This window comes from Tachysurus vachellii, chromosome 3 (genome assembly GCF_030014155.1).
Source record: "Tachysurus vachellii isolate PV-2020 chromosome 3, HZAU_Pvac_v1, whole genome shotgun sequence".
NCBI lineage: Eukaryota > Metazoa > Chordata > Actinopteri > Siluriformes > Bagridae > Tachysurus > Tachysurus vachellii.
The window spans coordinates 6,029,519-6,101,050 of NC_083462.1; the positions used below are offsets into that span (position 1 = coordinate 6,029,519).

Sequence of the window (71,532 nt, forward strand, 5' to 3'; positions counted from 1 at the left end):
AAAACAAGTTAGTTCACCTTTCAATGTTACAAAACAATGACAATGAAGACTATTTCCAAGAAAAAAAAAACGACAATTTCACTATATCAACATTTTTTTTTTCAAGATTTTTAAAATCCATTTATATTCCTGGAGCGTCTGTCAAGTCCCTGTGTAAGAACAAGAGCATTATTATAAACGTGTGAGTTTTATAGAAAGTCCAATCAGAATCGATCGTTCAGCGATGCTGTGTTATCAGTGTTCGCATATCGCTGAATAAATTGGCACTTTAGAAAACACCACTAAATGTACAAAGCAATGTTACAGTTTTCCGAAGTGATCGTTTTCTATTTCCCACCATAAATTAACTTCCTAATGTATTAGACTCAGACCTTATTTTAAGTCTTCATGACAGCAGAGTTCTGCCCCTGCTAAAGCCATTACACAGAGCAATAAAAAGCCTTTGAGAGTCGAGAGACGTGTTTGGATTCAAAACATGTTCAAGCAAATGGCCATCTGCAGCGTGTGGCCCTGCGCATCCAGTCAGCTTTGAGTTCAGCACAGATTTACAGCGCAGGGCCAGTGCTGCTCACAAAGGCAGCCAGCCTGAGTGTGTGTGTGTGTGTGTGTGTGTGTGTGTGTGTTTCACACACGCTGAGGAGAGAAGGGCAAACAATAAGTACAGCCAACAGGTGTGCAGCTGGAACTCGCTGTAGAGAATAAAGCGCTGTTCCCATACCAGTTGTGCTTAAAAGTTAAAAAATAAATAAACACAAATTCTCATTCTTTAATAAAGTGCCAAACAGATAATGTGTCTGTGCTACTAATTCAATATGAAACCAAACTCCGAACCACACAAAATTCATTCATTCATTTTCTACCGCTTATCCGAACTACCTTGGGTCACGGGGAGCCTGTGCCTATCTCAGGCGTCATCGGGCATCAAGGCAGGATACACCCTGGACGGAGTGCCAACCCATCACAGGGCACACACACACTCTCATTCACTCACACACTACGGACAATTTTCCAGAGATGCCAATCAACCTACCATGCATGTCTTTGGACCAGGGGAGGAAACCGGAGTACCCGGAAGAAACCCCCGAGGCACGGGGAGAACATGCAAACTCCACACACACAAGGTGGAGGCGGGAATCGAACCCCCAACCCTGGAGGTGTGAGGCAAACGTGCTAACCACTAAGCCACCGTGCCCCCAAACCGCACAAAATTAATTTTGTATATTAATACTGTTAGAAAACGAATGCCGTTAAGATCGGTCTGAATGTTTGTCCGACTAAACAAATTCAAAATTCAGTTCAATTTCAATTTATTTGTTTAGCGCTTTTAACAATTCACATTGTCTCAAAGCAGCTTTACAGAAGTATAGAAACAATAAAAAGTTTAAAGTTTAAAATTAAGCTAGTATGTATCTCTAAAGTTTATCCCTAATGATCAAGCCTGAGGTAAAATGGTAGTGAGGAAAAACTCCCTGAGATGATATGAGAAAGGAACCTTGAGAGGAACCAGAAGGGAAACTCAGAAGGGAAACTCATCCTCGTTTTGGTGACACTGAACAGGAACTAATATAAATGTAAATAATGTCCTTTCTACAACAGTCTGTAGCTGAGTACAATTAAGCAAGTAAGAACTCCAGAGGTGGTTTAGTATAGGATCCCTTCTATTAACCCCATTTTCATCCCAGACCAAACACATGCCTCTAAATTATCTGTAGTTTGTGAATGTGTGTGATTGAACCATGCAATGGGTTGAAACCCAAATATATAGATATTTAAAGTAATATATACATTTTTATGGTATATATTAGATTTTTATATGGTTCTATATATTTCCCCCTTTTTCCCTCCTGTATAATTAAAAGATTATTTATTTATTTATTTATTTGTTTATTTGTTTGTTTGTTTGTTTATTTAATATATTCTTATGAAAAAAAGCATTTTGCTACATATATAAAATGAAGAACTGATGATTGGATACCGATCATAAGTTATAAACACTAAATAAGACACAGGAAGAACACTTACTTATAGAACAAATACTTATTCAGCCTTGAGTCCTGAGCATTAAAATATTTCATAGTATATTCAGTCTTGACTAACAGCTTCCCGATGTATCGTAGACAAATATGATTTTATTACCATTCACATGGGATGATATGTAATCACTGACTCCTGGTTATATATATTACTGTTGAGTTCTTGATTCCGATTGGTTAGAATGTGTTTAGTTTTCTAAGACGCTCCTTTTGATATGACATTGTTTCTATAGTAAGTGACACGGACTTGTACATCGGTGTATACAGATTAAAAACTGTGTATTTGTTGATATGGTGCGGAAATGTTTGTTTAGCATTTTAGGAGTCTCTAGTGTTAGCACTGTGTTAGCAGACGTCATGCTGTAAATTTATATTTAGTTTTTTTTTCCATAGGAACATTTCAAAAACTTTCAAGTATAATATCTATAAGCAGTTAAAAAGGACGATGAGTCATTCTTTAATAAATTAACACTGTCGCACAAAACATGTGGACCTTCCGAACCATCTAATACTGTATCTTCTGTAATATCTCAGTGCATTAGGATTGAAATATAATGATATTACTGCATCCAATGGTATAAAAAACAAGATATAGAAGATATAGTCTTTCTGTGTGTTTTGTTTGTGTGCATGTCTGTGTGTGAGAGTGTGTGCATGTGTGTGTGTGTGTGTGTGTGTGTGTGTGGTTTGGTCAGTTACGTGTATTTTGTTCTTTGCCAATGCATATCTCTGTCTTTCTGTGTGTGTGTATGTGTGTGTATGTGTGTGTGTTTGTGTGTGTGCATGTGTGTATGTGTGTGCATGTGTATGTGTGTACATGTGTGTGTGTGTGCATGTGTGTATGTGTGTGTACATGTGTGTGTGTGTGTGTGTGTGTGCATGTGCGTGTGTGTATGTGTGTGTGTACGTGTGTGTGTGTGTGTGCATGTGCATGTGTGTATGTGTGTGTGTGCATGTGCATGTGTGTATGTGTGTGTGTGTATGTGTGTGTGGGCGCATGTGTGTGTGCGTTTTTCAGTCAGTTACACTAACAGGTCTTTCGCACTTGGCCAAAGCATCTCAGCCTTTTCATGTGTATATGTGTGTGTTTGTGTGTGTAATTGTCTCAGAATGTGTATTTCTTAACATAATTTCAGAAAGGTTAAAGGAAGTGAGAAACACAACAATTATGGCACTTCCTTTTTTTTCAAGCTCCCAAACCTCAAGACACACTGGTACCACAGTTAGGGGGAGAAAAAAAAGCCCAAATAAGTCTGAAATATATTTTGCATCATTATTATTAATCAATAGAATCATCTATATTCACCACTAATACTGCCGACGTCAGTTTACCGAGAACCGCAATAAAGATAACGTACTTTTAAAAAAAACAACAAATACAACAGTAATTAAAAAGGAACCATCAAGCCAGTATCTGCACATCACAGTAGCAGTACACAGTACAATTCATATTATATGTACACTTTTGTTTGCTACATAGTGACACATTTACATTTTGTTCCTACTGGTCTGCATGGCTAGACATTCTACACAGTGTCCTAATGAAGTCTACTGATTTACGCACATAAATATGTAGCAGCAGTGAAAACATGGATAGAATCACAACTCATGGAGTAATGGCACCTTGCAGTGCAGAGACAACCTTAAATATAACATAAATCCTGAGTCTCTCTCTGAGGCCAGAAGTATATATCTTTGTGCTTGAAGAACAACCAGAGGAGCGAAATGTCCTGTGCTGTAGTCAGTCAGAATCCATTCTGTAGAGTGTCTTTAAAATGAAAATTTTAAATGAAGTCTTTCAAAAAAACTTGTACAAGATAGGGTTATGGTGTGATAGGCATTCCACAAGGGTGCATGATTGGACCGCTTTTAATTGCCAGAAATGATGATTGTTGACCAGGTTGTGTGGTGAAACAGCTCATGAACATGAACATCAGCTTGTGGACTAAATGTTTGATTTTCCCATGGCAAGACACAAGCAATATTTTCTCCGGCGGTCTGGACACTCAGACGTGCCGTTTACACAGCTAGTCTAAATACCCCAAAAAGTCTACAGAGCTGCTGTATGGAATAGATACAGTGAATAAACAATGTTAAGATACATCCCAGACTGTGAGATAATGCTAAGCAAACAGGAGAATCCAAGTGGAAGCAGAAGTCGTTGCAGCTTCAGCGTTCTCTCACAGAGCCCTACACAGCTCTTATAGAGGGCCTTCACATATCAGCCCGAGCACGAACACTACTTTGTCTGTACTCTTCCTGCACAATGAGACTGATTTAGAATCAGTTTAGCATGGCTAAAGAAGACAAAAGTGTGTGTTTTGGGGCAAGAATGAGAAAAGCGATGGACAGAGTTTTCAAACGCATGCTATAAACATAACTGTAAGAGTATAAACTTTATGATTCATCACAGAGTTTCCTCCTACTGCTAAACACTTTCATCTCTTTTTTTATTCTTTTGTCTGTTGAAAACCTAAAATAATATACAATAAACCGGTGCTCTGAGACAGGCCACATCCTCAGGCTTTAGAATCGTTATATCCATAATTCATTAACAGTGCTTTATAGTGAAACTCTACCCATATGACATGTGCTTATATCGAAGTATTTCTGCAGTGCTTTGCGATTCTGGTGCTGATTTGTTGGTTGGTGCAGAATTTTCCGTTTTTAGTTACAGCTAGTTTCATCTAGTTAGCGAGCGACGAGCTAATGAGCACGATATCATTGAATGTAAATGTGACGGCTCTGAAAGCCAAACCGTTTGAGGAGAGTGTACAGATGAAGTCTAAAGTGCTGCTGTATTTAGGTAGTCGTGAAGCAACAGTTCCAGTCATTATGGGTAATGTAATCTGATGTCAAAATAGTCTGACATTAAAGATTAAAGAATCAATTTGCAAAATGAAGTCAGTGCTCAGACACTCAGTGTGGATTTTTCATTCAAAGCTGCACTTTGTAATTTATTTTAAAGTGTCTCTGGAATATGTTTATTATTTAATCTTTATTAAGATTTTACCAAAAAGGCAACTCAAAGCATTTCAGGGGATAATGTTGAGTTGAGAACATTAGAAGAACATTCATCGGTATTTCAACTAAAATGAAATCAGAGTTAATAGAAAACTGTAAACTTTACAAACTATTCATTTAAGAATCAAATGACTCCCAATTCCCTGCTTTATATTGAACTGTCCAAGTGCGATAAAGTGACGTGACATACGGCTATGTACGGTAAACCATACTCAGAATTTGTTCTCTGCGTTTAACCCATCCAAAGTGCACACACACACACACTGTGAACACACACCCGGAGCAGTGGGCAGCCATTTATGCTGCGGCGCCCGGGGAGCCGTTGGGGGGTTCGGTGCCTTGCTCAAGGGCACTTCAGTCGTGGCCGGCCCGAGACTCGAACCCACAACCTTAGGGTTAGGAGTCAAACACTCTAACCATTAGGCCACGACTTAGCTCAATGGAATATATGAATATTTCTGCTCAAATTATTTTTATGATTTTTTCGAATTACCCATCAAACAAGAAGTTTGTTGGAAATCATCATAATCCTGCCTTAAGAGTGTGAACGACTGATAACATGTTATGCAGTAAATCTTTGCTCATTGTTTTCAGTCATCTGCTGCTTCTCAGGTGTTGGCTCTTCCTATAGATATTACATAAGCGTACTGCCAGGCATCGGATGGAGTGCGAGTGTATGTCTGAGCAGGCGGTGGTGCTGATGACCCTGGCATAACAGGAGAGAGAACAAACAGAAATCTCTGCTGATCTGACTCACATATTTGCTGCATTTTCATCTAATTGTTCTTGACTGGGGTACAAACGGATTAACAGATTATCGCTGTGTGTCGGTCCACGTTTTGGATTGAGTATTCATCTAAAACTATTGCATGAGTGAAATTATTATTAATTCTTTTTCTGTGTGGATGAGTAGGCTGGGTGGAGGAGGTTACCTCCGGAGGCACTGCAGTAAAACACATTCAGATTAACGGTTAAATGCAAAGCCATGTGCTGCTGTCTCAACCAAACAGCTACACTTTAAAGACATAGTTTAGCCACGTGTCGACGTATAATAACGATCTATTCAACAAGTATGTCTATAAAGGAACTTTAGCACACCTGTCATTTCTTTTTGTCCATTTTTCACTTTCTATACTTTTAATTGTATTCAGGAAACTGAAATGAACAAATTGTTACAGGAGCTGCGCCTCATCTTCGAGTCTGAACATCAAAATGTTGAACTATCCTAAAGACTGTTTGGGAAAATGGTTTTCGTTTTATTGAGGAGGCCACATACAAAAGCACCTTCTGTCCTTGAAAATCCCTGTGTCCTCTCTGTCAGGTCCCACACCTGGAGAAAAGGCAGCTGCGCGTAACCACAGTGACCTGACAGCTTTTAGAAATGTCTGTACTCATCTCTTTAAATTTCCCTCACCCAATAAAGCATGTCCTGTTAAACACACACAGATTTTCGATGATCATCAGCCTCTGTCTGTTAAGCATTGCAGGAGAGAACAGCCATGTGACACAGAAAGACATAGAACAAAACATACTGGCCAAGCAGTATGGATTAGCTCTGCAAGCAGGATAGCCTGGCAATAGGAACAAGTGCTGTGTATCTGTGTGTATGGGTAATCTGTTAATCTTATTAATGCCACAGCAGCCTAAGTCTGGTCTCATAAAATAAAAGAAGAACAACACAGCACCAAACTGCTAATGGACGTCCACATACAAAAAAAAAAAAATAAAATAAAATAAAAAAAAAATAAATAAAAAAAACATGGAATGCTTTCACTTATATTTTTGTACAAAGAAAAAATTCACATTAAACAGCTATTTATGAACTGATTATATAATGCTAATTCTTTAGCCAAAACTTCAGCCAATTTAGTGTTGAGACAAGTCTTTCTTGCTATTATATTTTCTTTATAGAACGGTAACATAATGCAAATTTCCCACAAAAACTCTGACTTTGGTGGGAACGTTTTTCTCCATTCGTCTTGTTCTCTGACATTTTCACAGAAAACATTGTGGTCTCCAAACATTTTGTTATGGGATTGACAGACTAACTAGACTATGGGATTGACAGACTAACCAGACTAACTAGTGTTTCTTCCATGAAGATGGACATTATCCTAACACTCCAGACGGACTATCCATCGGTCAAGTATTTTCAGGTCATGTGCCATTCGTTATGTGGATAGCTTTAGGCTGAGGTTTAAGCTTAAGAAGGGCTCAGGTGGCAGAGTGGAGGCCTATGTCAAAGATAAGCATTCTGACGTCTTTAACTTCACACAATATATTCTATAATCTGAAGCTCGCTGTTTAGAAAAAGACAAAAAACTGCACCATCCCAAAACTGTATTAGGATCCGTTACTGGTGAAAGCTGCTTTCAGTCTTTTGACCTGATGCCATACTTCAACTTCAAGGCACCTGGCGTTTGTCTTTCTATGAAATAGGATCCGCCGTCCAGTTATAACATCTATGAGGTCAATATCAGAGTTGAAACAAAGTCAAGTGCCCAACAAACTGTGACTCAACGATGATGGACTGATTTAGTGATCCTACAGATCTTTACACCGCAGAGGTATTAAGAAATACAAAAAGGTTTCTACTGGCGATGCAGTGAAGGAGAAAGTTCTTTCTCTCCACTCACCGATCCAGCAAACGCCCATAATCCTGCAGTCCACATCCCCCTTCGCTTTTCAGTTCTGCAAATACCTGAGTGAAGAAATGTGGGTCTGCGTTGATGCGTAGCATCTTGGCACTCATGGCATTGATGATGGCCAGGCATCGGTCCCAAAATGCCTCCTTAGCTGCCTCGACTAAGAAGGGCTTGAGTGGGTAGGAGATCTCATTGCCCATGTATGAGTAGGACAGGTAGAGGCAGGTGAGAAGGACAGCTTGGAGTTCATGTTCTGAGGACACAACCTCCCCATCCACCACATCTCTGCACAGCATATAGATGAACACTACATTGGCTGGAGTCACAAATGCTTGGTCCTGCCAGCCCTGGAGCAGTAGTGAGCGATCTACAGCACGTAGCCACAGAACCGGATCAGAAGGCGAAAGGAGCTTGAGCCGATAACATCGCCCACATAGGAATTCACCTAAACATCGCAGGAGCTCGCTTGTAGACGCTTGGACAATCACACGTTTCGGAGAAGAGCTTCCATGAGAAACCTTTTTGACTGAGGAATGCTGCTGTGGTTTAACATAGCCTAGGTTCAACCCCATTCCCAAGCCCAGACCTGCTGGACCTTCATAGCTGGAAAGGTTTGCACATGAAAGAGACTTTTTTACATTTTCTCGGTTCAGATGTAACACAGGGTCTTTTTGGTAGATGTGGTTGTTGTTGTGAAGTGGTGCCCCCATGGCTCCTTGGCTGGTGGGAAACCCTTTCTTGGAGGAGCCTCGTTTTTTAGTTGAGGCCACAAGACGTTTCCATGTGAGAGCAGGCAGGAAGATAGATTGTCCTCGTGATTTGAGCCCGCGCTCCTTCTGAGTGGTCAAAGAGCGGCTGCTCAAGCTCGGGTAGCGGCCGAGGGAGTTAGGTCGATCGTCATAGTAATCAGATTTTTGGGGACCCGGAGAGAGAGACAAAGCAGTGCCCATGATGAGAAAACTTATGAGTGTTAAACACTAATCTCAGTGTTGGGGGGTCACACAGGACAAATTCTGATTTCAAGCTGTTTTTCCTTCAGTGGCTAAAATCCATGATTCCCAGACAGGGGAGGTAGGAGGCAAGGACCTAAGAGACATACACAAATTTAAATCAGTAAAAAAAAGGTCAATTCAGTGAAAATAGGAGGTTCCCTTTTGATACTTTATAAGCTTAAAAATTGAATTCAAATGTTTTCATATTTGACTAAAGAGAAAAGACATAATAATAATAATAATAATAATAATAATAATAATAATAATAATAATAATAATAATAATAATAATAAATGCAATGTCTCAAGCCTGTGTACAAGCCTAAACCTACTGTATAGCCATACTGTACATGTAGACTTTCTCAAAGATATGTGTGTAAACTTACAGTTTTTAACACAGTCCCTGCGCACTGTAGCAGACAAAGATTTTCAGAAAGACAAGAGACAATTCAGGACCCAGTTACGCGGAGATGGCATCATAAACCACTAACTAAATGCATATGCTTTTAGAGTAAAACATACTGTCATTAAAAAAAGAACTCAGATCATCTAAACAGCAAACTGATATGGACATGAATATGATGCTCACTCACCCTGATCATGTCCGGCCAACTCCAGTGCGGATGTACAGCTCACTCCGACATACACACACTCCTACTTATGCACTGAAGATGGTGCTCCTGATAAACTATGTCAATCATAAGCAACTCAATAATATAAATCACTTCACTGAACGCGAACCCGAACGTATCAGTTGCTCCACTTTTTTAAGTTCTATGCTAAATAAAATCCAGATGCACAACCAGGGGTTTCATCTCCACAGCAGGGAATGAAGATTTCAGAAGAAAAGCACATAAAGCATTGGTTAATTTGTTTATCTTGTGAATGTAAATAAAATCGCAGAAGAAATCCATGTTCTGAGGAGGCGAAATTGGTCCTGCACTCCTTTATCCCTTCGTGCAGAAACCAGACTGAACTGCGCGCATCCAAAGGCGCGCGCTCCCGGCGCTGATACTCATCCAAGCGCGCCACCGACCGGCCGGTAATGGCATAGAGTCAATAATAATAATAATAATAATAATAATAATAATAATAATAATAATAATAATAATAATAATAATAATAATGCTGAAACCACTACTAATACTAATTTAGAACAACAAACAAACAAACAAACAAACAAACAAACAAACAAATAAATAAATGAGCCTCCCGTGGATAAATTCTATTTTTTCTATTTTTTCTATTGTGTATACAGACGTACATGATCAACGTAGGAATACAAATCTTTCTCAGCAAAATGAATAGCAAAAAGACAGACTGACATCCATGTTTCATTATGTCCAGAACCCCAAGCTTGTGCATTATCTTCATCACCTATTTGAATGACAGCTGGTCATTTTTACAGCAGATGTTTACTAACGAATATCATCGGGCTCAAAATCTACAGACATTCGACAAACAAATATAAAAATTTGTACTGTAGGATGACCACAATTCAGAAGTCATTGCTGCCATCTAGTGGCAAGTCTAGGGAAATTCAAAGGAAAAAAAAATTAACAGCTGAAGTGATGTTCAGGTTAAAGAGTTTTGTCCTGGTGCTGCTTTAACCTAACCAACGTTATTGTCTTATCATAATATCATTGTTGCCTTATTGAAGCTCAATCAAATCCAATACTGCATTAAATACTGCAGTTTATGGCAGCATAACCATCTATCTTATTACCCGTCCTTACTGAAACGTTATTGTCTTATCATAATATCCTTGTTACCTTATTGAAAAATCAAACCTTATATTTTTAAGTCATATAAGCTTTTACTCACTCACTCATTCACTCACTCATTTTCTACCGCTTATCCAAACTACCTCGGGTTACAGGGAGCCTGTCATTGGGCCTGTCATTGGGCATCACCCTGGGCGGAGTGCCAACCCATTGCAGGGCCATATAAGCTTTTATTCATATTTAAATGTATGCAAAACATGTTGACATAAGTAAAAATGTGCAGTCCTCAATAATAAACAAATACTACAAACTGGTGACAAATTATTTGAAAAAAAAAAACTTAATACTAATGGGGATTTTTAACCATCAAGATTGTTTTGAAATAGTATATATTTTAAATAGTACTTATACTAGAACATTTCATACACTATTCATACACTATATACTATGTCATATGCATACACCTTATCTAAAGGTATGCTCAAGACAATAAAGGTAATCTAAATCTGTTCAAGTGTCATCTTTTCAAGTTTCTATAAACCTAAGAAGCTGTATTCTGTTTACTGCTTTTCTCTTGTGTCAATAACCCAATATTGTTAAAGTAAAACACTGCCATAATGCAAATCTCTAATTAATAACCCACACATTACATTTAAAATGCACACCTTTTATACATATTATGTATATATACGTATATATATATATATATATATATATATATATATATATATATATATATATATATATATATATATATATATATATATATATATATATAAACATAACATAAAAAAACATAACTATATAAATAAACATAACATATATATATAAACATAACATAAGAAAAACATAACTATAGTATATACACGTATATACTATAGTTATGTTTTTCTGGTCTAGAGTTTTACACAAACTTAGATCATCCCTTTAAAATAAGCCATTTGAACCTGTAGGTCTGAAATCCAAGACCTTTTAAAAAAGATTTACTTTAGTCCAAAAAGATGTTAACATGCTTTTAAAAGTGAAGCTGGTATTTTATTTTTCACAGATGAATTGTTTCTGCTTACGACATGAAGCATCGAACCATTTATCTGGGTTACCGCTCTCATGACCCAGAGCAGCACAGTTCTCTCCAGAAGGGTCCTCAAATTTCCAGTTGTCAGGCTCACTTGTTCCCTGTGGAGACCTATACCAGAACCTTCATAGAATAAAAAGGTATAAGTTGCTGAAGCTTTGTAGATCTTAAAATGTGAAATGCATTTAAAGTGTGTGTGAGTGAACACTGTCCTTACGTTACACCCGTCTCATTTAAGGGCTGGTTGTTCACCCACATCCACTGACCCTCAGTCTCCAAGTCATTCAAGCCAATCCAGTGTGTTTTTTTAATTTGTGAGAATAAAAAGTCCTAATGTACAAAACAATTATATTAAATAAATAAATGATTAGATTAAATTATAAAGAGAAGCTCTACACTCACCTGTTCAGTTTGGCTGGTTATAATCACCATGTGGCCTCCTTTCTCCACACAGTAATCTCGACTCTGTGTCCAGTTCAGTGTATGAGTGGAGAAGTAGTAACACTTTAAACCAAGAGACTTCCATCCTTCCTCACAAAGTTTACAGTTTTGTTTTCCTTTTTCAAAGAACAGTTAAAAAATCAGATCCATTATGAAATGAGATTATATACAGGTAATATGTGACACTTGTGTATCTCCAAAAGATTATTTTGATTATACAATTATACTAAACACCCTGTTTCTACTTTAAACACATTATATTATTTGATACATGACACATAACAACAACAACAACCACACAACAATAATAATAGTATTGTGTTCTAAAGCAGCTTTCTAGCTGGCATGATCACTGTACAATTAAAAAAAAAACAATTAAGAATAAAGTAATTAATTAATTATCACTTAATCCACATAATTAATCCACCAGACTGTATAATTCCTCTGTACAACAACATATCTCACTGTGCAACAATACACCATTACCTGTATAGTTATTTAAATCCTAGCTTTATTTGTATTTTTTGTATATATTATTTTGTGTATATTAGTCTTTATTTTTGTATTCTTATTTTGGTTACTTGGAGCTGTGGCAACAAACCCAATTTCCTCCCTGGGATTAATTAATCAAATATTTCTGATTCTGATTAATTTAAATTCTATCTGCTTGTTATTCTCTCTCTCTCTCTCTCTCTCTCTCTCTCTCTCTCTCTCTCTCTCTCTCTCTCTCTCTCTCTCTCTGTCGCCCTCTGGTGGGGGCACTAGCGGGATGAGGCCTTACCATTGCATGCAGCGAGACGTTCATGAACTTCCTGGTATTTGGCCTTCAGCATTTCATACAGTTGTTCTGCCTCTAAAACTAAACAAAAAATATTTTATGCAAAATGTTTTAACACGGTCGTTCTGTCAATAAAACAATAAATAAATATCTTAATATTAATAAAAATAAATAAATTAATAAAAATTATTTCCTGGTGAAATGTACTAAATTGTTACACACTATATAGCCACTAGGTGGCGCAAATGTCCACATACTGTAACAAGTGCTGACCTGTAAACGTCACACTGTGTTTGTTTGTATATGTGACAAATGAAATGTGAATTAGCTAAAAAGTGTTTGTATGGAGACTTTTGAGACATGATGAAGACCAACAGCTGGCTGCTGAAGCAAACATTAAAACCTCAGAAACATCTTACCGGTGGCTTTGTATTTTAGCCCCATCAGTTTGGCTGTAGTGTTCTCGTGTCCTTCACTTAATATCTCAGTGGAAACAACTTTATTGTGATCTGTTGAACAAGAACATCAGGGCTAAACTCAGACATAGATTAATGAAAACTTTTCTAGGGGCCAAGCACCAAAGTTACATAAATATTCTATTGCAATGTGTTGTATGTTTCTAGTATAAATGGCCTGTAAAAGGAATCCTTCTAACTTAACCATCAAAGTATTTTATTTATCGTAATTAGTTGAATGAGAACAACAGGTTAAAGCGCTATTTAATACTCACACAAGATCCCTACAGCACAGAGTGACACTAGAGCTCCAAGCAGCAGAAGACCAAGAGCAGATATGATGATGTTGTAACTAGATGAAGCTAAATATTAAACATGTTTTAGTTAATAAATTATACAAGTAGAAGTGAGATAATGAGTATAATGAGTACAAACACATACCTGTGCGTTGTTTAGTCTTTGCATGCAGCTGCTGTGTGTTCACATAGTCATCATCCACTGCTTGTGATCCTAACAAATTAACAACTCCTTGTATGATGCCTGATCACATATGTTTACAACATCTAAAATATAAATAGCAGTTTCACATGTTTACCTGTTGAATAATTAACCTTTCCTCCCGTTTCCTAACCTGTGTGTCACATTACAGTATTAAGGAATGTTGTTGAATAGAAGCCTTATATATTTAAATATACATTACATCGTGGTAAAATTCTTTCTTCAAATATTCTAACTTATATCCTAAGGGTCAAAGTGCAGGGTCATCCATCATACTGCGCCCCTGGAGTAGTGATGGATAAGGGCCTTGCTCAAGGGCCCAACAGTGCTGGGACTCATGCTTGAACCCTGATCTGCCAATCAACAACCCAGAGCTATAACCACTTGAGCCTCCACTGTACCACCGCTATGATAGTTACCAACACTATTAATAACCATAAAGCAAGTGAGAAAGCATGTTTAGCTGTGTTTTTATTCATGTATTTATTTAGAGAATAAACACAACATTGTCTGTCAATGAGATAATATAATTTTCACTTGATAAGAGCATAAAGTTCTTGTTACCCATCATATTTTGTGTCTCTAATGTGTTGCATGTGTTTTTGTGGCATGGTCTGGCTCCTGACCATGATGTCATCACTACTGGTGAAAGAATATTAAAGAAAGATGAGGCACAAAGCGTATGAAGGGTGAAAGTGAAATTGACGTGACATACGGTTAAGTACGGTGACCCATACTCAGAATTTGTTCTCTGCATTTAACCCATCCACATCCAAAGTGCACACACACAGCAGTGTACACACACACACCGTGAACACACACCCGGAGCAGTGGGCAGCCATTTATGCTGCAGCGCCCGAGGAGCAGTTGGTGGGGTTCGGTGCCTTGCTCAAGGGCACCTCAGTCGTGGCCGGCCTGAGACTCGAACCCACAACCTTAGGGTTAGGAGTCAGACTCTCTAACCATTAGGCCATGACTTCCCCTAAAGGTGCTTTCCGGTAGTGTTTCTTAGTGGATTTGCAGTTAGTTTTGTTTAGTGGTTAATGTAATTTTATTGCTTTTTGGTTCTGGTTTTGACTTTAAGCTTGTTTTTCAGTCTTGTTGTTTGTGTAAATTATTCTCTGTATATATTAATAACTCAGTGTACAAGAAGTGTGGCTGCTTTTTCTCTTGAGTGTGTGCTACTTTTCTCTGTTTTTGTGTGATATGAAATCAAAACTACTGTTGCTGCTATTTTTGTTTCTTTTTTCTTTTTGAGAAGGCAGTTCCTATTTTTTATTTAAGCTTTGGCTCAACCTGAAGTCATGCTGTTGTACAGTTTTGTATACACATTTGCCTGTTTTACGATAAACCAACAGGTTTTGTGGAAACTTTTTGTGCATCTGTCATTCCTGGTCCCATTATAAAGACATAAAGAAAGAAGCATTTGTGCATTTTCTGTCCTGTGTATTTACATAACCATCTTCCACTGTTTGTGATTATGAGCATTTACACAGTGCTCATCATTTACAGCACTTGTTCAGATTTCTGCCTGTTGGAGAAAGACATTTTAACTACTATCTATTTTGCCATCTTTGTAGATTAAATTTAATTTTTTGTTGTCCTTCACTAACCTCACTAGTTCTTAGTATCAGTATTTAATCACCAAACAAACACATACCTGAGTTTTTCAGCTCTGAGCGACAGTCTTCTGTATTCACATAAACATCATCCTCTGTGTCTGATAATGAGCAGTGAAAAGCTTGTCATTTACAACACTTCATGTAAACGATATCAAAATAATAATCAAACATGTATTTAAATATTTCTACATGTATAAACATTTCAGATATCTACCTGTTGGAGAGTGATAGTTTTCACTACTGCCGATTTTGCAGAGATTAAAACTCATATCTTCATAGACAGCTTGCATTTCTGAACCTCACTATTGCTTCACAACACATGAAATGAGTGACTTCTGCTTGCTAGTGTGAACTCAGGTTAAGCCTCTTGGTCTCACTCTCAGTTCACACTAGCAAGCAGTCGTCATTATTGTGGTTTTCTTCTTCTTGAACTTCTCATGCTGATGCTTCACATTCAGTTCTTCACACAGTTTTTTTTCTCTATGGAAAAAGAGAATAATTTGGTTTGTAGATAATGATGAGAACAACCATAAAAAAAAATATAAGAAGCACAGAACTCAACAACTGAGTTTTTAACCCACATATAGAGTACAACCAATGCTAACTATTAGAGTAAACAGGAAGCTATTGAAACCGCTTAAAATAATATAATATATTAAAAGTAATCTTCCAAGCTAGCATTAAATGTATCGTATATGATGTGTGTGACGTTAAAGAAGTTGATGAGAATAATTTAATTGCACTTGAATTGGTGAAATGTAGTAAAGTGTCACAGCCGATATAAACACTAGGTGACAAGAGACACTCAGTAAAGTTCACATGGGATCAGAGACTGGCGTTTATTCAATCCACTTCGAAAAGCCCTGCTTAGAAAGACTCCCAGGACGCTGCCTGTCTCTCAAGTGAGCGGAGAAAATACAGTGATTCCTTCAGTGTTTTTCCCTCTCTTTTAGCAAGGTATTGTTGCTAAAGTAGTTATGGGTGTGTAGGTTTGTAGTTTTCTCCACATGTGATGCGGTGTTGTACACAGAGAAGGTCCATCCTTACCCTCCGTAATAGGTGCAGGTGTGTTCCAGAGCCCGCTGTCATGGTGGAGGATCTGCTTGTGGTTGTAGGAGAGGACGTGGGGTTTGAGAATGTACTGTCCACCTTACGAATGAACAAAGAGATATTGAGAGGGTGTGTGTGTGTGCGTGTGAGTGTGTATTGTGTCTGTGTGTGTATGATGAGTGAGTGTGTGTGTGTGTATGATGAGTGTTTGTGTAGTAAATGTGTGTGTATACAGTGAGTGTGTGTGTTTGTAGTAAATGTGAGTGTGTGTGTGTGTGTGTAGTAAATGTGAGTTTGTGTATAGTGTGTGTGTGTGCGCGCACGGGTGTGTGTGTGTGTAGTAAATGTGAGTTTGTGTATAGTGTGTGTGTGCGCGCACGGGTGAGTGTGTGTAGTAAATGTGAGTTTGTGTATAGTGTGAGTCTGTGTGTGTGTGTGTGCGTGTAGGCACTGGGTTTTGTATTATATAACTACTGACAACTTTTCTTGAACTGTTGTTTTTTTATAACTATTTTTAACCAATAAAAAATGTTTTTTTTTGTCATTTTGAAACCTGATTGGTCAGAATGTTAGGTTCTGTAACAACAGCTGAGAGTTGTGCTGAATGTGAATCAGATATTTATATTAATGTGAGTTTTAATCATTCTATTAGCATGATTAATGTTTCTACAGCAAGTCATACACAAATATTAGTATGGAGATCACTATACATAATCTGAAGCTAATATTAAATGTGATTATAAAGTGTTGTAATGATTCGACCCAGATAATTCGCTATTCCCAGGAAATGAAAGAGCTCGAAGGCGAAGAGTCTTTATAACCATCACAAATATAGAAATAAATAACAAAACTATAACATGAAGGCAGAACAAACATATCATCTACTGTGGCTCTCGTTACACTGCTGATAAGTTCTCCTAAGTTAGGTTAGATAAGTTGCCCGTTACTGTGTGTGTGTGTGTGTGTGTGTGTGTGTGTGGGTTTGTGTGTGTGTGTGTGTGTGTGTGTGTGTGTGTGTGTGTGTGTATGTGTGTGTGTGAGTGTGTGTGTGTGTGTGTGTGTGTGTGTGTGTGTGTGTGTGTGTATGTGTGTTATGGAATAAAGCTATATTTTGCTGCTTTTCTTTAAAAGAAGGAAGCTACTAAAATATAGTTTTACTTCCCTAACACCCTGACATCATTCCTTAAACTGGGAGTTGATTACTCTGTGTGGCCGAACAATATACATACATGTGAAGTTAAGACACAGTTTACATTTGGGTGAAAAATGTGCAAATGTGAAAATGATGCAATATGCTCATACATAGTCAGTATACACAGTGTACTATTAGACATGCTTACAATGCACTACACATTATATACAATATATATATATATAAGTATAAATATAGATATTATATATATGTAATATGTTAAGGTGCAACAGATTGTACAGATACAGAAATGTCCAGTGGTAACAGATAGATTATTATCAGACAGATTATTATATTAAATTAAATGCAGTGTGTATTTACTGTAGTCCAGTGTTGAACTGTTGGAGTTAAAGTGCAGTGTGTGGCATACCATATTGTGGAAACAATTAAAAACATGTATTCAGAGGAAAGTGGGATAATATGATTTAATCTAGCTACCTAATTCTTTGCGACATAACCATAAATGTTAGTGAGCTAAAGACAGCCTTGTGTTGTGTTACCTCAACTTTGTTTGTTCTTTTTATTTAGTTTCCACATTTTCCCACCGTTTTCACTTGTTTGGAGAAGATGAACAGATGGAAATTTTAAGTAATGAAATAAAAATAAAGATATATTCCCCCAGCCATGAACACTTTTATTAATTCTTAAATTCAACTTAACATTACATCTATCTTCAGCAAACATAATCTGGACACACTTCATTCATAAAATAGACACACTTTCATCCCTACAGTACAATTTAAAAGATTTCCACAAACAGGAGAAAATCCACACACATGATCTTCTGATGTTCTAGTGGTTAAGACAAGCTTTTTACAATGTGGCAGAAAAGTGAAACTTTATGGAGTCTTAAAAATATTTTTTTATATAAATTATATAAAGTGAGATATATATATATATATATATATATATATATATATATATATATATATATATATATATATATATATACATATATATATGCAGTAAATAGGTAAACTTCATGTTAGCTGTTTTTCAATATCAAATATTTATAGTGAACAACCAAGAATTGTCCCCATTCATAAAAACAAATATTTGCAGACACAAATGTAATTGAAATGTCTTTTACTTTTCACAGATGTACTTTTTGATTGCACTACAAGAAGCATCAAACCATTTATGTATGTTACCAACTGCATCCCCCAGAGCAGCACAGTTCTCTCCAGAAGGGTCCATCTTCTTCCAGTTATCAGGCTGTTTTGGTCCCCCTGGAGCACTAAACCAGAACCTACATACATAAGACATAAAAAGTGTAATAAAATGAGTTTAGTGTGCAGACAAGAAAAGGTTAATGAGAAATAGCGTGTGTGAGTGAACACTGTCCTTACGTTACACCCGTCTTGTTTAAGGGCTGGTTGTTCACCCACATCCACTGACCCTCAGTCTTCAAGTCATTCAAGCCAATCCAGTGTGTTTTTTTAATTTGTGAGAATAAAAAGTCCTAATGTAGAAAACAATTATATTAAATAAATAAATGATTAGATTAAATTATAAAGAGAAACTCTACACTCACCTGTTCAGTTTGGCTGGTTATAATCACCATGTGGCCTCCTTTCTCCACACAGTAATCTCGACTCTGTGTCCAGTTCAGTGTATGAGTGGAGAAGTAGTAACACTTTAAACCAAGAGACTTCCATCCTTCCTCACAAAGTGTACAGTTTTGTTTTCCTTTTTCAAAGAACAGTTTAAAAAAAGATCAGTTATGAAATGAGATCATATAATAACTACATAACAAATTTTACAGTTATGTGAAACATCCTGTTTCTACTTAAAACAGGATCTACAGGATCAGGAGCTACTGGGACACTTCCCTGACAGACCACCAGAGGGGGTGCTGGCGCCTGTTTAACCATAGGTGTTCCCCAGGTGTGTTGTACTGCTGTGTCACCTCTTCTCTATTTACCCTGATGTTTTACACTACATACACTACACACTACACAATTTGATACATGATTTATTATCTAATAATAATAATAATAATAATAATAATAATAATAATAATAATAATAATATTGTGTTCCATTAACAAATAACCTCCCTAACATGCAGGATCACATGCATTAAGGCTTAAAATAACTGCCCTTTGGAGTAGGTACCACCAGGATAAAGCCTTACCATTGCATGCAGAGAGACGTTCATGAGCTTGCTGGTATTTTGCCTTCAGCATCCCAATCAATTTTTCTGTCTCTAAAACAAACAAAAAAAATATATTTTGATTCAAGTTTTTTGATGATGGGAGTAAACAGAAGGGACAATAGACTGAATGCACTGCATGCTGGTGGAATATACACACATATATATATATATATTAGTTTGTACAGATGATCTTGTAAATTTTATTCTATTTTTTATTTGTAACAATTTTTATTATATAGATTTTATATTAGACAGTGAAAAAACATTTCACTACACTTTGAACTGTGTTTGTTTGTATATGTGACAAATGAAATGTGAATTAGCTAAAAAGTGTTTGTATGGAGACTTTTGGGACATGATGAAGACTAACAGCTGGCTGCTGAAGCAAACAGGAAAACCTCAAAAACATCTTACCGGTGGCTTTGTATTTTAGCCCCATCAGTTTGGCTGTAGTGTTCTCGTGTCCTTCACTTAATATCTCAGTGGAAACAACTTTATTGTGATCTGTTGAACAAGAACATCAGGGCTAAACTCAGACATAATGTAATGTGTTGTATGTTTCTAGTATAAATGGCCTGTAAAAGGAATCCTTCTAACTTAACCATCAAAGTATTTTATTTATCATAATTAGTTGAATGAGAACAACAGATTAAAGTGCTATTTAATACTCACACAGGATCCCTACAGCACAGAGTGATGCTAAAGCTCCAAGCAGCAGAAGACCAAGAGCAGATATGATGATGTTGTAACTAGATGAAGCTAAATATTAAACATGTTTTAGTTAATAAATTATACAAGTAGAAGTGAGATAATCAGTATAATGAGTACAAACACATACCTGTGCGTTGTTTAGTCTTTGCATGCAGCTGCTGTGTGTTCACATAGTCATCATCCACTGCTTGTGATCCTAACAAATTAAATAATCCTTGTAATTTATGATGTCTGATCACATATATTTACAACATCTAAAATATTTATTTAAAAATATAGCAGTTTCAGATGTCTACCTGTTGGATAATTAACTTTTCCCCCGTTTCCTAACCCGTATGTCATGTTTCATATACTGTATGCTTCATGTTTCCAGGAAATGTTGTAGGTGAATCTTTTTAGAAATGTACTATTTCAGCCTTGGACCATCCTGAAGTCACACCTTTGTACAGTTGTGTACATACATTTACCTGTTTTACAATATAACAAAACTTTTTTTGTGGAAACCTTTTGTGTGTCTGTCTTCCATGGTTCAATTATGAAGATATCATAAGGAAGGAAGGAAATTAAAAAGCTGTTGTTGTTGGAGAACTGATGACTGTCCTTCTGGCAGGTTCTCCCACATTAACACAAGACATCTGGAGATAATTAGTATAATGATAAAAGTAGTTGTGCGTTTTCTGTCCTGTGTATTTACATAAACATCGTCCTCTGTGTGTGTGATTATGAGCATTTACATGGTGCTCATCATTTACAGCACTTGATCAGATTTCTGCCTGTTGAAGAACAACATATATTTTGCCATCTTTGTAGATTAAATTGAATTTTTTGTTGTCATTCACTAACCTCACTTCTCAGTATCAGTATTTAATCATCAAACAAACACATACCTGATTTTTTCGGCTCTGAGCGACAGTCTTCTGTATTCACATAAACATCATCCTCTGTGTCTGATAATGAGCAGTGAAAATCATGTCATTTACAACACTTCATGTAAACGATATCAAACCATCAAACATGTATTTAAATATTTTTACATGTATAAACATTTCAGATATCTACCTGTTGGAGAGTGATAGTTTTCACTATTGTCCATTTTGCAGAGATTAAAACTCATATCTTCATAGACAGCTTGCATTTCTGAACCTCACTATTGCTTCACAACACATGAAATGCGTGACTTCTGCTTGCTAGTGTGATCTCATTTTAAGCATCTCGGGCTCAGCCTCAGTTCACACTAGCAAGCAGAATTTATTTCTTCTTCTTGAATCTGCTGATGCTTCACCTTAAGTTCTTCATACAATCTTTCTATCTCTATGGCAAATGTGAATAATTTCTGATACAAAATGGTTAATAGATGTTGATGATAATAAACCAGAAAATAAAAGAGTTATTAAAAGGAATATTAAAAAATAAGAAGCGCAAAACTGAACAACTGAGGGTTTATCTCACATATACAGTAACTGCTAACTATTCGAGTAAACAGGAAGCTCTTAAAACCACATAACCCTTGGCTTTGTGTTCTGGGGTCATCAACATTGCAGTAACGTTAGCAAAATGCTCTCCAGGACACTGTATTGTATTTTTCTGTGATTACTTTACAATAGAAAAAGACATCAACAAGGGAATAATTTTAAATGTTGTAGAAATACTTTGTAGAGGTTAAAATAAATAAAGACTACTTTACAGACCAAGTACATTTTAGTCAACTTATACTTTCTATGAAAATATGAATTATAAAAAAATGAAATATGAATGGGGGGGCACGGTGGCTTAGTGGTTAGCACGTTTGCCTCACACCGCCAGGTTTGGGGTTCGATTCCCGCCTCCACCTTGTGTGTGTGGAGTTTGCATGTTCTCCCCGTGCCTCGGGGGTTTCCTCCAGGTACTCCGGTTTCCTCCCCCGGTCCAAAGACATGCATGGTAGGTTGATTGGCATCTCTGGAAAATTGTCCGTAGTGTGTGATTGCGTGATTGCGTGAGTGAATGAGTGTGTGTGCCCTGCGATGGGTTGGCACACCGTCCAGGGTGTATCCTGCCTTGATGCCCGATGACGCCTAAGAGTGCAATGTGCAGTTACAGAAAATAAAAAGCGCAAAAATCTAAAATTATATTCTGCTAACATCTATCTCCTGGTGTTACTTGACAATAAAAAGACACCAACTCGACAATTCGACAATATAATATTAAATGTTTTGTAGAATTGACAAAATGCATTATTACTGCCATCTAGTGGCCAATAGATGAACAGAAAATGAACAGCTGAAGTGATTTTCAGGTTAAAGAGTCATGTCTTAGTGCTGTTTTAACCTGACCAACGTGTTATTGCCTTATTGAAGCTCAATCAAATCCATAACTGCATTAAATACTGCAGTTTATGGCTGTTCCTATGAATGTATGAATAAAACCATATGTTTTATTATCCATCCTCTGTTACCCTCCTGTACACAATATGACTAACCTGGAACTGGAATGCTGACATAGTGCAAGTCATCATCTTGTAAAACAAAAACAAAACCATACATCATATTTTTAACCATCTGCATTTGTATTAATTTTTAATGCTTTCTAAAGGTTATTCAAAGCAACTTAACATTACAAAGTGCATAGTAAATGTTTATAGAGATGAAAATCTATACATTGTTATATTATGCTTAAATGCTAGTCAAGGAGCGAACTGTTTATCTAGACAGCAATAACACCTTAATTAGTAAACTGGAATTCATCACCTCTCACCAGCCTGAGTAATCGATGAGTTTTTTTCCACCATAAAATATGAAGACATATGTGTAAAGTTTGCTATACAATATCTATGACAACTATAAGGTAAAATAAACCTAAGTTGTGTACATGTTAAAAACAAACTATAGGTAAACGTAATGTTAGCTGTTTTACAATATCAAATATTCAGATTCAACAACCAAGAATTGTCCTCTGTTGAAAATAAACAAGTATTTGCAGACATAAATGTTAGTAAAAAGAAAAGTTTTTTACTTTTCACAGATGCACTTTTTGATTGTACTACAAGGAGCATCAAACCATTTATCTGTGTCACCATTAACATGACCCAGAGCAGCACAGTGCTCTCCAGAAGGGTCCTCCTCTTTCCAGTTATCAGGCTCATCAGGTCTCCCGGGAGAACTATACCAGAATCTTTATAGAATAAAATCAAATTAATGTAATTAGTTTCTTTAATTATTAATTATATTAATTACAATTATTTAATTTCATGTAAAAAAGTGTATGCATTACTGGAGCTTTGTAGATTTTTAAACAGAACAGTAAAATGAGTTTATAGACTATGTGAGTGAACACTGTCCTTACGTTACACCCGTCTCCTTTAAAGGCTGGTTGTTCACCCACATCCACTGTCCTTCAGTCTCCAAGTCATTCAAACCAATCCAGTGTGTTTCTCCAATTTGTGAAACTACAAAATTCTAATTTAGAAAATAACATCACATAAAGCTTATAACTATAATAAGTTCAAGTGAAATAGATACAAAAAAAGTACATTTTATCTAAAAAACTGGAAAGAAAAGAAGCTCTACACTTCACACCTGCTCAGTTTGGCTGGTTATAATCACCAGGTGGCCTCCTTTCTCCACACAGTAATCTCTACTTTGCTCCCAGTTCAGTTTAAAACTGGAGAAGTAATAACTCTTTAAACCAAGGGACTTCCATCCTTCCTCACATTGACCACTGTTTTTATTTGCTGTTTGTCAAGACAAGATGAAAATCAGACTTTGGATAATATATTTGCATACTCTATATTGCATGACTTTGCTTGTTTGTATAATCATATAACATTATCATGAGTAATATATTACTAATAATAATGATGCATTTATATGATGTATTGCTATAATAAAATACTGAGGCCACAAATTAATATGCTACAAATAATTGAAATGTGCCATTTAAGACGAAAGTAAAGTCCAATTAAAAAATGTGTCCCAAAATATGATACATGCTTTCTCAAATTACCATTAAAATACAGTATAGTCAAATATCTATCTATCTATCTATCTATCTATCTATCTATCTATCTATCTATCTAGACTATAATGCCAAAAATTTTGTGACGTCTGCCTTAACATGCACAAGAACTTTAATGGCATCCCCTCAATCTGTTGTGTTTAATTTAGAGTTGTCCCACCCTTTGAAGCTCTAACAGCATCAACTTTTATAGGAAAGCTTTCCACAAGAGTTTTGACCATTCGTCTAGAAGTGCATTTGTGAGGTCAGGGACTGATGTTGGATGAGAAATCCTGGCTTGCAGTCTCCACACTAATTCATCTTAAAGGTGTTCTGTCGGGTTGAGACCTGGACTCTGTTCAAGCCAGTCAAGTTCCTCTACACCAAACTCACTCATCCATGTCATGTTGGAACAGAAAGGGGCCATCCCCAAACTCTTCCCACAAAGTTGGAAGCATGAAATTATCCAGAATGTCTTGGTATGTTGAAGCATTAAGAGTTCCTTTCACTGGAACTAAGGGGCCAAGCACAGCCCCTAAAAAACAACCCCACACCATAATCCCCTCTACCAAACTTTACACGTGGCACAATGCAGTCAGTTAAGTACCGTTCTCCTGGCAACCATGTGATTTGTCACTCCAGAGAACATGTCTCCACTGCATCCTACGCTTTACATTGCACTTGGTGATGTAAGGCTTGGTTGCAGCTGCTCAGACATGAAAACCCATTCCATGAAGCACTATACGCACTGTTGTTGAGATAATCTGAAGGCCACACAAAGACTGGAGGTCCGTAGCTATGGACTTTGCAAAAAGTTGGTGAGTTCTGTGTACTGTGCACCTCAGCATGTGCTGAACCTGCCCTGTGTTTTACATGGTCTACCACTTTGTGGCATAGTAGCTGTTATTCCCAGCTATCTACTGTATCTATCTACCCACTGTGATGGTGAGAATCTTACCACTGCATGCAGCGAGATCTTCCTGAACTTGCAGATGCTTCACCTTCAGTGCTTCATACAGTTTTTCAATCTCTAATGAGAATACACCAGAAAAAATAAATAAATTCTAATAACAAAATGGGCAATTACTAGAATTACTATTAGAAGGCAAGAAGCACAAAACTGTTGGGTCCTAGCTACAGTATCTACTATATCTATCTACCCATTGTGATGGTGAGAATCTTACCACTACATGCAGCAAGATCTTCCTGAACTTGCAGATGCTTCACCTTCAGTGCTTCATACGGTTTTTCTATCTCTAATGAGAATACACCAGAAAAAAAAAAATAAATAAATAAATGTTAATAACAAAGGGGGCAATTATTGGAATTACTATTAGAAGGCAAGATGCACAAAACTGTTGGGTTTTTAATCCACATATACACTGCAGCTACTGCAAAGTAATCAGGAAGCTCTTATACACACTTACCCTTGACTTTATGTTCTTGCGTCATCAATATTTCAGTAACATTAGAATACTGCTCACTTAATATCTCATATGAAACCACTTTGTTGTGATCTGTTGAAGAAAAATACTCAGGGTTAAATTCATTTACAGAGCAATAAAAACGTAAAAATGTATAATTAATTAAGTAAAGAAATGTAAGTTTTTCATACTAGGATGAATTCATCTCAGTTGATTGATCACAACTTAACACTTACAAAGGATCCCTACAACACAGAGTGTTAATATAACACCAAGTATTAGGAGGAGACCAAAAGCAGATCTGAAGATCTTTCCTGGTTTCTTCTTGTCTTTCAACTCAGTGTGGTCAGAGATATCTGAGAGAAAAGCGTTAGTTATTTCATACATCTTTGCACTATAGATAAAGTCATTTCCAGACCTAATGCCATGCACAGTTACAGTTAGCTGATATTTCAAACTAATTGGTGGTGTAAAAGTTACTACAATTAAACATTAATGTAAAATTAATGGACATAAATCAGAAGGTTTTCAGTTTTGGGAAACTGTTCAGGACAGGAATGTGCACTCGTAGGTTCTCATGACAAGCTGCACGGTTGTCGTAGTTACTTCATAATACAGAAAAAAGAGATTATTAATTGCTAGTATAATATAAATAATAGGATTTTTTTTCTGGCTTTGACTTGTTTTTCCATGAACTGAAAGGTGTTTGTGTAAAATATTTTCTGTATATATGAATCACTGACCATATTTTATCACTCAGTGACCCAGCAGTGTAACTGACTTCACTCTTGGGGGCAGGTTCCTTTTCTCTGTTTTTTTGTGTTATGGATTTAGAGAAGTAAAACTATTTGTGTTGCTATTTTTCAAAAATACTTTTTAAAATGTATTATTGTAGCTTTGGCCCATGATGAAGTCATGCAGATGAACAGTTTTACATATACATTTACCTGTTTTACAATATACCAATAGTTTTTTCTGTCCTTTTGTGTGTCTGTCACTCCTTGTTCCTTTATAAAAATATTTTGTAATCTTCACATAAAAACTTTGAATCCTGAGCTGGTTACTCTGTGCAACCTATCCCTAGGCTCCTAACACTCAATAGCTCTGGTTAGGGGAGAACTGAATACTGTCCTTCTGGCAGGTTCTCTCACATTTACACAGGACATGTGGAGATAATCAGTATAATGATTTTATGTTACGAGATGTAAATGTTGTCATTTCATAACCTCATTAGTTCTTCTAAGTATCAGTATTTAATCACCAAACAAACACGTACCTGAGTTTTTCAGCTCTGAGCGACAGTCTACTGTATTCACATAAACATCATCCTCTGTGTGTGATAATGAGCAGTGAAAAGCTTTAAAGCACTTGTTTAATTAAACGATATTAAGCATAATCATCAAACATGTATTTAAATATTTTTACATGTATAAACATTTCAGATATCTACCTTTTGGAGAATGATAGTTTTCACTATCGTCCATTTTGCAGAATTCAAAACTCATATCTTCACAGACAGATGGCACTTCTGAACCTCACTATTGTTTCACTACAAATGAAATAAGCAACTTCTGCTTTCTAGTGAAAAACTCAGGGTAACGTGAGTTTTTATATCTCTGTGAAAAAAGGGAATAATTTCTGATACAAACTTCCTGAAAACGAGTTTTGGGTTGATGGGTTTGACTACATTGTGTTTATTACAACATAAGCCGGTGTGAAATGTTTCAACTGTGGAGAAACAGGGCACTTGGTATACGCATGTCCAGAAAAGCTGAAGAAGAATGGCACAACAAACAGGCACACTGAACGGGCCAGACCAATTGGCAACAGGGATTCTGGAGGAGATGAGGCCCCTGTGTCCGCTCCCCCCGAGGCTGAGTCCGTTGCAAATGACCCTCCTGTGGCCCATAGAAGCGGTTTCTCCTAATGTAGGTCCTGTTGATCGTTCCCCCTGTGGTCGTGGCTGGGCATAGTGTAGGCAACTACACTTATGGTGGAAAAATATGCGAACTTATCGATTACTCAGGCTAGTGAGAGGTAATGAATTCCAGTTTACTAATTAAGGTGTTATTGCTGTCTAGATAAACAGTTCACTCCTTGACTAGCATTTAAACATAATATAACAATGTATAGATTTTCATATCTATAAACATTTACTATGCACTTTGTAATGTTAAGTTGCTTTGAATAACCTTTAGAAAGCATTAAAAATTAATACAAATGCAGATGGTTAAAAATATGATGTATGGTTTTGTTTTTGTTTTACAAGATGATGACTTGCACTATGTCAGCATTCCAGTTCCAGGTTAGTCATATTGTGTACAGGAGGGTAACAGAGGATGGATAATAAAAACATATGGTTTTATTCATACATTCATAAGAACAGCCATAAACTGCAGTATTGGATTTGATTGAGCTTCAATAAGGCAATAACACATTGGTCAGGTTAAAACAGCACTAAGACATGACTCTTTAACCTGAAAATCACTTCAGCTGTTCATTTTCTGTTCATCTATTGGCCACTAGATGGCAGTAATGATAGATTTTGTCAATTCTACAAAACATTTAATATTATTTTGTCGAATTTCTATACCATTTGAATCCTATGACTACATTAATTAATGTGATATAGTAATAAATTTGTCTTCTAACATGTACATGTGTTACTGCAGGTATTACTGTAGGTATTACTGGGGAGATCAGTCACGCTGCTGTTGCAGTAAAATTCCTCTCAGAGCTGCACATGTTCTGACCACATTTCTCTGGACATTTGTACACAACCAACATACATGTCACTTATTCAATTTTATTTTATTCATCTTCTTTTATTTATGTACAAATTACAGGGTCTGTAAAGTTGTCTTTCTTTATTTTAATGTCTATTTTAAAACCTATTCCATGTTCAGTTGGTGTCTTTTTTATTGTCAAGTAACACCGGGAGATAGATGTTAGCAGAATATAATTTTAGATTTTTTCGCTTTTTATTTTCTGTAACTGCACATTGTATCTGACGCAGGGCTTCGTGAATGACTGCTCTCCATCTCTGATTTGACGCTTGCAAAAGCCATTGATACATGCAGGGCTAAAGAAGTAAAAGCAAAGGTTAACACAACCACACTCAACATAGACACCTGACGTGTGTGTGTGTGTGTGTGTGTGTGTGTGTGTGTGTGTGAGAGAGAGAGAGAGAGAGAGAGAGAGAGAGAGAGATGGATCAGTCTACATATAAATATTGCATTCTTTTCCCCATTCTTGGTCATTTAGTTAAAGCTGTTGAAAAGTCATTGCAGTGGAAGAAATGCGTATTAGTGTTCCGTACACATTTCATATTTTCATAGAAAGTATAAGTTGACTAAAATGTACATGGTCTGTAAAGTAGTCTTTATTTATTTTAACCTCTACAAAGTATTTCTACAACATTTAAAATTATTCTCTTGTTGATGTCTTTTTTTTATTGTAAAGTAATCACAGAAAAATACAATACAGTGTCCTGGAGAGCATTATGCTAACGTTACTGCAATGTTGATGACCCCAGAACACAAAGCCAAGGGTTATGTGGTTTTAAGAGCTTCCTGTTTACTCTAATAGTTAGCAGTTACTGTATATGTGAGATAAACCCTCAGTTGTTCAGTTTTGCGCTTCTTATTTTTTAATATTCCTCTTTTATTTTCTGGTTTATTATCATCAACATCTATTAACCATTTTGTATAAGAAATTATTCGCATTTGCCATAGAGATAGAAAAATTGTATGAAGAACTTAAGGTGAAACATCAGCAAGTTCAGGAAGAAGAAAATAACACAAAAGAAATCTGCTTGCTAGTTTGAACTGAGAGTGAGACCAAGAGGCTTCACCTGAGATCACACTAGCAAGCAGAAGTCACTCATTTCATGTGTTGTGAAGCAATAGCAAGGTTCAGAAATGCAAGCTGTCTATGAAGAAATAAGATTTGATCACTGCAAAATGGACAATAGTGAAAACTATCACTCTCCAACAGGTAGATATCTGAAATGTTTATACATGTCAAAATATTTAAATACATGTTTGATGGTTATGTTTGATATCGTTTACATGAAGTGTTATAAATGACACGATTTTCACTGCGCAATATCAGACAAAGAGGATGATGTTTATGTGAATACAGAAGACTGTCGCGTAGAGCTGAAAAGATCAGGTATGTGTTTGTTTGGTGATTAAATACTGATACTGAGAAGAACTAACGAGGTTAGTGAATGACGACAACAACAACAACAACAAAAAAACAATTCAGACTAGTGTTATGTCGCACAGAGTAACCAAAATTTCAGGATTCAAAGTTTTTATATAAATATTATATATAAATATTTTGTAATGGGACAAATCTAATGTAACCTATTAAAAATATCTAATCTAATATTTATCTATATTTTATCAAACTAATAATGTAAAAAGCAGCAAAAATAGTTTTATTTCCCTAACTCCATAACACAGTGGGTCTAGATCTGACTCTAGAACAAAGATATATGAAATAACTAACGCTTTTCTCTCAGATATCTCTGACCGCACTGAGCTGAAAGACAAGAAGAAACCAGGAAAGATCTTCAGATCTGCTTTTGGTCTCCTCCTAATACTTGGTGTTTTATTAACACTCTGTGTTGTAGGGATCCTTTGTAAGTGTTAAGTTGTGCTTATCATCTTTATCTTTGTTCTCAATCATCAAATCATAATAAAGTGTCTCCTTTGATCCATCAAGTGAGATGAATTCATCCTAGCATGAAAAACTTACATTTCGTTACTTAATTAATTATACATTTAGTTTTTATTGTTCTGTAAATGAATTTAACCCTGAGTATTTTACTTCAACAGATCACAACAAAGTGGTTTCATATGAGATATTAAGTGAGCAGTATTCTAATGTTACTGAAACATTGATGACGCAGGAACATAAAGCCAAGGGTAAGTGTGTATAAGAGCTTCCTGTTTCCTTTAATAGTTTGCTGTAGCTGCAGTGTATATTCGGGTTAAAAACCCAACAGTTTTGTGCTTCTTGCCTTCTAACAGTAATTCTAGTAATTGCCCCTTTTGTTATTATATGTATATATATATATATATATATTTTTTTTTTTGGTTTATTCTCATTAGAGATAGAAAAACTGTATGAAGCACTGAAGGTGAAGCATCTCCAAGTTCAGGAAGATTTCGCTGCATGCAGTGGTAAGATTCTCCCATCACAATGGGCAGATAGATACAGTAGGCAAGAAGGCAAGAAGGCAAGTGCTTCTTGCCTTCTAATAGTAATTCTAGTAATTGCCCCTTTTGTTATTAGTATTTATTTATTTTTTCTGGGTATAACAGCTACTAAGCCACAAAGTTGTAGACCATGTAAAACACAGGGCAGGTTCAGCACATGCTGAGGTGCACAGTACGCAGAACTTACCAACTAGGTGATGTACAATGCAAAGCGTACTGTAGGACGCAGTAGAGACATGTTCTCTGGAGTGACAAATCACACTTCTCTGCCTAGAAATCTAATGGATGAGTCTGGGCTTAACGGTTGCCAGGAGAACGGTACTTAACTGACTGCATTGTGCCAAGTGTAAAGTTTGGTAGAGGGGATTATGGTGTGGGGTTGTTTTTTAGGGGTTGTGCTTGGCCCCTTAGTTCCAGTGAAAGGAACTCTTAATGCTTCAACATACCAAGACATTCTAGATAATTTCATGCTCCCAACTTTCTGGGAAGAGTTTGGGGATGGCCGCTTTCTGTTCCAACATGACATGGATGAGTGAGTTTGGTGTAGAGGAACTTGAATGGCCTGAACAGAGTCCAGGTCTCAACCCGACAGAACACCTTTAAGATGAATTTGTCAGCGACACGGGGACAAAAATGCAGGATAGTGTAAAAATTAACAGGGTTTATTAAATAAAAACATAAAACAGGGACACAGACTACGACACAAGACGACATAGAAAGACAGATGACGACAACATGGATTCTGCACTCTCAAGGCAACGCGGCTCGACTAAATACTAATAACATTTAGACACACAAGGAACAGGAGTGCAGAGGCGGGGAGGACGAGACAAGTGCGGGGCAGACACGTGACACAGAACATAAACAGGAGCACGTGGCCAAAGTCCAGGCTGAGTCCTGACCCCCCCCCCTCGAGGCGTGGCTCCCGACGCACCAATCCCACCTTAATGACAATCCCGACGAGGTCCAGGAGGGGGAAGCGAGGCAGATGGCGAGGCAGATGGGGGAGCAAGGCACATGGCGAGGCAGGTAGGGGGAGAGCCAAGCAGGTGGGGGGAGAGCCGATGGCCGAGAAGGGCCGAGCGACATCCACAGCCGAGCTGAAGGGCCGAGCGAAGTCCACAGCCGAGGTGAAGGGCCAAAATTTATGCATTATTGTCTAGATAAATAGACAGACAGACAGACAGACAGACAGACAAACAGACAGACAGACAGACAGATAGATAGATAGATAGATAGATAGGTAGATAGATAGATAGATAGATAGATAGATAGATAGATATTTGACTATACTGTATTTTCATGGTAATTTGAGAAAGCATGTTTCATATTTTACACATTTTTTAATTGGTCTTTACTTTCGTCTTAAATGGCACATTTCAATTATTTGTAGCATATTAATTTGTGGCCTCAGTATTTTAATATAGCAATACATCATATAAATGCATCATTATTATTAGTAATATATTACTCATGATAATGTTATATGATTATACAAACAAGCAAAGTCATGCAATATAGAGTATGCAAATATATTATCCAAAGTCTGATTTTCATCTTGTCTTGACAAACAGAAATTAAAATCAATGGACAATGTGAGGAAGGATGGAAGTCTCTTGGTTTAAAGTGTTACTACTTCTCCAGTTCTAAACTGAACTGGGAACAGAGTCAAGATTACTGTGTGGAGAAAGGAGGCCACCTGGTGATTATAACCAGCCAAACTGAACAGGTGTGAAGTGTAGAGCTTCTTTTATTTCCAGTTTTTCAGATAAAATTTCATTTTTGGTCTCTTTTCACTTGAAGTGATTACAGGTGTAAGCTTTATGTGATGTTATTTTCTAAATTAGGATTTTGTAGTTTCACAAATTGGAGAAACACACTGGATTGGATTGAATGACTTGGAGACTGAAGGACAGTGGATGTGGGTGAACAACCAGCCTTTAAAGGAGACAGGTGTAACGTAAGGACAGTGTTCACTCACACAGTCTATAAACTCATTTTACTGTTCTGTTTATAGATATACAAAGCTTCAGTAATACATATACTACATAGAGCACTAAACCAGAACCTACATAGAATTAAATTTGTAATTAGTTTCTTAAACAATTATTTCATTTCATACAAAAAAAAACATATATATATATATATATATATATATATATATATATATATATATATATATATATATATATATATATATATATATATAAAAAAAACATATATATATATGTTTTTTATATATAAAAAAAAACATATATATATATATATATATATATATATATATATATATATATATATATATATATATATATATATATATATAAAATGTTTTTTTTTTGTATGAAATGAAATAATTGTTTAAGAAACTAATTACAAATTTAATTCTATGTAGGTTCTGGTTTAGTGCTCCAAATCAGCCTGATAACTGGAAAGCGATGGATCCTTCTGGAGAGAACTGTGCTGCTCTGGGGGACGCAGTTGGTAACATACATAAATGGTTTGATGCTTCTTGTAGTACAATCAAAAAGTGCATCTGTGAAAGTAAAAGAATTTTCTCTTACATTTGAGATTGCAAATACTTGTTTTTATGAATGGAGGACGATTCGTGGTTGTTGACTATAAATATTTGATATTAAAAAACAGCTAACATGAAGTTTACCTATTCACTGTATATATTTTCAAACTCCAAGTTTCACTTTTCTGCCACAGTGAAAAATGTTGTATTTTTTAGCTTGTCTTAACCACTAGAACATCAGTAGATCATGTTTGTGGATTTTCTCCTTCTGTTTGAAATCTTTTAAACTGTACTAGATGAACATGTGTCTATTTTATGAATGATGTGTGTCCAGATTATATTAGCTGAAGCTAGATGTAACCTTAAGTTGCTTTGAATAAAGAAATTTAAATTACATGGCTGGGAAAAAAACAGATTTGTTATATCTTTAATTTCATTAATTAAAATTTCCATCTGTTCATCTTCTCGAAAAAAGTGAAAAGGGTGGAAAATAGGTGGAAACTAAATAAAAAGAATAGAAGTGTGTGTGTTGGGGGGTTGGGGGCATTTTTTAATTGGCCTTTACTTTCGTCTTAAATGGCACATTTCAATTATTTGTAGTAATATTGATTTGTGGGCTCAGTATTTTATTATAGCAATACACCATATAAATGCATCATTATAATTAGTAATGTATTATTCATGATAATGTTATAGCCATATGAACAAAAATATCCAAAGCGAAGGCATGCTATATAGAGTATGCAAATATATTATCCAAAGTCTGATTTCATAACTAATTGTTTTCATCTCATCTTGGAAAAAAGCAACCAAAAACAGTGGACAATGTGAGGAAGGATGGAAGTCTCTTGGTTTAAACTGTTACTACTTCTCCACTAATAAACTGAGCTGGACACATAGTTGAGATTACTGTGTGGATAAAGGAGGCCACCTGGTGATTATAACCAGCCAAACTGAACAGGTTTGAAATAGTGTAGAGCTTCTCTTTATAATTTGTAGGTAAAATTAAATGTTTGGTCTCTATTCCACTTGATTTGGTTACAGGTGTAAGCATTACGTGATGTATTTTGTTTTCTACATTAGGATTTTGTAGTTTCACAAACTAGAAAAACACACTGGATTGGATTGAATGACTTGGAGACTGAGGGTCAGTGGATGTGGGTGAACAACCAGCCCTTAAAAGAGACAGGTGTAACGTAAGGACAGTGTTCACTCACACAGTCTATAAACTCATTTACAAGTTCCAGCAATGCATATACTAATTATTTCCATAAAATGTATTAATTATTTAAGAAACTTATTACACTTTTTATTCTTTGAAGGTTCTGGTGAACCTGGGAGACCTGATGAGCCTGATAACTGGAAAGAGGAGGACCCTTCTGGAGAGAACTGTGCTACTCTGGGTCATGATTTCTCTGACACAGATAAATGCTTTGATGCTTCTTGTCTTAAGCAGAAACTATTTATCTGTGAAAAATTAAACACCACTGTTTCACTCCAATTTGTGTAAATAGCAGCTTTAACTTTACATGCATGTTAACCACTTTTTGGACTAGAGGGAATCTTTTACATTATCTTTAATATTTCACCTTTTACAAGGTCTTGAATTACAGAACTACAGGTTAGAAGATATAAGAGAATGTATTTTTCAGGCTTTTCTCTTGCTGTCTTGTAGAAACTTTAGCATCTGACAGTTTTACTATTCTGAATCTAAATAAGTTAATTTCCTTGAATGACACGTTAAAGACAATTAGACTGGACAATTAAAACCTTGAAGATGTTTTAATGACTTATCAGAGGTTCCGCATCAGAGTAGTGTGAATGTCAGAAATAATTATATCTTTAAACTAGTCTAGTCACTTTACCTTACTTCCATGGGACATTTTATTTGTGGATTCAATAAAAACAGTATATAGCCAGGTGCAAATAAACCCTTCTGGACACTTCGGGACTTTTTCGTTCATCGTTTCCCCATTTTTAGACAGGCTTTTTACAATGAGTTAATGCTGCTAGAAAGCCTGAACACACACCCTCTCACACACACACACACACACACACACACACACACACACACACACACACACACACACACACACGCAACACACACACACCCACACACACACACACACACACACACACACACACACACAACCATACACAATTACTCCAAAGAACTCCATGTAAAAAAGCCTGAAAATAAACTTTTTTTTGCACAGGCCTGTGTAATGGATGGCCCAATTTGGTCAAACTAAAAGTAAAAACTGCAAATTTTACCTCTTCCCAGCTGTGCAATGAAAAAATGTGGTTATAATGGCAGTCAATAGGGAAAAAAATACAATCTAATGTGACACAAAAACTACAAATGTATAAAAGCCATTGTTGTTAGTAATCTTTGACATATCCAAGACTTAATAAAAGTAAAAAAACCAGTTGAAAATAAAATAATAAGAACAAAATAAGTAATTTTGTGTATATTTTATGCAAATTTGTGACATCAGTAATTAATTAGTAAACAAAAAGTATATTTTTTTTAAGATTTAGTAGTTTTGATTTGAACTGAGGTTGATTAACAGATTTATGCAAAACGTTTTAAAAAAAAAGAATAATCTGATATAGTTTTAGATGAACATCACAAAAGTGTCCACAAGAGTTAAAGGAAAAGCTGATCCGACAGAAACGGGTCAGTGTCATAGCTGCAAACATGTCACCTTTCAAAGAAATTCACCATTCTGACATTTAACAACTAAATCTATCGACCTCATGTGCTCTTAAAGATGCCGTTTAAACGCCACAGAGAACTAAGCTCGCATTTATCCTTTGATTAGCTGCAGACAGCCTCCCCACAAACAAATTTCCAAACCCCAGGAATAACCAGACTTTAAACACCATTAAACTAGGAAATGCGAAAGTTGCTGATGTTTAATAAAGTTTTATTTTAGCTTGCGGTTTAAAAAAAATCAAAAAGATACAGTAAAGATCAAATATATCAGCATTTTTCCACTATAAAGTATAAAAGATTTCGTATAGAAAACTTTACACATACGGCTTATTCATACTTTATAGTTGAAAAAATGCCAACTTGTTGACATTTCAGGCTAGTGAGAGCTAATTAATTCCACTTCACTGATTAAAGAGCTATTGCTAAACAATTAGCTCTTTAGCTAACATCGCTACATAATAATTAACGATACATAGACATAGGAGTTGTGTAAGGAGGAGGCAGCAGAATCCATGTGCAGAGAGTTCACAGCTTCAATAAATCCAGGGGCAAACAATCCAAAACAACAGACAAACACATAACCATAGCAAAACAGACAATGAGTACGTAAACCAGTATAGCAAGTAGCAAGGCGAAGAAAACAGACAAGGGCTAAGCTAATGGCATGGAAAGTACAAAAACAAAACAAAGAGTCATACACAAAATGGCAAACAATGTAAAAAAATAAAAGGCCTGCTACGCAACAGAGTTGACAGCTACCTCCGTAACCCCGAGAATAAGGTTTCCTCTGGGGCATTACTGATGGTGTTCTCTCAAGTTGTTTCAAAACCATGCTGCAAACATGTATGTCTATTCTAAAATTTTCTGATTTCTATGTGCTTTGTATTATTATTATTGTTATTATTGTTGCTATTATTATTAGAATTAAGGAGTGCAGTTCTTCAAAATATTTAAATTATTTTACTTTATTAAGAAAACACAATATTGTGTTCATAAGAACAGTGTTTATTGATAAACGGTGGAAGAATAAAGTTAGCGATGGCAAAACAGTGCAGATGAGGCTCCACCACACACGGGATGACTGGAAGCAGGCACACTCAGATAAGCTTCTTGGGAGGACGAAGAACTTGGATCCTACTGGATAAAGAGAGATAAAGAGTCGAGTTAGTAGACACAGCATGCAAGAGCAGCTAGCGTGTAGGTGTGTGTGTGGGTGAGCGTCTTTTAAGTGTTGCGGTAATGACGGGTGCCAGGTGACGGTGATTAGAACTCAGGTGATGAGGATCTGGTTTGTTGTGTGAGGGAAGAACCTGGCGGTTCCGTGACAGTAATGTTAAGTTGCTTTAATAACCCTTAAAAACAGTTAAGATTTAATAAATATTTAGATGGTTTAAAAATATAATGTATGTTTATTTTTTGTTTGTTTGATTGTTTTACAAGATGATGATGACTTGCATTATGTCAGCATTCCAGTTCCAGTATAGGGTCATATTGTGTTCAGGAGGGTAACAGAGGATGGGTAATAGGACGCATGGTTTTGTTTCACATATTCATAAGATCAGCCATAATCTGCAGTATTTAATGCAGTATTGGATTTGATTGCCCTATAATACAGCTGAGGAAGCAACCATTTCCAGTTAGATAACCGGGCACACAATTTCTCAACTAAACCTAAAAGTATAACTTTTAAAACCAAGGATAAAAACTATACCAAGGATCTAAAAATCCTTAAAGTGGATGGAGTCTAGAACAGTTCATAAAGCATGAAACAATGTCTCCCTCTGTAAACAAAAAGGACACTCATGTGTAACCTCTGGATTTGTTAACGGTGGTTTTTACAAAGTTCACCATAACATCATTATTCAGCCAAAAGACACTGCACCAGTGAGTGTCTACTCTCCTATTGAACCATTTCTTGTTGTATACTTTAACATTTAGTTGGTAGAGACTCTTACCCGATGCTGAGTTAAGGTCTAGAGTTGTTTTTTCCAAGTCATCCAGAAGGAACCTCTAACTGCTCAAGGGTCAGTTCCCTGTCAAGCTCTCTCACTGAACCCTCTAGCCTAGGAAGATCTTGGAGGAAGACTCCAAGTCAAGAAGCTTTTATTGTCATTTCAACCATATATAGCTGTTGCAGTACATAGCGAAATGTGGCAACGTTTCTCTAGGATCATGGTGCTACTTAAATTAAAGACAGGGTTAAAGACTTGTAAGTAGTCTTAGCCACATAAAGTGCAACTGTGCAACCTGGCAGGACAAGACAGACAAGACAGTGCAGGACAAAAGACAGTGCAGGACAAAAGACAGTGCAGTCAAAAAGTACAAAAAATACAATACACAAAAGACAATAAACAGTAAACAGAAACAGCGCTGACCGACCAGTGTAAATACTGTATGTGAATACTGAAAGTTCAAAAAATATTTCGTGCAGTAACATCAGAATAAACATTTTCTTAGCAGCAGGGGATAAGCTGACTGTCTGCTTGCGAATTTCATTAGATTCAGTTACAAGCTACCCTGACTCTGTTCCCAAAGCATGTATAAGCCCTTTCTGTCCATTACTATTCTCAAGACCAAAGGGTTAGCACTGCGTGGCTTTACATTAAATTTCTTAGAAGTGCACTGTACCATGAAATGATCTGAAAAGCCCACAGGATAAATAAAACATGACCTAAAAATATTATGTTTAAAACAATAAAATAGATCAAGTCTTGCCAGTGAGACACTGTTTTCCTTACAGTGTGACCATGTGTAATGCCTCTGTGAAAATTTCTCCATACATCACTCAGCTCGTGTGTCTCTATTAATTTACACAGTCATTTCTGAGATGCATTTCTGTATAGGCTAACTGCAGTGCAGTTAAAATCTCCTCCTACGATTATAACGTTATTCTCCTTACAGGAACCAATTGCAACGCTTAAGATGTCTCCCTATTCTTCAACATCATTGCGGAGTAAAAGACTGTGAGAACATAAGAGCAACACTACAACTAATAGAAGTATTATGACTTACAAACACAAGCCCTTTCCACTCGCTTGCCCAATCCGAAGAGTTCCCTGCATCACTGCATTTATTGCAGGAACATGACATCTGCTCTTTACTGTTTTGCCAGTTCATAAAATGTTGCTCTTTTTCTGTGGTCCCTAGCACCATTAATGTTAAGCGATATTGGACTTATTGAACTCATTATTAGATAGATTTACTGCTCTTTTCCCTCTTTTACTGTCTTTTAAAACCTTTGAGATGTCTGCAACTATGTAGACCACCTCTTTTTCATCAAGTTGTAAGACCTGTGACGAACTGGATTCAGTAGAACAATCATTGCTCTCTTCTTCCACCTCTGACTCAGTGTTTTTTGCTTGCTTATTACCTTTACTTTTAGACCTTTTTTTTTATTCGTTGGGATTTTAAAAACCGGTTCTGCTTCCATCTCAACGTCAGTATCACAGTGTCAAAGCTCTCTCCGGTTCCTCCACCTGGTTTCCTTGTTTGTGAGGCATGAGTATTGTTTAGCCCATACATTTTCCATTAATCACAGGCTCAGTTGTTCCTGCATTGTCACCTTCAGGTTTAGCCACAGCAGCAGTAGGGTTGCCTACACTATGCCCAGCCACGACCACAGGGGGAACAGTCATAACAGGACCTACATTAAGAGAAACCGCAGCTATGTGCCGCAGGAGGTTCATTTGCAACGGACTCAGCCTCGGGGGGAGCGGACACAGGGGCCTCATCTCCTCCAGAATCCCTGTTGCCAATTGGTCTAGCCCAGGGGTGGCCAACCAGTCAGAGACCAAGAGCCACATTTTTTACTGTGTTATCACAAAGAGCCGCATCATACACATGGGCACACATGATCATCACCTTTTTTTCCCTGCCATTTTGACACAAATTGTTTATCATTGTTTAATGATCTTGCTCCTACTGGGAATCTTTGAGGTATTTTCATCCCACTCACATGTGTATTTGACGAAAATACCGTATTGAACTCAAGCAAAGCGAACACGTACAATAAAAAAGACACAAATACAAACTTCAATATGATCGTAACAGCCACACGAAACTGGGCAATGAGCCGCATGTGGCTTGGGAGCCACGGGTTGGCCACCCCTGGTCTAGCCCATTCAGTGTGCCCCATTCTTCTTCAGCTTTTCTGGACATGCGCAGACCAAGTGCCCTGTTTCTCCACAGTTGAAACATTTCACACCAGCTTCTGTTGTAATAAACACAATGTAGTCAAACCTATCAACCCAAAACTATCATTCTCCAAAATGTAGATATCTGAAATGTTTATACATGTAAAAATATTTAAATACATGTTTGATGATTATGATTAATATCGTTTACCTGAACAAGTGCTTTAAAGCTTTTCACTGCTCATTATCAGACACAGAGGATAATGTTTATGTGAATACAGAAGACTGTCGCTGAGAGCTGAGAAACTCAGGTACGTGTTTGTTTGATGATTAAATACTGATACTGAGAAGAACTAATGAAGTTATGAAATGACAACATTTACATCTCATAAAATAGAATCATTATACTGATTATCTCCACATGTCCTGGGTAAATGTGAGAGAACCTGCCAGAAGGACAGTATTCAGTTCTCCCCTAACCAGTGCTATTTATGGTTAGGTTGCACAGAGTAACCAGCTCAGGATTCAACACGAAGCTTAATTTCAGTCAGGACCACTTTGTCAAGAAGAAGATTTATTGAGCAATATGCATACAGTTAGTGTTTCCGCGAATTTTCCCGTGCACCTTACGTGCGCATGCATGGACAGAGCGGGGAGAGTGGCGGCTGGAGAATTGAAGAGACCCCCAAAACCAACCATATGCCAAAGAGTTCCCCCAACATAACTGATGCAGTAGGTGCTAACCTCCGGCTGTCAGAGGCAGGTGATGGTCGTGGAAGTGTATCCGCTCAGCTATAGTGCAGCAGTGGAAGCATCAGCCTGAGCTGAGCAGAAGGCGGCATATTAGCAACAAGCATGTTGTACATCCATTCAGCTAAGTGCAGCAGGGGAAGCATCACCCTGAGCTGAGCGGATGGCGGCATATTGCAACGGCATGTGTATATCCACTCAGCTATAGTGCAGCAGGGGAAGCATCACCCTGAGCTGAGCGGATGGCGACAGGAGGGGGGGCGTAATTCGCCCGTGCAGCATATTTAATGATCAGGGGAAGCATCACCCTCGGCTGAGCAGATGGCGCATATTGCAACAAGCATGTTGCTTTGAGGACGAGCTATATTCGCTGGACATTGCGGTGAAGGGTAGGGGAAGCGTGCATTCTGGCAGAGTGCGGCTCTTAGGGGTTAAGCTAAATACTCCCCTGCAACTGTGGCGACAGCAGTTGACTATCCCCTAGCTGTAGTGGAAGCGGCTGGGGAAGTGTGCGCCCGGAGACTCGGCTGCATGAGAGGTTGATATACAGGCATACAGGGTGAAATGCGAAGAACTAGGCAGGAACGGAGGAAGAAGGAGAAGAAGGGGGGGGGGGGAGAGGCACGTCAGAAAGACATATCGTGATCATATGGAGTCCATGACTTTTTGCGCTTCTAGCGTGTCCTGGATTCCCGGACGCAGGTAGCGTTCAAATGCCGCAGAAGACCATTGGCCCAGACGTTTTAAAGTGGGGATTGTAGTGACCGAGGCTGCCGTTGTACAGTAGCTGCTCCAATGCGGAAGGAGTGAGATGTGTAGAGCTGGAGAGAGGCCGCAGGATTGGCATGCGTAGTGTAGATGGGCGGCGAACCAGGATCTCGTCATGGCTTTTCTTTCCTCGGTTATGAATAGCGGTTCGTCGGGGTGTGCATGAGGGCGAAAATCCAGATACTGGGACATGGAATAAAAAGGGCAAAAATCAGTATTAGTGCGATGCCCTTGGAATCTCTGTCAGATTTTGATTGTTTTAGGAAAATAGAAAAGAAATGTTCGTCAAGGGTGATATCAGACACTGTGAGGTCATAGGAGGTATCAAAATTATTGGTGCGTGTGGTGAATTCGCCGACCCTGAGAAACCCATAGAAAGCGCAGAGAAAGACAGCTTCCAAGAGTGAATCCACGTAGGGGCTAAAGCACCCCGCCTCAGTTTAGTGACTTTGCCTTTTGGTGTTTCTTTTCTGATGCCAACGAGGAGCAGGCGGATGGATGGATGCCCCAGCACAATGCAGACAGATGGGTACAGGCATCTTAGGTGGAATTGGATGCCTGAAACTTGACTTTTAATGGAGGAAGGTTGCATTTTTTTTGCTAAGTAACAATGCGTGATGAAAGCACTCATGATTGCAATGTTAACTGGGAAGACGGGGACTGAAAAATAGGCACTGAAGCTAGAGAAGCGAGTCCAAGCGGAGTCATACGTTATTAATGTCGATTTAGCTATGCTTGATCTCATGTACAGTGAAGCTGCGGAAAGGTAAGACTGCAGAGTGCAGCTTAGTCGAGGACAGTCAGGGCAAATTCTGGGCAAGGCAGGCTTGAAGGAGAGGGCATCTGGGCACAGTGTTTTGAACCCCAGAAATTTGAAACGAGACAGGCAGTCAGCTAAAGTATTGTCGAGGCCAGGTATGTGAGCTGCTCGCATTGTGAAGCTATCAGTAATGCATGTCCACGTAAGGTGCCTTAGAAACTTATTGATGAAGGGGACTGAGGAGCGCCCTTTGTTAATGATGTGGATGGTAGCTTTGTTGTCGCAATAGACGAGGATTTGCATGCCACAATGATAGGGTATAATTCTAACAAAGCTGTGGACAGGACGTTAGGAGGGAGAGCTAACAATTCTTTCGGCCAAGCTCTGGCAAACCACTGGTTATTAAAAAACCCTCCGAATCATCTCGAGGGAGCGGCGTCAGTAAAGAACTTGAGCGCGACGGAAGTTTCTACCGCGTCGTTGTGAAAGAAAGAAATTCCGTTCCATCCTTCACATAGGAGGGACCAGAAATGCAGTTCGGATTTGCAGGCTGTGTCCAGCTTGATAGAATCGTACAGATTCTCGACCATTTTAGAGATATCAAGGAATCTAGAGATGAAGGAGCGACCTTGTGGGTTGATCCGCATAGCGAAATTTAAGCGTCCTAAAAAAGAGAGCAGTTCTTTTTTTGTAATGGCTTCACATAGCAAGATGTCTTTTAAGGCTTTCCTGATACGGTCGAGTTTATCTACAAGCAGCGAGGCTACAGTAGCATGAGGTTGTTGTCTAAATTAATGCCGAGGAATTCTAATGTGTTTGATGGACCCACGTTTTTTTTTTATCTGAGAGGGGGATACCTAGCTTTTTTTAAGTTTCTTTTAGGATGTTAATACATCACTCTGTTTGGGAGTTTGAGTAGTCTACGACGAGAAAATCATCTAGTAGGTGAAGGACAAATGGCAGCTTGCAATTATTTAAGAGAATCCAGCAGAGCGCTTCTGATATACTATCGAAGATGCGAGGCCTAATGCTGAATGTGAGTCTGACGGTGAAGTACATTTTGTGGCGCCATTGAACTCCGAACAGGTGCCATTTGGACGGATGGAGCGGCATAATTTAAAAAAAAAAAAAAAAAGCCTTTTTCTGGCTATTTTGATGAATTGGATAGCGTTGTCGACCAAAGTGTAGAACAGAGAAACGTTAGGGAGAGGGATAAAGCTGTTAATGCTAGGAACATGAGGGTTGTTATGGGGAGCTGATGAGTCTATGATTAGATGTTTTTCTCCGAATACTTCCTTGTCGCTACGCCTAGAGGGTTAATCCTAAACACTGGAAATGGGGAACTGTCGAAGGGGCCAATCAAGTATCCTTTATCTACCTCTCTAGCCAGGAGACTATTGACTACTTCGGGTTCCTTGAGGGCGGACTGAAGATTGTTATAGATATATGAAGGGGGAGCACAGTCAAACCGGCCGTAAAACCGTGAACGAGTCCGGAAGTCAAAAAACGTACAAAAGAGCGATTAGGATGCTTCATCAAAGCTTTGTCAAGTTCGGGAATGTTGAAAGGCGTTGGCTTTATTTTGACTTTTTGGAGGGAGCGTGCATCCTCCTGGGACATACGGACTTTGGATGCCCATCTCCGCAATAGCTGCAAGCGTGTGTCACAAGCGCGGGGGTAAAAACGGACCCAAATGCAGGACAGCGTAACAAAAACAGGGATTTAATAAATAATAGACACAAAACAGGACACAGACAAAACCAGACATGAAGACAACAGCAAATATGAAGACAAGAGGATTCCGCGCTGCACAATGCAACGCGGCTCAACTAAGTAATACAAATAATCAATAAACATGAGGGACAGGTGTGCAGAGGTGGGGCGGAAAAGACAAGGGCGGGGCAGACACGTGAACACCAAACATAAACTAACGGCACATGGCCAAAGTCCAGGCAAAGTCCTGACAGCGTTTGTTGTGAAAAATCTTTGAACCCAAGAATGCCCCAAAAAGTAGTGTTATGCCCTACAATATTATAATTGGTGTCATAGGACACATGGGATTAGGCCCCAGATGTTGTAATATCTTTAGGGTAATATATACCTAAACATATAAATCACCACACTTAAGGCACGTAAGTAGGAAAGGAAGTTTATTAAGAACATAAACTTAATAAGAGTAACCAGGCCCAGTGGAATCAGGCCTAGGAGAAGTGGGGGTGTAGTCTGGAGACCCAGGCCTGGGAGAAGGAGAAGAAGGGATCTAGACTGGGGACTCAGGTTCAGACTCAGACCTAGAAGGGGAAGAGGCCAAAGTGAGAGAGAGAGGGCGAATATAGGCGAAAGGAGGAGATGAGGTTCTTGAGTTCTCTGATCCATGAAGTCAGACAGAGGAGTTTGGGTGGAGGAAGTACGAGTAAGAGGCGCTTTCACAATGTGGGACAGCCTGAAAGGGCGTTCAGGAAACTCAGTATTATGGAAAGGCAATATTACAGCAACAGCAGCTTAGCAGTAGTAATAATATAATATAATCAAATATAAGTAAGAACTTTTAACATAATCTAAACTCACGAAGTGACATATAATCAGTAGGAATCATACACAGTATAAGAAAGTAAAAGAAAAAAATTTGAAAAACTTACTCATTGTAGCTGAAAGGAGGATTAATCCACAAGACGTCTGTCATCCCTGCTGAAAAATCCAGCATATAACAGCATGAATTCCATGCTGGTCCAGGCTAGTTTTTACTGGATCATGCTGGTATAGTGCTGGTATAATGCTAGTCAGTGCTAGTATAGTGCTGGTATAGCTGGGTGGCCAGCATAGTCATGGTGTTTTCAAGCAAAACAGGGCTGGTGTAGCTGGTTAACCAGTATGATCTTGCTGGAAAGCGCTTTATGGGAACAACCTTTATTTTTGCTTGTGTATGTTTCTATGTAACACATTAATATAAGATAAAAACACAATATATTGGAATATATTTAATATATTTAAGTGTGTTATTTCTTTTGCTCCCTCCTTTGAATAAAGAACTGAAATAACAAAGCTCAAAAAGCTTTGAATAACAAAGAATAAAAACATTTAAAAATCGTTCGTTAGGGATTAAAGTGTCTCCACAAATTAAATATAGTAATACCAACAAATGTTGACTTCCCGGGCTCCATGAGGGAAGCAGCATATAAATCATACAGAATGATGGTTTTTGAAAGATATAATCCATTTGTCTCAATTAAGAAGCAGTTGTTTGTCTGTTTTTTCAGTGAAGCGATAATGTGAACAGATATTACCCAGCATCAGCGTTGCTATGCAACCTTTAAAGCAGCTATGTTCATGAAGGTAAATGTAGTTCCTGCACTTTCCTAAAATAAATCTCGCAATGTTTTCGACTACATTATATACCTTACAGTGTTTATCGAAATTAGTATAAGTGCACGTGTTCCAGATCATCATGTTTTTGCCACCGTAATTAGGATTTTGTTTTGGGGTAAATAAAAAGTTTCCGCTTCTACACGACGAATCTGCTGATCACTGGGAATCAGAATGTTGGCATACGTGAGGTACCTGGATGACGGCTGCACAGCAATTGTTTCAACTACCGAAATTAAGGACTTTAATTGCGACATGTTTGACCAAACTCAGGTTTATTGGGTACGATGGAAGCAAGACTTCTTCAGGGCACAAATACTAATGCTTAAAGGTATGTAACTTAAGCAGTAGCTGTTTTATCGTAACTCGTTCACTGCACAAAATGAGTGATATATAGTTTTGTTTCTTATTTTGTTTCTATAATTTTTCAGAGAATAAAGAAGATATAGAGCAGGAGTTGTCTAAAGGCAAACGACTCCGGGTAGCAACTCTTAAAAAAACATGGTCATCGCCACCACATACTACTTGTTCCTCGCTAAAAGAGAGAGTGGAAGCTAAGAACAAAAATGTGTGTTGTAAAGTTTATATTGTGTAACGTTATTTGTGCACGTGTGTATATTACAGTGTGATGGCAGGGGATCCACTCCCTTCCACTATGCTCCAGACCATCTCGCAAGACCTTCTGACCTTCATTACCACTATCGTCAATAGATCCATAGCATCTGGTCAGGTACCAACTACTTTCAAGAGAGCAAGGGTTATTCCCATCCTAAAGAAACCCGCTCTGGATCCATCAGACATCAGTAACTACAGACCGGTATCACTTCTCTCATTTCTTTCAAAAATTCTTGAGCACATTGTCTATAATCAACTGTCTGTCTATCTCTCACAGAACAACCTCCAAGATCCCAACCAGTCTGGCTTTAAAGCAGCTCATTCCACAGAGACAGCCCTTTTGGATGTCTCTGAGAAACTATATGCTGCTAGATCAGCCAAACTGTCTTCTGTCCTTATCCTCCTTGACATTTCAGCAGCATTTGATACGGTCAACCACAAGACTCTCTTATCCACCCTCAGGAGTCTTGGGATTTGTGAATTCAGCTTGGGAATGGTTTGCTTCCTACCTGGAAGGACGCTCATATCAGGTAACATGGAAGGGAGTGACATCTGCTCCACGCAGACTCTCCACTGGCGTCCCACAGGGCTCAGTACTTGGTCCTCTTCTTTTCTCCCTGTATACTCACTCTCTTGGGGAAGTTATTTCCTCACGTGGGTTCTCTTACCACTGCTATGCGGATGATACACAACTTATCTTCTCTTTCCCACCCTCAGATGCCACAGCTTCTGACCGGATCTCAGCATGTCTGGCAGAAATTTCATCATGGATGACTGCTCATCAGTTAAAGCTCAATCCTAGCAAAACTGAACTGCTGTTCATCCCAGGTGACTCCTCCCCAGGTCATGACCTTGCTATATCCTTGCACAACGAGCTGATCTCCCCTTCAGCCACAGCTCGCAACCTTGGGGCAACCATGGACAATCAACTGTCCTTTTCCTCTCATGTTGCTAATGGGACCCGCTCATGTCGGTTTCTTCTCTACAACATTAGAAGGATTCGGCCATTTCTGTCCACACAGGCTGCTCAGGTACTTGTTCAGTCTCTTGTCATCTCTAGACTGGATTAATGTAACACACTGCTGGCAGGTCTACCTATGAATGCAATCCGTCCTCTGCAAATGATCCAAAATGCAGCTGCACGGCTTGTTTTCAACCTGCCAAAGTTCTCGCATACCACCCCGCTGCTGCGATCCCTCCACTGGCTTCCGGTAGCTGCACGCATCAGATTCAAAACACTGATGCTGGCCTACAAAGCCAAAAATGGACCAGCTCCCTCTTACCTCAAAGCCCTCATCACTCCGCGCACTGCACCCGCACCCTCCGATCTACCAGCACTGCTCGACTGGTTCCACCATCTCTCAGGGTAAGAGGCAAGTATACTACAAGACTCTTCTCTGTACTGGCACCAAGGTGGTGGAATGAACTTCCCCTAGAGGTCCGGACAGCTGATTCACTGGCTATTTTCAAGCGGCTATTTTCAAGCTATTTTCAATTTTCTAGAAAATTGTCTTGGTCTTTATTTAACTATGAATATGCACTAAGAAATGTGATATGTAACAAATGGGTTTTGTTGTGGTCTTGCTGGGATTATACTAGCATCCAAAAGGCAACATATGTTGACCAGCATACCACCATCCCAGGCTGGTCAGCCAGCACACCGGCATCCCAGGCTGGTCGGCCAGCACACCAGCAACCAGCGCCGAATGCTGGACCAGCATACCACCATCCCAAGCTGGTCCCAGCATGCAAAACATACCTTATGCTGGACCAGCAATGCTGTTTTTTTTTTAGCAGGGATGAAAGACTGAGCGATACGTGTGACAAGAACTAGGAAGTGAAGCTCTCTTGAGCACATTTTTTTAATAACTATGACGGAAAAGGTCAGAATTAATAGGAAATTAAAAAGGTAGAGAAATCCATATATGGGCATATGAGTAATGGGCAGACCTTGATTCTGGGAAATAAGGGGAATTAAAAAAAACAGGATATTCGGTCACTTAGGGCGTATGAGGCAATTCTGGAAAAATAAGGGGAATTCGGAGAAGTCATGTAAATGATTAGGTGGGGCTTCAATTGTAACTTTAAGAAATAATGGGAAATTGCCCGAAATGTATGTAAATAAGAGAGGAGGCGCCTACAGGCGCCTGGGTAATTTCACGAGGAAAGCACTTACTCTCTCTCATTCTGTTCTTTTGGTTGCATGTGGATGCTCTTTTGGGTTTTTCAGTTGATTGCTTTTTGACCTAGAGATTTTTCCTTGAGCTCAATGGAATTGTTGGCTGATTGACTGCAATAAAGAAGTTTGCTCATTCTCATCCAGGTCTGAGGAAGTCTCTCATTGTTTTATTAATCCTAGAGTTATTAGTTTAGCTGAATTAAAATAGTTAACATTTGATCAGAAGTCTATAATTATAAATCACCCTGTGATATGTCCACTTGGAGGCGGGCTCTAAGTTCTGACATATTTATTGGCGCCCAACGTGGGGCTCGATAAGGGACAGCGTGATGTTCGTCCGGAACCGGGACCACTCTCTCAGAAGGGCTACAGAGGCCGGCCATAATAACAAGGTAAGCAAATGCCTGTTATATTCAAAAGTCTGTGTATAGTGTGTCTGTGGCCTGACAGGGGAAGGGTGGCCCTGGCGAGGAAAGGCAGACAGCAGCCCTCGAATTCAAGAACCCCAAGCGTGAGATAAAAGAGCTGGATGAGAAATAGCAAATGGGAAAACACCGTAATTAGATAAGGGGGTTTTGTGACTGTGACTGTGCGTTTGTGTATACGTGTGTGAAAAGTCTCATGAGTGGATATTGTCATCTATATCTGGTATAAAGTGTTGTGATTAGGCCTGGATAAGGAAAGATCTTGAAATAAAATTCCTGCAGGTACCGGCAGTGTGTGGGTGCTATTAAACCCACAGACTGTGGCTGCATGGGCAGGTGTAGAAAAGGATAGTCCCTAGATACCGCTGTCGGGTGAGACAGTTCTACCTGGTAGGGCTGGGGGGCGAGTATACGGTGAGAAGTATATGGTAATGAGTATATGTATAGGAAATTTCTGAAATATATATGGGAACTGTTGAACCGAGTGACAGACGTTTTGTTTGATGTAATAATAGTAGTTGCAAGATATTGTTAACCCCATAATCCGAATGGAGGATGAATTACTCTTTGTAATAGAAGTAATTACAGCTGTAGGAGTAGTGTTTGGACAAATAGAGTGGGATTTAAGAATTGCTTTGTGGGCAATTAAGTGTTTTATGGAACTTATGAAATAAGTTGCAAAGGAGAAAAGAGGTAAGTAACATAACACACGATAAGTAGAACATCTGTCTATAACGGGACTGTATGAGACACAGAGTGGTACACTGAGTGAAAATAAGAAGGAATAGTAGTGGATGGAAGACATAGACCGAAGGTGTGATGAAGAGTTAGATTCAGACCTTGAAGGAGAAGAAACAGATTTGGAAATAGAGACTAGAGGAATAAGGACCTTTTTCTGGGACGAACAAACACATAAAGATAGGAGTGGAGTGGAAAGACACCAATCTGCAGAACAGATAGCGGCTAAGTTGTGGGCTCTGACAAGGATTGATGGCCTGTGGACATTAGAAAATCTTTTTCCGCATGACAGTTGGTGTGAGAAAATAAAGGCTGGAGAGATATGGAGGCCGCGACTGTTAAGCCCAGTATTGAAAACCTTAGTGGACTCCCCTGTTGAGCGGCGAGCTGAGATAACATTACATGATTTTATAAGTGATTCGTTTGATGAAGATGATGTACCATTAGTAGAGTTATTTACAGAACGACCACAGCAGTCTAACTATTGCTCAGGATTGACGGCACTGGTGTCGGTGGAAAAGCGACTGGTGCAGTGGGAAAGAGGGTTTGCAATATCTGTTCTTTTGGATAAAATAAATCCTCTAGAGAGCCATACTAGGAAAAATCCAGTACAACCGCGTCAAACAGTAAAAAGAATAAACGTTCAGCTAAAGTGGTCAACAGCAAACAGGAATCCAGGACCACGAGAAAGTGCCACAAGGGTGAGACAGGGGTGCATGATGGAGAAAGGGAAGAACTTAATCACTCCAGCTGCAATTATAATAATAAAGCAAAAAGATGCTGAAAAGGAAATCAAAAAGTACATGAAAAAGTGGCAAGACAGGACAAAGGGAGAGTTACAGTGGCCTGAGGGTGGAACATTTGATGAAGGGAAATGTAAAAAGATGAAGGAAAGGATAGAATGTTGGGGAGAAGTGAAAAAAGAGAGTATGGATAAAACTATGAAGAAATGGGAGATAGTGGATTGGTTTGAACAGGAAGGAAAGAGAAGAAGGGAAGAGAAGCTGAAAGCGGAACAGAGCAAAGAACAGGAGAAGGAAAGAACGATGAGAGAAGAACAGGAGAAAGATAAGGCTACAGCCCCACCATCAGGCAAATGGGTGGAGCAGCTCCAGCCCCTGCCTTACAATGAACAATATAAGCCCAAGTACCATGGAATATACCCCGTAATAAATACGGGAGAGGAAGGAGAAACACAAGAAATAGAACTGGAAATGACAGGTGGACAAGTCAAAGGAGTAATCCGGCAAATGTCAGCAGAAAAAGGAGGTACTAAGAAGAAGTATGAAGGGCCCTACTATCCTTACTCAGATGAAGGTGCCCAGAGGGAGGAGGATGCAATTGTAAGAAAACAAAGACAAGCAAATGGAGGGCTCAGGAAATCCAAGGGGAACTACAGAAGAAGAAGGGAAAGAATATCGACATGAAATGGGTGAAGGCGGTGGATACCAGTTGCACTGGGATGATCAGATAGGAGATACTAACACCCGGTGGGGGAGAGAACATCTTCACCTATCTCACCAACCGACAGAGGCTATAAACATGGAATGGCTGGCAGGACAACGCCAACCACGATATATGCGAGCATACAGCACACCAACCCCGAAGGCAAGAGAATATCAGATGAGGAGTATAGACAAGCCCTACTGGGCAAGTAAAGGGCCGATATGAGACAGACAGTGGAAACAACAAAGTGCACTGATGGATGAATTGCACGGATCCCTAAAAGAACTGGAAATTTGCACCAAAAAGACCCTCATGGCGGATCAGGGAGGACAAGGAAAGCACTAACGGGAGGAGGAAGAGGAAAGAGGAGCGGAAACGGTTGAAGAAAGGGTGAAAAGATTGGCTGAGCAGCAGTCACAGACCTCCCTGGATACAGGAAGTGAGGAGGAAATAACCCAAGGGATGGGCCCAAAGCATGAGAGGTTCCAGCCGAGCAAGAGAAGCATGAAAGTGAGGATAGATGGAGAAGTGCATTTAACTTCATTAGAGCCAACAAACATATGGCCAGACAAAGAACAAGGCTAAGCAATTAAAGTAGCTCTGGAATGAAGCCGTCTGGCGGAAGAGACAATGCAAGGGTTACAAGACCACACGACTCACCTGGAAATGAGGGTGGAGGAGTTAAGAGGAGAACTAAAGGAAGAGCAGAGATGTGCCGAACAAAGGGTAAGAAGCTTACAATATGAAAAGATTAGAATATTACAATTATCTTTGTAATTACAAGATTACAAAGATACAATATTACAATACATGGCAGCAATGTGCAAAGGCCTGGAAAAAAGGTTGCAAGAGAAAGAAGAAAAGATAGCCAAAGGAGTAGACCAAGGAAAGAAGGTCAAGCCCGCCATGAGGGGGAGAAGAGATGAAGTGAAGTGGAAGCTACTACAGGACAGAAGAGGTGCGGTCACACGGTCACAGGCTCAAAGCCAACCAAGGGAGGTGGACAAAAGAGAAACTGAAAGCTCCAGCGAAGAAGAAGGGGAGATAGATGAGCCTGAGTCGCATGGAGCAGCAGCAGCCGAGCCGAACGAGTACACAATGCCAAAGACGGCAGCACAGTAACCTCTAATAGGCAAAGGACAGCAGATACATTATGTGCGATGGACCTTCATGGATGTGAATGGATTGGTAAAAAGTCTGCCAAGTGTATGTGAAGGAGCACAAAAATGGATCACGAAGTTTGAAGAAAAGACAATGGGACAGAGTCTGGCCTTGGGTGACCTAAAGGCAATCCTATGCCAAACCATCGGGAAGGCAAAGATGGTAGATGTTCGACCTCACCGGATTGAGAAAAGAAGCAAATGACTCAAGGGCAGATGGAATAACCTTTGGCCCATTCAGAAACCGTCTGTGGGATCAGCTAAGGGAAGCATACCCAACCAAGGCCGATCCGGGAAAAGTGGAGAAACTAAAGGTGGATGAAGAAGGAGGAGTTGCCCAGTCTATATTGAAACTCCAGGAATCCTGGAGGGAGGAGATGGGAGCCTCGTGGGATGAAACACCTGCAAGCATGACGCTGTTCAAACTTATGTTGAAAAGGGCACTTCCAGCAGAAGTCCAAGATCAGCTGGAAATGGTAGTGGGCTTGAACACTATGCCATGGGCCACCTTCGAGGCAAACTATACAGAACTTCACAGAAAGAGGAACAGGGAGGCAAAGAAGGCTGCAGAGGACTTATTGGTGCAATTGCACAAAGCACAACTGGGGGAACTGGCAAGAAACAAACAAGAAAGCCATGAAAAGAAGAAGAAGGAGGACAAAGAGTACACCACCAAACAGGCGGCAGTCATGGTCGCCCCGGCTGCAGTTCAGGCAGCATCACCCCAAAATGGAGGAGTGCCACATGCTGATGACACAACCGCAGCCTTTTCCCCCAACTATGATGCAGTATCCCATGGGATACCCAACGATTTACCCCATGAATCCTCAGTAAGCTCCTCAACAACGTGGATGGGGACCAGGCAGAGGTCGAGGAAGAGGAGGACAAGGAAGACAACCTCCACAAAGACCTGCCTGGGGAACAGGAGGACAAGGAGGAACCTGTTGGAATTGCAATAACACAGGTCACCTGAAACGAGATTGTACCTACTTATAGTATGGAGCACCAGGAGGAGTCATGGGAAACCAAGGAAGACAACAGATGCCTGCACAAATGCCTGCTCCAATGTTCCAACAAGGAGCAGGGCAGTCAGGAATGCAGCAAGCAACTGCAGCAACACCACAAGGAGCTGGAAATTGGGCAAGATAATGGATGGGCCCAGGATTCCAAGGACAAGCCCCAGTCCCACCTGGAGGGAGCACAATGGGCCCAGCTCCAGGAGGAATGTGAAGAGGCCTAGAGAAGCCAGAGGGGGAGCTGGTGCAGTGTACCACCTGTGGCGCACCCTGCACAAGAACCAACAATTATGGTGGGAATTGGAAATGCAGTACAGGCCCCATTCCTGATTGACACAGGAGCAACATTTACAAGCATTGGAAAAGAAGGCTCAAAGCTTCCACTCACACGTAGAGCAATAAAAACAGTGGGCTTCTCAGGAAAAACTCAGACTCTACGATTTACTGAGCCTCAATGGATTACTGTAGAAGGAATAGAAGTGCAAGCACCTTTACTTTATTCCCCAGATACTCCAGCTAATCTTCTTGGAATGGATGTGCTCTGCATATTAGGAGCCAAAATACACTGTAGGCCGACAGGGGTGTGGATAACACTCCCAGAAATGTTAGCCCAGCAATACCTAGTATTAAGCCAGGAAGAAGAAATAACAGAGCTGGATGAAGTGCATTGGATGGAAATCAAAGACAAAAATACATCGAAGATATGGCAAGAATAACTTGAATGGAAGCCATGGTTAAACTATATACGTCCTGATTACTGCGAGGCTAGAGGACCATGGCATTGTACCCTGAAATATGATGAAGGGGGGAAAGATGAAGAATATGCATCGTTATGGGAAGAACGACTAGAAGGAAGAAAATGTGATATCAGCAAGGACAGCATAATAATTGGCCAGCAAGGAGTAGCTGCATATGCCATACTCCCAGAACAGATACAAGAATGGTGTCAAGTTGGAGACGCAGTCTCCCACATCTCCCTGATAATTGGGCAAGGTTTTGAATCAAAAGATTTAGGGCCTATGATAAGAGACGCAGGAAAGGTAGAGAAATGGAGCATGACGAGAAATTCTAGAGTACATATGTCAGAAGACAAAAAGTTTCTGAAGATAGATTATAAAGGGACAGAGCAGGTAGTAGCTACAACTATGTTAGTAAGTCAGCAGACAAAGATACAAGTAAGAGTAGAAGTAGAGGTACAAATGTCACAAATAGTAGATGAGGGAGAGTTGACAGAAAAGGAAGTAGAAAAAGCACTAAGTGAAGTTCCGGAGCAACTATGGACTAAACACGCAACAGATGTAGGACTAGTCAAATCAGCAGGATTAGCAAAAATACAAATCAGACCCAACGCTCCACTACCTTATCAAAGACAATACCCGTTATCCAAACAAGCGGAGGAAGGGATAGGGCCAACTATTAAAGGGCTAGTGGAAGCAGGGGTTTTAATCCCCACAATGAGTCAGTGCAACACTCCAATTTTTCCGATCAGAAAGCCTAACTCAGACAAATGGAGATTGGTCCATGATTTGAGACCAGTCAATCAGATAGTGGTGGCCGAGACCCCGGTAGTCCCGGATCCACACACTTTGTTATCAAACATTCCAGAAGGAACAAAATGGGACACAGTAATTGATCTGTGTTCAGCATTTTTCAGTGTTCCATTGCACCCTGACTCTCAGCACTTGTCCGCATTCACTTCTCGTGGGCAACAGTATACTTATACGAGACTGCCCAAAGGATATGTCAGGACTCTGCCTGGACTTTGGCCATGTGCCTTTTGTTTATGTTTCATGTTCACGTGTCTGCCCCGCCCTTGTCTTTTCCGCCCCGGCTCTGCACACCTGTCCCTTATGTTTAATGATTATTTGTATTATTTAATTGAGCCGCGTTGCCTCGTGCAGCACGGAATCCTATTGTCTTCTGTTCTTGTCTTCATGTTTGCTGTTGTCTTTGTTGTGCTGTTTTGTGTCGTTTAGTTATTAAATCCCTGTTTTTGTTACGCTGTCCTGCATTTGGGTCCATTTTTACCCCCGCGTCGCTGACAGAAGGATTCTGCCAGACCAGGACCCAGCAGGACAGCTGAAGCTTGGACCGGCCGCTCGGGAGCATTTTTTTTTTCCCCTGGACCTGGGTTTGGTGACATCGGTCCGCATTTTTCCGGGTGGGGGACGCCGCTCTGCTTCTGGCTTTTCCGCGGGGGGCGGCGCCTCACTTCCTGGTTGCGGGCCGTGTCACCAGCCCGAGTTTTGTTTTGTTTTTTCGGTGTCCTGTGACATCGCCCCGGATCTGTCCGGTGGGGGGCGTCGCTTCACATCCGGTTTCCGTGGAGGACGCCGCCCCACTTCCTGTCCGCGGGGGGTGTTGCAGGCCCGTGTTTTACCCCCTGGATTTTTTTTTTCTGTTCTGTGGTGGGCTTTGTTTTTTCTCCGCCCTTCCTCCCCCTTTTCCTGGTTCTGAGTGGTGGGTTTGACCGTGGTGCATCGGGGGTTGTGCTCGGCCCTCCTGTTTGGCTGTGGACGTCGCTCGGCCCTCCTGTTCAGCTGTGGATGTCGCTCGGCCACTCTGGCTGCGCTGCCATGTGCCTTGCTCCCCCACCTGCCTCGCCGTGTGCCTTGCTCCCCCCACCTGCCTCACCGTGTGCCTTGCTCCCCCCACCTGCCTCGCCGTGTGCCTTGATCCCCCCTCCTGGACCCGTCGGGACTGTCAGGACGGTTTGGCGCGTCGGGAGCCGCGCCTTGAGGGGAAGGGTCTGTCAGGACTCTGCCTGGACTTTGGCCATGTGCCTTTTGTTTATGTTTCATGTTCACGTGTCTGCCCCGCCCTTGTCTTTTCCGCCCCGCCTCTGCACACCTGTCCCTTATGTTTAATGATTATTTGTATTATTTAATTGAGCCGCGTTGCCTCGTGCAGCGTGGAATCCTATTGTCTTCTGTTCTTGTCTTCATGTTTGCTGTTGTCTTTGTTGTGCTGTTTTGTGTCGTTTAGTTATTAAATCCCTGTTTTTGTTACGCTGTCCTGCATTTTGGTCCATTTTTACCCCCGCGCCGCTGACAGGATATTGTGAAAGTCCATCAATATTTAACCAAGTACTGACCAGAGATCTGGTAAATTTACAAATGGATAGCCTCATGGTTCAGTACGAATGGTTACTGAAGATGGTTCAGTCAGAAAGACAAGGTTTTGCATCTGCTGTACTAATGCAGCAACAGCAAGGGGTAGGAAAACAACCTATTGCCTACTTCAGCACAGCATTAGATAACGTTGAGAAGGGCATGCCGCCATGTTATCGTGCTATATCAGCAGTGGCATTTGCATATCAAAAAGCTTCTACAATTACAATGGGTCACCCAGTAACCCTATATACATCACATGCATTGCTGACAAGTCAAGCGTTCGTAATAACCAATGCCAGGCGCACAGGGTATGATGTAATACTGTCGCACCAGAATTGACAATCGAAAGGTTAACACAGTAAACCCAGCTGAAAGAATGGTACTGCCTAGTGAAGGGACAACACACAATTGTGCAGAGGAATCTGAAAAATTCCTGAAAGCACGACCGGATCTAGAATCTCAACCTCTCCTAGGAGCACAACAAATTTTCTTTGTGCATGGGTCATGTTATCGCAGCAATGAGGGAAATAAGGCTGGTTACGCAGTAATAGAGTAAGTCCTCATTGAGAATGTATATCGAACAATTAGCGAGGCAACTGTCCCGCAGCCGTGTTCAACGCAATTGACAGAAATAAAAGCCCTGACAGCAGCTTGTAAGTTAGGAGCAGGTAATACGTGTACAATTTACACCGACTCAGCCTATGCATATGGGGTATGTCATGTTTTTGAACCAATCTGGGCACAGCGAGGTTTCCAGAGAGCTGATGGTTCAACTATTACACATGGACCAGCCATATCAGAACTATACAGCTATACAGCTACCTAGGAAATTAGCTATCGTGAAGTGTAGAGCTCATAAAACAGATGGGACAACAATAATGAAGGGAAACACTGCAGCAGAGGAGGCAGCTAAAAAGGCAGCAGTAGGATACAGATGCATAATGGCACTCATGCAGGGAGAAGAACCAGATGCAGGTCCAGGAGAAATGTCCATTGAAGATGTTAGGGATTCACAAAATACAGCCAGTCCGGAAGAAGTAGAACAGTGGAAGAAGCGAGGTGCATTTAAGGATAAAGAGTCAGGAGTATGGTGAGGTGGAGAGGGATTATGGGTAGCACCCACAGTCCTGTTACCAATGTTGATAAAGGAAGCGCATGGGATAGATCACTGTAACAGAATGGTAATAATAGACACTATCAGGAAAAATCCGTACCTAGCTAGCTTTGTAGACAAAGCACTGAGAACATGTGTTATGTCAGGAATGTCAGGAAGCATTTCACAGCTCCAATAGGACACATTCCAGAACCTCGAGGCCTGTTTCGACATTTAATCATGGACTTTGTGGATATGGTAGAGAAGGCAGAAGGAAAATGACACAATTTGGTAGTGATTGACATGTTCAGTAGATGGGTTGAAGCAGTGGCCTGTGCAAAAAATGATGCTAAGACAGTGGCTAAATTCCTGTGTAGAGAAGTAAACACGAGATTCGGTATCCCAGATCAGTTGAGTTCGGATAACGGACCTCAATTTGTAAACAAAGTGATTGAGGCCCTTGCATAAGCGTTGTGCATCAAACATAAGATGGGATGTGTCTATCACCCAAGCTCACAACGAAGAGTAGAAAGAGCTAACGGCGTGTTGAAAGAGAAAATTGCAAAAATATGTGCGAAAATGCGTTCGCTGACAAACCGTACAACGCACTTGACACCTCATGAAATGGTGACAGGCAGACCAATGCCTGTGGCCTTTACACGAGGACCCTATAAGGGCCCATCACTTGAACAGATGGAAGGTGAAATGTCAAGTTATGTAAAGCATTTAACCCATATCCACAGACTCTTGTATTCTCAGGTGAGACCGGCTACACATGGCACAGCAGTAGAGGAACCACAGAACCAGGTAGAACCGGGAGACTACGGGTACATCAGAACATTCAAGAGGAAACATTGGAGGCAACCAAGAAGAGAAGGACCTTTTAAAGTGGTGTTAGACAAAGAACTGAGGAACAAGCTTTCATGTCTAAGGCAGGACAACAGCCGGCAGGTCGGCTACCCGCCCCAAGGTCAGGAAAAGACTGGGAGACATTGTTATCTACCAAAAAACGACACACGATGTATTCCGACGACGAGGATGATAATGATCCCTATGGTCCTGACTTAGTGACAGGCCCTGCCGCTGGAACACAAGCCAGAGCTAGAGCGCACTCACAGCAAGGACCTATTACTGTCCACCCGCCAAGAAATGTCGAGACATCAATCCTAGCCCCTGTAGACGATATTGTTGATGTTAGCCCAAGAGTTTACAACAGGCCCAGCAGAGGAACTAGACATTTCACCGACCTCACTAGCCACGCTAGACGGTACACTTTTAGCATCAGCAGCAGGTCCAAGCACGGATCAACAAGGCCCACCACCTGGTCAGTTCGAAACCGTAGACTTTGAGCTACTCGACTCCTTCTTTCAGAACTAAAATTGTAACAGAGCATCTGCAATTCATGGTGCAGCTAGCCATGCCCCAAAAGAAGGGCACAGATGACAAACTGCTAGATAAACTCGATGAAACTGGCGAACAAAATAAGGGCAAATTAACTACACAAATTTTCTATGTGGCATGTATAATAGGGCTGCTTTTAAATCTGGCAATCACAGTAGGATTTCTTACAGTAAAAATTCGTGCCTATACCTCACAATCAGGCGACACTCATAATGACTCGCTGCCCATTAACATTTCCAAAACAAGCTCACGGCTCAGACGTAGTACAGGCACAGGTTCCGCCACTATAGGAGGATGCACAGTTTTTCAGGGGAAAAGCTCCTATCCCATAATAGCAGGAGTTGACAATACATCAGCCGAGACGGCTATTGAAAACCACATCTATCGTCAATGGCTGATGGATACCGCTCACCAGGTCGCTGTAGACAGCACCTGTGTAATATGCCCTGACCGGTCTAATCAAATCCCCTATGTAATGCCTACTAGAGGCGTGTGACAGTGTGACACACATTTATGTCCTGCACTTTGCCTACTGGGATCAGCAGCCAGAACACATGGGCCGAAATGGATGGGCAACATAAGTAGATCCTGTGCGTATCAGCCGGTAACCTCGCCAATCCCTACAGATATGACAGTTCAGATGCGGCCTAACCAGACGTTTCCACTATGCATAAAGTCACGGGGATCAGTGTATGTCGGATTTGTTCCTAAAGCTGCCTGCAGAGGTATATTAGATGCTCATCACCCCATAGTGAATGTGCTCCCGCGTTGTATTATGATGGAGTATGAATGTGAGCAGTCCATTCCAGGGCTAATGAACGTCCCTAGTCTTAGATTCGGCACATTGCCGCTAACAGACATCTTCTGGTACTGTGGAGAGAGCACAGCGCTCCAGACGCTTCCCCAGTGCTCCAGTTGTGCTGGAAGGGACATCTCACAGTGATGGCCTTAAATGACTCCCTCTTAGACCTCCTTTTGACTCAAGCTCACACCTGTGCCTCACGATCTAGACGTGACGTTTCACAATACCTACAGCCCAGTAACACCTCCGTGCTCCCTGCCTGGTCTGCAGATCCTGATATTTATATTGACTGGAAAGGAGAGCCCGTGGATGTCCCAGAAGAGCATAGAGCCTTATCCGACGCAACCTCGACAAGGTGGGCTATCCTGTTACCTCATGTGCAAGTATGCAGGAATGTACGGTGGATAAACTATATATGGTATAATCAAAAGCGTTTTAATAATCATACGATTGCTGCCTTAGGACTGTAACAGAACAGTTACATGCCACAACATTGATGGCAGTAGAAAACCGCTTTGCCATAGATCAAATGCGAGGGCCAGATCAGGGAGTGTGCGAGCTGATCGGCACTGACTGCTGTGCCATCATCCCACTTCACACAGGCCCCATGGGATTGCTAAGTACGATAATCAAACGTATGAAAGAGGCCCGAGACCAGATGGTCCGCAACTCAGGGGCCCCAGATCCGGCATGGTACAAATGGTTACTCTCAGGAGACTGGTTGGCAGGACTAATGCGCATTGGCATGATCATTCTTGTGGTCCTGCTGGCCATTGGCTTTGTTGTATGTTGTGGGATTCCTCTTCTGCGTGCCCTGATCGACAAAACAGTCCACTCCCTTTTTGGACAATACATGCAAATGCAGATGATGGAAGTGGATCCAGACTCGTTTCCACTACTGGACAAGAACAATAATGATTCGGACTGGAACTAGTTGCACATATACAAGACTGTCTACATATTGGTGTGTGTTCCGTATTCAATGTCCCTGTTTGTCTGTGTCTCCTGTGTGTGTATCTTTTATAAGTGTTGTGTACAGACTTATGGAGTGTCTCCCATTCCGGCGTCCCCAACGCCAGCCAGCGTGTCGACACCAGACGTGTGCCTGCCTTGACCCAGACTCTGATGGCTTGGCGTACCGCTTTTTTAGAGAGAGTAATGCCCCTTAACTAGTGTGTTGCTTAAAGTTAGTCATGGAGGTAGATCTTTCTGCCTAGCGGTGGATACACCACAATCTTGGCAGGGAACCACAGCGCACTTGGCAATCTTTTCCACCCCGCATATCACAGCATCAATGGGTCACCCTGCTGGAGGATTCACGCCCTATTCCACTAATACTTTCGCACGCAGACATTATGGGTAGGGTCATGGGTAGCTGCACGGCAGCCAGATGTAGACTACCAGCTTATGAACAAACTTATCCTGCGCGTACACTCCTATGAACTCAGACATAAAAAAAAAAGTAGAGTGTTAGGCCCTACAATATTATAATTGGTGTCATAGGACACATGGGATTAGGCCCCAGATGTTGTAATATCTTTAGGGTAATATATACCTAAACATATAAATCACCACACTTAAGGCAGAGTGTAAGTAGGAAAGGAAGTTTATTAAGAACATAAACTTAATAAGAGTAACCAGGCCCAGTGCTATCAGGCCTAGAAGAAGTGGGAGTGTAGTCTGGAGACCCAGGCCTGGGAGAAGGAGAAGAAGGGATGTAGACTGGGGACTCAGGTTCAGACTCAGACCTAGAAGGGGAAGAGGCCAAAGTGGGAGAGAGAGGGTGAATATAGGCGAAAGGAGGAGATGAGGGACATGGAGGAGATGCAGGAGTTCCATGCTCAGGGCAGCAAGGTTCAGCATGAGGACAGCCATCAGTTTGAGTTCTCTGATCCACGAGGTCAGACAGAGGAGTTTGGGTGGAGGAAGTACGAGTAAGAGGCGCTTTCACAATGTGGGACACCCTGAAAGGGCGTTCAGGAAACTCAGGAGAACAGAGTTGTTCCAGGAACTTAGAAAGTTCATGGCTCAGATGACAAAGCGACGATAGCCAGCCATAACCTCAGCAGGAACTGGCCTTGTGTAGGGGGAAGGGCGAGAGATCCAGATGGTGTGACCTGGACGATTTGGCTGACCCTGAGGTTGAGGATCTAAGGGGAAAAGGGAGTAACCTTAGTAGAAATAAGGAACTAATGCTTAAAGTATGCATGAGCAAGCCCAATCTGGAAATGACAGATTGAGATCATGATAAGTTCATAAGTTCAGCAAGCTTAAGGAGTCAACACAAAACTCCACTTATATTCAAGGCAATATTACAGCAACAGCAGCTTAGCAGTAGTAATAATATAATATAATCAAATATAAGTAAGAACTTTTAACATAATCTAAACTCACGAAGTGACATATAATCAGTAGTAATCATACACAGTATAAGAAAGTAAAAGAAGAAATGAGAAAAACTTACTCATTGTAGCTGAAAGGAGGATTAATCCACAAGACATCTGTCATAAAAGACTGAGCGATGAATGTGACAAGAACTAGTAAGTGAAGATCTCTTGAGCACATTTTTTTAATAACTATGATGGAAAAGGTCGGAAATAATAGGAAATTAAAAAGGCAGAGAAATCCATATATGGGCATATGAGTAATGGGCAGACCTTGATTCTGGGAAATAAGGGGAATTACAGGATATTACAGGAAAAACAGGATATTCAGTCACTTAGAGGGCATATGAGGCAATTCTGGAAAAAGAAGGGGAATTCGGAGAAGTCATGTAAATGATTAGGCAGGGCCTACAGGCGCCTGGGTATATATTGAGGGGAATTTCACGGGGAAAGCACTTACTCTCTCTCATTCTGTTCTTTTGGTTGCATGTGGATGCTCTTTTAGGTTTTTCAGTTGATTGCTTTTTGACTTAGAGATTTTTCCTTGAGCTCAATGGAATTGCTGATTAACTGCAATAAAGAAGTTTGTTCATTCTCATCCAGGTCTGAGGAAGTCTCTCATTGTTTTATTTGCATTAATCCTAGAGGTATTAGTTTAGCTGAATTAAAATAGTTAACATTTGATCAGAAGTCTATAATTATAAATCACCCTGTGATATGTCCACTTGGAGGCGGGCTCTACGTTCTGACACGTGGATAAATTTACAATTGGGAAACCTGCACACATTTTCATTGAAATTATGACACATGGGAGTATGAATCATAGGTTTGACCTTTTCTTCGTCGTTGGCTTTGGGTAAGCGATCTGCCGAGGTAGTAGGTTTAGCGGATCTCTGGCATAGAGAAGGGGTGTGCGTGAAAGCGCCGAATAGGGAGCAGGACAGCGCACGATGACAGGTAAAGTGTCTGCTGATGAGAGCTAGGTCCACTGCCGACCAGTCCAGTCTTTGGTTGAACCTATGGATGAACGTGGCTGACTTGGCTGAGAAAGAATTGTGGTACTCGTAAAAAAGGGTCCCACCGTAGGTCATAGCGAGGTCCGAAATTATAGCTAAATAGGTGTCGAGTTCGGCCCTACGCTCCGGATACTTTTCACAGATTACGTCTCTGAAAACGCCGAAGGCGACGTTAAACTCGGGCATAGTTAGACAGTTAGACAGCCTAAGGTCGTTATCTTTTAAGAGTACTGAGAGTTCCCCGCAGTCGACCATGCGTTCATCCTGAACCTCTGAGCACAGCAGGATTTTAAGGAGATTAATGTCATTACCTGCGAGGATCTTGGCGCACAGAGGGGGAGAGATGGCAGCAGCAGGTGGGAAGAAAGGGGTGCCGGCAGCAGGTGCTGGGAGGGCCGTTGCTAGGGTCCCGCGTGGAGGGAGGATCAGACCAGAGTTTGCTGGTGTAGAAAAAGCCAGAGCGTCTGGGACCGGAGGAGCGAGATTTATCAACGCAGAGGCCACGTTGGGGATGGACGAGGGTTGGTTTTCCAGGGCTTGAATCCTAGAGTCTAGATTAGAGAGGGACTGAAGAATGTTCTGGAGGGCTGACATCACGGGATCGTCTTGGATTGGTGAGGAGAGGTCGGGGCGATCGGTCCTTTTCTTTGTGGCTTGCGGGTTATTGGCCGCGTGAGCAGTGCTTCCTTTTAGCAGTGGCCTTTTTTGGGCCGGAAGTAGGGGTAGCTTGAGTCGGGGGTTGGTTCGGGGAAGTAGGGGTTGGTTCGGGGATGTTTTCCAGGAGAAAATGGAAAAGTTGGGCATGGTTGATTCCGAGCAGCACCATAATATTCCGGTCGTACAGGGTTGCGAGGATTTTCTCGATGGGCCAATCAGTAATCGGAGGAGATGTTTGAATGGCCAGCCGTGGGCTTCTGCGAACCGGAGGGCCCTGGGAATGTTCTGCGATGCGCAGATCTTCTTCGGAGCTTGGATCAGACATGGTGAGTAGTGAGAGCAAAGCTAGTAATAGTGGTACGAGCATGCGAGTAGGGAGCAGCGTTGCTGATTGGAAATGCAGCAGCAGCAGCGGTGTGTGAGAGCGGCTCGAGAGAAGGGAATTTAAAGGGTCGTAAATTACGGAAGTCGTACCGGATTGGGCGCGCCGGAAACAGCTGATTAGCAGCTGATGCACTTGACTCCGGGGCCTGCCTGAACTAACGCGAAGCTTAATTTTTACTTCTCTAACTCCATAACACAGAAAAACAGAGAAAAGGAACATGCCCCAAGGGTTACGTCAGTTACACTGCTGGGTCACTGAGTGATAAAATATGGTCAGTGATTCATATATACAGAAAATATTTTACACAAACACCTTTCAGTTCATGGAAAAACAAGTCAAAAGCGGGAAAAAATCCTATTATTTATATTATACTAGCAATAAATAGTCTCTTTTTTCTGTATTATGAAGTAACTACAACTGAAAAACTGAAAACCTTCTGATTTATGTCCATTAATTTTACATTAATGTTTAATTGTAGTAACTATTACACCACCAATTAGTTTGCAATATCAGCTAACTCTAACTGTGCATGGCATTAGGTCTGGAAATGACTTTATCTATAGTGCAAAGATATATGAAATAACTAACGCTTTTCTCTCAGATATCTCTGACCGCAAGACAGAGATATCTGTCTTTCTTCTGAGATATCTCTTTCTTCAGATCTCTTTTGGTCTCCTCCTAATACTTGGTGTTTTGTTAACACTCTGTGTTGTAGGGATCTGTTGTGAAAAATCCTGGAACCTTAAGAGAATATATTATTATATTATATTATTATTATATTATATTATATTAACCAGAAGTCAGAGGGTGGATAAAAGAGGGACTGTTTATTATAGTAACTCAGCAGACAGGAAAAGAAAGAGTGTAAACAGGGGATTCAGGGCCAGAATTGGAGGAAGAAGATGAGAGTGTCACGGTCGACGCTCCTGCCCCGCCTCCTCGTCGGCAACACCGAGAAGCATCGCCGGAATATTAGGCACTTCCGGACTACTATTCCCACAAAGCCACGCGCTGGCCTAATTACGCCACCAGCTGTTTCCCATTTCCCACGCTATAAAGACTGAACTTGAACTTCCCCCCAGTGCAAAGTCTCAACTAGCGTTGGCTGTCATTCTGACTCTCCGATCGTTTGCTGCCTGCCCTGACCTTCTGCCTGCCTTTCGTTTATGATTTTGTGCCTGCCCTTCGATATCGTTTTGCCGTGTTTTGACCCTGCCTGTCTGTGTACGATCTGTTAATAAATTCACGCTGCACATGGATCACCAGCCGTATGACTCCTCCTTACAGAGAGAGAGAGAGAGAACGAATATCTCCTTAAAAGCCTTAAAATGCCTTGTGATATGCCTTAAGGGAAGTATGATTGGAGTCATAAGACACATGGGAATAAACCCCAGATGTTGTAATAATTTTAAGGTAATATATAACTAGAGAATAAAATAACGGGGGGCACGGTGGCTTAGTGGTTAGCACGTTCGCCTCACACCTCCAGGGTTGGGGGTTCGATTCCCACCTCCGCCTTGTGTGTGTGGAGTTTGCATGTTCTCCCCGTGCCTCGGGGGTTTCCTCCGGGTACTCCGGTTTCCTCCCCCGGTCCAAAGACATGCATGGTAGGTTGATTGGCATCTCTGGAAAATTGTCCATAGTGTGTGATTGCATGAGTGAATGAGAGTGTGTGTGCCCTGCGATGGGTTGGCACTCCGTCCAGGGTGTATCCTGCCTTGATGCCCGATGACGCCTGAGATAGGCACAGGCTCCACGTGACCCGAGGTAGTTCAGATAAGCGGTAGAAAATGAGTGAGTGAGTGAGAATAAAATAACCACACTTGAGTCAGAGGACATGTTTATATGTTTATTATAAATAAACTTAGTAAACGGGAGAAGTAGGGGAGTAATCTGGAGATCCAGGGCCATAATCAGAGGGAGAAGAAGGAATGTAATCTGGAGATCCAGGGCCAGAATCAGAGGAAGGAGATACCAAGACAGGAGTGAGAGGACGAATATAGGCATGACGAAGCACTGAGGGATGAGGAGGAGAGACGGGAGTTCCGAGCTCAGGGTAGCAAAGCTCAACATGAGGACAGCCATCAGTTTGAGTTCTCTGGTCCACGAGGTTAGCCAGAGGGGTTTGAGAGGAGGAAGTGCGAGTGGAAGGCCCCCTCACAATATGGAACAGCAGATGAGGATGCTCAGGACGTTCAGGAGAATAGAGCTGTTCCAGACATGTAATGAGCTCATGGGTGATATGAAGCAGCTGGAAGCGGCGATAGCCCGCCATGACGTCAGCAGGCACTGGCCTTGGGTAGGGGGAAGGACGAGGATGGTGAGGCAAGGACCTGATGGTGCGACCAGGGTGAATTGGCTGACCCCGAGGCGAAGGATCTAAGGGGAGATAAGGGGAGTAACTTAGCAGAAATAGAGGAACTGAAGCTTGAGATATGCATAAGGCTTGAGGAGTCATCAAAGAACTCCATTTGTACACAAGCAACATTATAGCAGCAATAGCTTAGCAATAGTAACAATATAAGATGACGAATAGATAGACTAGATAAGAGCTTTCTTTTAACATAATAACTTTTGACATAAATCAGACTCATAGAGTGACTTATAATCATTAAAAATCATGTATAGAAGAAAATAGCAAAGCAGAAACTTACTCATTGTAGTAGAATGAAGGATTAATCCTCAGGACGTCTGTCATGAAAAAACTAAGAGGCAAATGTAACATTGACCAGGAAGTGAAGCTCTTTTGAGCACATTTTTAATAACAATAACAAAATTGTTATTTAGAATAAGAAGACCGTGGTTCCCAAACCTTAGCTCATACAGTGTTATGTAAAATGAAGATGACCATGGTTCCCAGACCATGGCTCAAAATTGTTATGTAGAATAAAGAAGACCATGGTTCCCAGACCATGGCTCAAAATTGTTATATAGAATGAAGAAGACCTGGGTTCTCAGACCTGAACCGAGGGGAGGAAAATCCGTAAATGGGCATATGGGTAAAAGGTGATGGGAAATAAGGGGATTGTAGGGAACAGGATGTTAGGTTACTTAAGAAAACATAGGAGGGTATTCCGGTAAATAAGGTGATATGAGGAAGAACACCAGGTGGAACTCCACCGTGGGACTGGGAACGTGCCTGAGAGGATGGGAACCAAAGAGGAGGCACCTAGAAGCGCCAGGGTATATATAGAGGAGGTTTTTTGGGGGTCAAAAAAGTGTGTGTAAAAAAAAAACGTTACTTTGCAGGACCGTCTTGAGAGTTTTGTTTTTGTTTTTGCATGCCGATGCTCTTCATGAAGATGCTCTTTTTGGGTTTTTGGGTTTTCTTTTGTTACTTTTAACTTGGCAATATCTCTTAAAGAATTGTTGGCTGATTGACCACAGTAAAGAAGTTTGCTCATTCTCATCCAGGTCTGAGGAGTTTTCTCAGTGTTTTGCTTGTAGTAATTATAATGTTATCATTTAAGTCTAACTAAAACAGTCTTTATTAATCAAAAGTCTAAGTGTGGAGGTCACCCTGCGATGTGTTGACTTGGCGACGGGCTCTAAGTTCCAACAGATCCTTTGTAAGTGTTCAGTTGTGCTCATCATCTTTATCTTTGTTCTCAATCAACAAATCATAAAAGTGTCTCCTTTGATCCATAAAGTGAGATGAATTCATCCGAGCATGAAAAACTTTACTTAATTACTTACATAAAAACATTACTTTACTTAATTAATTATACATTTAGTTTTTATTGTTCTGTAAATTAATTTAACCCTGAGTATTTTTCTTCAACAGATCACAACAAAGTGGGTTCATATGAGATATTAAGTGAGCAGTATTCTAATGTTACTGAAACATTGATGACGCAGGAACATGAAGCCAAGGGTAAGTGTTTATTACAGCTTCCTGTTTCCTTTAACACAGTACATAACAGTACAGGTGGCGCTGGTCCGCTTATGCTTCAAAAGCTTAACAGAGATGGATGATCCATCCAGTTCTTCTTTGGTCTTGAGAATAGTAATGGACAGAAAAGGCTTATACATGCTCAGGGGAGGGGAGCTTGTAACTGAACCTAATGAAATTCGCAAGCAGACAGTCAGCTTTTCCTCAAATCTGTACAAAGTGAGCTAACAGCTGTGCAAGAGGTGGAGGAAGTCTTCCTCCAAGATCTTCCTAGGCCAGAGGGTTCAGTGAGAGAGCTTGACAGGGAACTGACCCTTGAGCAGTTAGAGGTTCCTTCTGGATGACTTGGAAAAAAACAACTCTAGACCTTAACTCAGCATCTGGTAAGAGTCTCTACCAACTAAATGTTAAAGTATACAACAAGAAATGGTTCAATAGGAGAGTAGACACTCACTGGTGCAGTGTCCTTTGGCTGAATAATGATGTTATGGTGAACTTTGTAAAAACCACCGTTAACAAATCCAGAGGTTACACATGAATGTCCTTTTTGTTTACAGAGGGAGACGGTGTTTCATGCTTTATGAACTGTTCTAGACTCCATCCACTTTTAAGAGTTTTAGATCCTTGGTACAGTTTTTATCCTTGGTTTTAAAAGTTATACTTTTAGGTTTGGAGTTATACATGGAAAAGAACTGGGAGGGTGTTGTTGAGAAAGTGTGTGCCCGGTTATCTAACTGGAAATGGTTGCTTCCTCAGCTGTAGTATAGGGCAATCAAATCCAATACTGCATTAAATACTGCAGATTATGGCTGATCTTATGAATGTGTGAAACAAAACCATGCGTCCTATTACCCATCCTCTGTTACCCTCCTGAACACACTATGACCCTATACTGGAACTGGAATGCCCACATAATGCAAGTCATCATCATCTTGTAAAACAATCAAACAAACAAAAAATAAACATACATTATATTTTTAAGCCATCTAAATATTTATTAAATCTTAACTGTTTTTAAGGGTTATTAAAGCAACTTAACATTACATAATTATGTACCTATTAAGTAAATATTCTTAGCATTAGTACATACAGAATGACAAATTAATGGAGAATGTGATGCTCTGTTAAGCTATATTGTGTTTTCTTTATAAAGTAAAATAATGAATTTAAATATTTTGAAGAACTAACTCTAATAATGATAACAACAACAATAATAACAATAATAATAATACAAAGCACATAGAAATCAGAAAATTTTAGAATAGACATACATGTTTGCAGCATGGTTTGCGAGAACACCATCAGTAATGCCCCAGAGGAAACCTTACTTTCGGGGTTATGGAGGTAGCTGTCAACTCTGTTGTGTAGCAAGTCTTTTATTTTTTTAACATTGTTTGCCCCTCTGTGTATGACTCTTTGTTTTGTTTTTGTACTTTCAGCAGTACATCACTTGTAAAGTTAAATGACGTCAGCAGGCACTGGCCTTGGGTAGGGGGAAGGACGAGGATGGTGAGGCAAGGACCTGATGGTGCGACCAGGGTGAATTGGCTGACCCCGAGGCGAAGGATCTAAGGGGAGATAAGGGGAGTAACTTAGCAGAAATAGAGGAACTGAAGCTTGAGATATGCATAAGGCTTGAGGAGTCATCAAAGAACTCCATTTGTACACAAGCAACATTATAGCAGCAATAGCTTAGCAATAGTAACAATATAAGATGACGAATAGATAGACTAGATAAGAGCTTTCTTTTAACATAATAACTTTTGACATAAATCAGACTCATAGAGTGACTTATAATCATTAAAAATCATGTATAGAAGAAAATAGCAAAGCAGAAACTTACTCATTGTAGTAGAATGAAGGATTAATCCTCAGGACGTCTGTCATGAAAAAACTAAGAGGCAAATGTAACATTGACCAGGAAGTGAAGCTCTTTTGAGCACATTTTTAATAACAATAACAAAATTGTTATTTAGAATAAGAAGACCGTGGTTCCCAAACCTTAGCTCATACAGTGTTATGTAAAATGAAGATGACCATGGTTCCCAGACCATGGCTCAAAATTGTTATGTAGAATAAAGAAGACCATGGTTCCCAGACCATGGCTCAAAATTGTTATATAGAATGAAGAAGACCTGGGTTCTCAGACCTGAACCGAGGGGAGGAAAATCCGTAAATGGGCATATGGGTAAAAGGTGATGGGAAATAAGGGGATTGTAGGGAACAGGATGTTAGGTTACTTAAGAAAACATAGGAGGGTATTCCGGTAAATAAGGTGATATGAGGAAGAACACCAGGTGGAACTCCACCGTGGGACTGGGAACTTGCCTGAGAGGATGGGAACCAAAGAGGAGGTGCCTAGAAGCGCCAGGGAATATATAGAGGAGATTTTCTGGGGGTCAAAAAAGTGTGCGTTACTTTGCATGACCGTCCTGAGAGTTTTGTTTTTGTTTTTGCATGCCGATGCTCTTCATGAAGATGCTCTTTTTGGGTTTTTGGGTTTTCTTTTGTTACTTTTAACTTGGCAATTTCTCTTAAAGAATTGTTGGCTGATTGACCACAATAAAGAAGTTTGCTCATTCTCATCCAGGTCTGAGGAGTTTTCTCAGTGTATTGTTTGTAGTAATTATAATGTTATCATTTAAGTCTAACTAAAACAGTCTTTATTAATCAAAAGTCTAAGTGTGGAGGTCACCCTGCGATGTGTTGACTTGGCGACGGGCTCTAAGTTCCAACAGATCCTTTGTAAGTGTTCAGTTGTGCTCATCATCTTTATCTTTGTTCTCAATCAACAAATCATAATAAAGTGTCTCCTTTGATCCATAAAGTGAGATGAATTCATCCGAGCATGAAAAACTTTACTTAATTACTTACATAAAAACATTACTTTACTTAATTAATTATACATTTAGTTTTTATTGTTCTGTAAATTAATTTAACCCTGAGTATTTTTCTTCAACAGATCACAACAAAGTGGGTTCATATGAGATATTAAGTGAGCAGTATTCTAATGTTACTGAAACATTGATGACGCAGGAACATGAAGCCAAGGGTAAGTGTTTATTACAGCTTCCTGTTTCCTTTAACACAGTACATAACAGTACAGGTGGCGCTGGTCCGCTTATGCTTCAAAAGCTTAACAGAGATGGATGATCCATCCAGTTCTTCTTTGGTCTTGAGAA

At 39.9% G+C, this 71,532-nt stretch overlaps 5 protein-coding genes across 6 annotated transcripts; 1 reads left to right on the forward strand and 4 right to left on the reverse strand.

The window, feature by feature from the left end:
* Positions 1-3,281: 3,281 nt before the first annotated feature.
* Positions 3,282-9,694, reverse strand: si:dkeyp-92c9.2 (uncharacterized protein LOC571482 homolog). The gene is made up of 2 exons (XM_060865538.1): positions 9,287-9,694; positions 3,282-8,788 (listed from the first exon to the last, which is right to left on the reverse strand). The coding sequence occupies exon 2, from the start codon at positions 8,650-8,652 to the stop codon at positions 7,690-7,692; it is 963 nt and encodes a 320-aa protein (XP_060721521.1). The 5' UTR covers positions 8,653-8,788; positions 9,287-9,694; the 3' UTR covers positions 3,282-7,689.
* A 1,634-nt stretch (positions 9,695-11,328) lies between these two features.
* LOC132842177 (C-type lectin domain family 6 member A-like) lies at positions 11,329-15,619 on the reverse strand. Its single transcript, XM_060864845.1, has 9 exons — positions 15,501-15,619; positions 15,325-15,384; positions 13,608-13,676; positions 13,442-13,528; positions 13,131-13,220; positions 12,715-12,792; positions 11,895-12,049; positions 11,710-11,822; positions 11,329-11,615 (listed from the first exon to the last, which is right to left on the reverse strand). The coding sequence occupies exons 1-9, from the start codon at positions 15,574-15,576 to the stop codon at positions 11,453-11,455; spliced, it is 891 nt and encodes a 296-aa protein (XP_060720828.1). The 5' UTR covers positions 15,577-15,619; the 3' UTR covers positions 11,329-11,452.
* Positions 15,620-18,492: 2,873 nt separating this feature from the next.
* Positions 18,493-22,939, reverse strand: LOC132842713 (C-type lectin domain family 6 member A-like). Of its 2 annotated transcripts, none has more exons than XM_060865541.1 (9): positions 22,855-22,939; positions 21,284-21,343; positions 20,524-20,592; positions 20,358-20,444; positions 20,100-20,189; positions 19,665-19,736; positions 19,063-19,217; positions 18,878-18,990; positions 18,493-18,777 (listed from the first exon to the last, which is right to left on the reverse strand). In XM_060865541.1, the coding sequence occupies exons 1-9, from the start codon at positions 22,937-22,939 to the stop codon at positions 18,615-18,617; spliced, it is 894 nt and encodes a 297-aa protein (XP_060721524.1). In that variant the 3' UTR covers positions 18,493-18,614. The 2 variants fall into 2 exon arrangements, with proteins under 2 accessions (XP_060721524.1, XP_060721525.1); XM_060865542.1 differs by lacking the exon at positions 22,855-22,939 and adding an exon at positions 21,456-22,787.
* Positions 22,935-27,381, reverse strand: LOC132842712 (C-type lectin domain family 6 member A-like). The gene is made up of 9 exons (XM_060865540.1): positions 27,243-27,381; positions 27,069-27,122; positions 26,029-26,148; positions 25,796-25,885; positions 25,553-25,624; positions 25,327-25,398; positions 23,951-24,105; positions 23,718-23,830; positions 22,935-23,546 (listed from the first exon to the last, which is right to left on the reverse strand). Exons 1-9 carry the CDS (start codon positions 27,295-27,297, stop codon positions 23,384-23,386), a joined length of 894 nt encoding a protein of 297 aa, XP_060721523.1. The 5' UTR covers positions 27,298-27,381; the 3' UTR covers positions 22,935-23,383.
* A 2,247-nt stretch (positions 27,382-29,628) lies between these two features.
* Positions 29,629-35,016, forward strand: LOC132842178 (C-type lectin domain family 4 member A-like). Its single transcript, XM_060864846.1, has 11 exons — positions 29,629-29,788; positions 29,906-29,965; positions 30,321-30,440; positions 30,637-30,726; positions 30,913-30,984; positions 32,595-32,749; positions 32,868-32,980; positions 33,413-33,501; positions 34,342-34,496; positions 34,619-34,731; positions 34,858-35,016. Exons 1-9 carry the CDS (start codon positions 29,713-29,715, stop codon positions 34,437-34,439), a joined length of 873 nt encoding a protein of 290 aa, XP_060720829.1. The 5' UTR covers positions 29,629-29,712; the 3' UTR covers positions 34,440-34,496; positions 34,619-34,731; positions 34,858-35,016.
* Positions 35,017-71,532: the final 36,516 nt, after the last annotated feature.

Coding starts and splice junctions, on each gene's coding strand:
- si:dkeyp-92c9.2 (XM_060865538.1), bottom strand. CDS start 8,652: ATGGGCACTGCTTTGTCTCTCTCTCCGGGTCCCCAAAAATCTGATTAC.
- LOC132842177 (XM_060864845.1), bottom strand. CDS start 15,576: ATGCAAGCTGTCTATGAAGATATGAGTTTTAATCTCTGCAAAATCGGC. Junction 15,385..15,500: donor AAACTATCACTCTCCAACAG/GTAGATATCTGA, acceptor GCTCATTATCAG/ACACAGAGGATGATGTTTAT. Junction 13,529..13,607: donor AAAGACTAAACAACGCACAG/GTATGTGTTTGT, acceptor TTTAATATTTAG/CTTCATCTAGTTACAACATC.
- LOC132842713 (XM_060865541.1), bottom strand. CDS start 22,939: ATGCAGATGGTTAAAAATATGATGTATGGTTTTGTTTTTGTTTTACAA. Junction 20,190..20,357: donor CTGTGCTGTAGGGATCCTGT/GTGAGTATTAAA, acceptor CTTGTTCAACAG/ATCACAATAAAGTTGTTTCC. Junction 18,778..18,877: donor TTAAACAAGACGGGTGTAAC/GTAAGGACAGTG, acceptor TTATGTATGTAG/GTTCTGGTTTAGTGCTCCAG.
- LOC132842712 (XM_060865540.1), bottom strand. CDS start 27,297: ATGAGTTTTGAATTCTGCAAAATGGACGATAGTGAAAACTATCATTCT. Junction 25,625..25,795: donor GCAAGAACATAAAGTCAAGG/GTAAGTGTGTAT, acceptor TATTCTCATTAG/AGATAGAAAAACCGTATGAA. Junction 23,547..23,717: donor TTAAAGGAGACGGGTGTAAC/GTAAGGACAGTG, acceptor TATTCTATAAAG/ATTCTGGTATAGTTCTCCCG.
- LOC132842178 (XM_060864846.1), top strand. CDS start 29,713: ATGCAAGCTGTCTATGAAGAAATAAGATTTGATCACTGCAAAATGGAC. Junction 30,441..30,636: donor CTGTGTTGTAGGGATCCTTT/GTAAGTGTTAAG, acceptor TTACTTCAACAG/ATCACAACAAAGTGGTTTCA. Junction 30,985..32,594: donor AGATTTCGCTGCATGCAGTG/GTAAGATTCTCC, acceptor CTTGACAAACAG/AAATTAAAATCAATGGACAA.